The sequence below is a fragment of the Coptis chinensis genome, chromosome 2, assembly GCF_015680905.1.
Source record: "Coptis chinensis isolate HL-2020 chromosome 2, ASM1568090v1, whole genome shotgun sequence".
In the NCBI taxonomy this organism is placed as follows: domain Eukaryota; kingdom Viridiplantae; phylum Streptophyta; class Magnoliopsida; order Ranunculales; family Ranunculaceae; genus Coptis; species Coptis chinensis.
In genome coordinates, this window is record NC_141457.1 from 104833690 (window position 1) to 104903515 (window position 69826).

Here is a 69826-nt window from a genome sequence, read left to right on the forward strand (position 1 = left end):
ATGGATTTGAGGTTAGAACTAGTACAGGACACGACCACAATCCCTCAAAGCCTAATATTGCCAAATGTTTTACAATTTTATGCTGTAAATTAAGCGCAACTATACATCCATCCGTGTCAAACCTCACTTGGACACTAAAGACTTTTGATTGGACACCAGAACAAGAAAAACTACAAAAAAAATTATTATAAGATAGCACTCACAGTCTTTGAGTCTCCAAAGTCCCCAAGAGCACTGCTGGCAATTGAGTATAGCCTTAGCTTGTGGGGTTTACCGTTCTTGTCAATCCCATCCGGAATGATTCCAATAGACTGTCCTTCTCTGTATGGAACCTCTCCTAAAAACAACCCAAAATGATTAAACAAGAAAGAATAAATTCAAACAATGCATTGACAGTGAAATTTATTCAAGATCATGAAACACAAAGAGAAGAAGTAATAGAAAGACAAAAGTAATCCATACCCTCAGTGCTGAAGACCATGTGCCAGGTTTCACCGGGTGCATCATCAGCAGTGATCTTAGTGTTGAGAAGGCATTTACCAATGTAAGGTTCCTTTGGCCTAAATTTGTTGACAACCACACCTTCATCTTGTTTCTTGGAAACCTTTGCAACTTTTGTTGCAGGAGCTTCTGTAGTAACTTGTGCTCTAATAGAAACTACTCTCCCGCCAACTGAAATATTCTTGGTGTACACATTACTCTACAAAAAAAATAACACTCCCAAGTCTTAAAACCATTGGTTGATACAGTAAAACTGTTCAGTAAGTTAAAGTTCTTTGAATTCTACCTTGTTGAAGCTAGTTCTTTCAGTGAAGATGATAGAAGTTCTAGATGATAAAGAAGAAGACTTAGAAGAAGGTAGAGAAACTGCAGCAGTAAGTGCAGTTGCCATGGTGCAAAATGAGAATAGAGAAAGAGGAGAGAGGTTTGAAGTGAATACTATTAAGAAAGATAAGAAAGATGAGGAGAAGAAAAGAGTGAGGAAGAATGTGGGGTTTTTGAAAGGATCATAAATTGGGTGGAGGAGATTGTGAATGAAATGCAGTGGTCGTTATATGGTTTAGAGTGGTTTTTCCTATTTTCATGTGGTGAGGTTCTGTTTTGGATAAGTATAATTGTGTCTGTAATTGACATTTTGCTTTCACAGCAAAAGCCCAACCCAGAATCAGGTTTCTATTGGATCTAACCAGTAGGCCCAGAATGATTTTTAAATGTTTGAGGCCCTGGTCTGAAGTCTGAACAATCAAACACAGAGAACGAAATTTTGCTTATGTCTGCCGTTGGGCTATTTGGATCGGATCCAAAAACCAAATTTGAAATATCAGCCGAAGTTCACGATTACGAATTTCTTCGTCATCTGGTGGTGAAGTCTTTCACAATAACCAGATAATGATCTTAGCAAACCATATTAACTTTGATAATTTGCATTGGACTATTGGAGTAGGTTCATTTGGTTGCAATATACAAAATTTATATCTTTAGAATGAGATGGATGTTAATTAAATAAACAACCATAGAATCCATATGCTTTAAGATATATTAGAATTTAACTCGTGGCTATGCCACTTGAGTTATTATGGGTGAATTTAGCAAAATAAAATTGTGTTAATTTATTATTTTAACTCCAATTTTATTAGAAAAAAATCGAGAGTTTTCACTACTATATAGAGTTTTCAAAGTCTCCATCGGTTGAATTGGACGATTAGCCCATAAGGGCTGAGTCTTGGGTCCCATGTAGGGGTGTTTCTTTTTGTCGAATTTCTGATTTTTCTGAAATCCGACCCGAAATTGGTCTGGCTCTGGGTGTAGTTTTCATGGGTCGATTTTCCGATTTTCTGATTTCCGAAAATTCCGAAAAAAAATTGGATGGGATTTGGATATAATTCTAAAATCCGATCCGATCCGAAAATTCCGAAATTTCCGATATTATTGCCAATTTATTCAAAAATATATACTTCTCACTATCCACTTGATTAGATCTCGACCGTTCATTCATTTTATAGTTTTTTTACTCCAAAACAAAACAAAAACATAACCTACCAAATTTCTTCCCCACTGAATTGGACCACTCTTGTCATTACACCGTCGCCCGCCATAACAACAATGATATGAAGAAAAAAAATGTAATTGAGTCATACAATGACTTCCAGACCAATCCAAAAGCCAAATTCCAATAGATAGAATATTATGTAAAGCTACTTAGAGTCCAAGACCATAATCCATTATTTATGCAGACACTTCACGCTTTAATTTCCACACACGAAAAAAGATTGAAACATTACAAATACCCAGACCTTAACAGAATGCAATGCTTGCTATTGGTGGCTGCAGGTTCTTTTTCTCGTTTTTTCTTAGATCACTTGTTTGAATGAAAATGAGTTTTCTCAGTAAACAAGTGCGTATTGTTGTTGGTGCATTGGTGTTGTGGACATGGTTTTCTCTCCCTACAATGAACATTGACGTATGATATTCCAAAAATAATTGAAAGTAAAGAGATTTTTGAAAATTTACCAAGTATTCCGAAATTTCCGAGTTATTCCGAAATATCCGAAAGTTCCGAAATTGGAAATATATTTTGAATCCGAAAAAAAATTGGATCGGATTTGGCTAGCATATTAGGTTCCGAAAAAAATTTGGAAAAATTCCGAAAGAGGTTAATCCGATCCGATCCGATCCGATCCGTCACCCCTAGTCCCATGGGCTGGGCAAAAGGTCACTCTTTAATTCTTTATCTAGTGAGCATGTCTTCAGTGCGCGAGATGTATGGTGCGCAGGTAATGTGAGCCTTTGGATCAGTACTTTTGCCATGCAATACACACACACCCCTTGGTATGAGTGGCCCAGATTTGATAACATACCATAAGACCTGTGCACCATAGATTTAGCCTTATCTAATAGCTTAAACATTTTCAGTTTTGAGAAATGAACAAATCAAAGAAGCATGACCTCAACTCGATAGTCATGATACACAATACAGAATTCCCAAAATGCCTCTACTCTAATAACATTTTTATGTAAAACCGAACTTATGGTTTGCATCTAAAAGTACTTAAAATTTTTAGATTTGATTTTTTTAAATGCAAAGCAAGGCGATGAAGGGCAAAGCTAACAATAGGCTTCTGATCTGTTAGATTTTTACGCATCGGTTAATGGTCTACTAAATCATGCATGTCGTCATGGTTATAGGACCTCGAAGGCTCTAAATAAACCAAACAGAGATAAAGATGTCTAAACGTTGATCATGGTAGGAAAGAAACTTTAATCAGCACACATAAATATCCATACATGTAACATATTGTTAGACACATCCAGTGGATCTCTATAGTACATACGCCCTATGGTCTCTATTAGACCTTTTTTATTTTCTACCATACACAGACTTTGACTGCATCTGAACCACAATATGATAGAATAGGATACAAAGAAGGTGTAGAAAATCTAGCAGTTTTGCTTTACTCAAGAAACACTATATGTAAGTACATAACACCGTTATAACTTATAAGCATATTCAATGTTTTGTTGCTAACGGTCCATAGAAGCAAGGGAAATAGAGGTGTTACCGAATCAAGAAATAAAGACCGGTCTAAAGTACAAAGTAATTGACATAATTACTTTATATATTCCAATGACATAAGTCTATTTAATTATAGAGCTGAAATGAGATAAAGATAACATATTGATGAACCTTAGTTGAAGACTGAGTTGTAAAAACAGTTTCCGTGCATCAAGTATTCTACTATGCACTAACAACATTGTAATCATTGAGTATGTCTCTGGAGTTTGGCCTATGTTCAAACTAAAAGCGACAATATGAAGAAGTTTATTGAAGAGTTTGGCCTCAAACAAAAGGATGTCACTGAAAACCTTGAACAAATAATGAATGTAAATAGTTGTGCTTAGTGTAGTATGTTAGTTATCTTCAAAGTCGCTAATGATGCGGCATAATAAGATAATTCCACTGCAAGAATAATATTAATAACTTTAGAAGTAATTTGGTATAAACTTTAGATTTTGTATAAAAAAAAATTGAGAAATAAACATCAAAGCTCAAAAGTTATGAAATATACCTTCTCTTAAACTAAAGCACGCAGGACTTCAAGATACACGATATTAGTTGTATGGTTTGAAGAATCAAGAGGGATGATGACACTGATTCGTTTTGAAGAAGTGCATCTTGATAACACCACATATAATTTACCATGGCTAAATACCAGGTTTCGCAAATCAATATAAACGTACTTAACAGACTACCCCTGTGATTTGTTTATCGTCATTGCAATCAAATCGATCAATCAAAATGGTATTTCATTGGCGAAACTATCGCTAGACTTGAGTCATTTGAAATGGTATTTCATTGGCCGAAAGTATTAATGATGTTAGACTTGAGTTTTTGTGTCTGGGGTATATCCAATCTCTAATCATGCCAAGTCCTGCATTTATGGACATGTATACTTTAGGGCATAGCCTTTCACTTTTAGAGTCCTTCATCTTTTGTTTGTTCTATATATTCTCTTAGATTTGTAATTTGAAAAAAATTATAGTCTCCATCCTGTGGAAAACAAACTCAAAACCCTGCCGTTAAAAAAAACCCTTTTTACCTAAATAAGTTATCAATCTATTAATGTTGAAGAATGCAACAATACAATAAGAAAGATAGGGGTAATAGAGGGAGAACTAAAGGGGCGCGTAAAAGCTAATTTGAAACCACTAATGCTTCCTACCTAAAGGGGCTATATGGGATCCTCCATTTTATACAAAACAAAAAGGTAAAACCATGTCCTTGAGCTGCCCCATATTTAACCACAGTGTCTTCTGCGCAATTCCCCTCCATGTCAGAGATTACCATGTGGATAAAATTTTCATAGCTCGTGTCCACCTGCACCTCAATGCCCATAGTATGTCCCCATTTCCGAGAGTTTTAAAACAAAACTTCAACCACTCACATATGTCTATCAAAGTATGATATTCGTAAATAAATGTTTTTCATATAGCCAAATAGTCTGTCATGCATGAAAAAAAAATACATTCTTGTGGTATTGAAATAAGATAAAGAAAGAAAAAGAGAATAACCAACCAAGTTTAGAAAATAAGTAACGTTGATGTAGATGTGTAGATTTCTATCTACCGACCTGATGTTAAGGTTGTTGGGGAATAGCTGTACTCTTTCTTGGAATAAGAGTTGCTTATGTATTAAGTTTCTTGGGTGAACTTGAATCAAACCTTACGTAGTTCATCTCTCTCTATTTATAGGTGTTTGATATGACTTTCTTTATTTGCCTCAAACCGTTGTCAAGTGTAGATCCATATATTGTGCTCTCGTGATTATCCGTCATTACTTCTGCTATTACAAAGTAAATACCTCTTTCATTGATGCGTTGACTGAGCTTCAGGATCGCAGTAGATCATTTGTTTCCATGTATGGCTGTATTTGATATTTGGGATGACCTGAGTTTAGGTCGTGGTTACGTCCTGTTGGCGTAGTACGACCTAGGGATATATGAGTTGTGAAGATACGACCTGGTGTGTGGACACGTGTGCTGTAGTGATTGGTTTGAGAATGGAGGGTACTTACACAGCCTCCTTTATTTTATTTATTTTTTTGGATAGTGGTGGTGTGAAAAGAAAAGATAAAATAAAGCTTTTTACATGTGTCATACAACTGGTTTATTTGAACAGTTTTGGAAAATGTGTGGGAACTGTTTGGATTTGATCCATGGGCCCAACTCGCGGCGGGTTTGTGGGCGAGGTAAGTTGGTTATGATTGTGTTTTGTGAGGAAGGCAAAATGTTTTGGTTTTTTTGAGATTTGTGTAGCTAAAGGGTTTTTTGTGTCTGAAGGTCATTCGTCTCTTCATTTTATCAAAACAAAGGAAAAAGCCAGAAAAAGAAAACCAAAAAAATTTCCAACCCTTTGCCTTCAGGTGCGTTTCTCTTTGATAAACAAAGTTAGATCTTTTTGTATCCTTTTCGCTTTTGTGTTTGTCATTTCGATTACTAGTGGGAGTGTGAGCGGGGAAGTGTTAATGAAGTCGAGGGAGACAACTGTTAGTGATGGAGATGGTGGTGTTAGGGCATGTAGTGGAGATGAGGTGTCATCATTTTTGTTGTTGGGGACGATGGTTGAGGAGGCGGGACTTGGGTCGGTGGGAAATATTGTTGATATGAGGCCGGGGGAGTTTGGTTGGGTGAGCTCTAATCTGACAATATACGACCTGAGTGGAGTGAGAAATGTATTTGGCTTGGATTACGTTCCTCGAGATGGGGGTGTTGTGGTTTGTTATGGTCAATTGAAGGCTAGGATGAGGTTACCGTTCTCACATCTTACAGGGTCATCTTGGATAACATGAAGCGTAAATTAGATGAAGTGAAAGGTTTATGGGTCGAGGAACTACCTAAGGTCCTATGGGCATACTGACCTACACCTAGACGATCAACTAGTGAGTCCCCATTTTTACTGACTTACGAAACTGAAGCTGCCATACTTCCAGAATTGGTAGCTCCCACTCAGAAGTTAGATGTTGTGCACACTTTGGATAATGAGGAGATGTTATGTAGAGAAATGGATCTCCTAGATGAAAATCGAGAAGGTATCGCACTTCGCTTAGCTGCTAACCAATAGATTATGAAGAGATCATATGATAAGAGAGTCCGGATTCGATCTTTCAAATCTGGAGATCTAGTTTTGCACGAGATCCCAGAGCCCAACGGCAAGCTTGGGCCCAACTAGGAAGGATCATACATCATCGACAAGGTTGGTCGAACTGGTTTTTATTATCTACGCACTGTTGAAGGGGACGTTCTTGTCAAACCATGGAACACGCAGCACCTTCGCAAGTACTATCAGTAAATTATTGTTTTATGCTTTTCTACGCATTGTTTACTCCTCTCCAAGTCATCAATAAAGTTCTCCATATTGCCATCGAATTTATTCCTTGTATTAGTTCTTTATTTATGATCCACAATGGACTAAGTTTTTAGGGAATTATCTTCTCACTATCTGTTCAAGAATATTGTATGCCAATTTGCTTTAGAACCAGTGATACTGAATATGGGAAAGTTGAACTGTATGCCAGATCCTTTCCCATTCCCCCGCAGCTGGAACTGTATGCCAATTCTTTCAAACTGCGATTATCCTTGATGGGTTAAACATTTAGGGAAACATACCACGCTAATTGTTCAGTAAACTGTATGCCAGTTTGACTTGGGGCAAGAGATAATATTCTTGAGAGCTTGAACTGTATGCCAGTTCCTAGCGCTCTCAAAACATCAACATAGGAGTTGCTAGGAAGATATAGGTTGGATCCAGATCCTAGCACGCAAATCATAGGCCTAGAACTGTATCGGCATGATGGTGGTGAGGAAGACTCCCCCACTACTGTTATGGCGATACCCTAATTATTTTTTAAATAAATAGAACCTATCGTTATTAAACACAGTGTCGTGCTCATAGCACCAAGTTACTTTCGCAAAGACATGACTCTATTGCGATCGAACTCCTAATTACAGTTAACTTAAATGACTTCCATGATATCCTGATCAGATTTTGGTCATGCTTCATTTTAATATATTTAGCCTACTAGAGTCACCTATTGTTATTCCAAATGAACTTTGGGGGTATCAGGGGTAGAGTATGCATAGTAACATATGTCATATAACATAAAATGCTTCTAATGTATACATAAACTATAAGAGCTACAGAGCTCAGTAAGTAAATAGCATGCATGCATAAAATAGAGGAGCTGCAGAGCTCAGTAAGTAAATTGTATGTGAGCTACATAGCTCAATATTACAGACCCATAGAATAATTGTTTATATGAATCATCAACTGAAAAGGTTATAAAGTAAGGGTAGAATCAAACTTTGGTTCACCATCAGTGCTTGTTGCTGCACCATCGTCAGGAACTCTTGTTTCACTCTCAAGAACAGATTATGTGGTTGGATTAGTTGGAACGGTTGAAGGCTGAACAGAACGCTCACTTGAAACTAGAACTGCAAAAAGGAAGTTGAACAGGAGGCATGTCATCATCGGTGTCTTCTTCAGAAGATGAGGAGGCATCAGGCATAAGTTCAGTTTGAATAGCAGAGATACTGGTGTCCAAGTCAGGAAACAAGACAAAAGGGTTGGTTACCCGCCCTTGATCATCCAACTTAGAAACATATCCAGTAGCATCAATTGCCTCCTCGAACTTTACTTGTCTGGCAGCATCGAAGGACTCTTGAGAAACATCAAGCACTCTCAGAGCAAATCGGATGACATTTTCAGCTGACCTCTTCTTCACCTCCTTCACTACTTGAAAATAGAACTCATAAGTCTCCGCCAAGAGGTCACCAGCCTTCTTATCAGAGCGAATCCATTTCTCTTTTAGAGCCCTCTCATAGCCTGACATGACCTTATTTGCATGGGCAATGGCTTGGCCAAAGGTCCTCATCTCGGTGTTCTTACGGTGAAGTTCCCCTTGGACCTGGTCATGTTTTGCTTGCATAGTAATGAAGCAAAACATGACCAGGTGGCAGCATCAGCAGCTCCTTTTTGGCAGCATCAGTAGCTCCTAAGAACTTCACTTTTCAAGTGGCAGCATCAGCATCTCCTTTTTGGGCTTTCTCCAGAGAGCTCCGAAAGTTGGAGATAGTGTCTCTCATATTCTTGGAGCCAGTATCAGATTTCTTCTATTTCGCCAAGAGCTGGTCAACATGGATTTACAGATCCGCAGTTCTCTTCTCAGCAGCCTCTTTCGCCCAGATCAGCTCACCGGTAGCCATGGCATCAGTGGATGTATCGGCGGAGGCCGCAAAGATGGGTTCTTTCATGGCCAAAAAGTTATTCACTAACTGGAGAAGAATCTAGGATGTGTAAGTAACACAATGAGAGAAACCGAACATTGAACAGAGAAGAAAGTCTTACCTTGGCAAGGTGAACAACAGATCGGCAAAAGGACAGGTCCAAGGTCCCAGCTATGTTGGCCAGCCTTGTTGACAGGAAGTCGTGCAGCTTCCAGAACTCCAAGTGTGATATCAACATCTTTAACAGAGTGCTTGTTGGTAATAGGTAGTTCATCAGTTCATCCCCAACGCCTCATCTCTACAATCATCTCCCTCTCAGGGGAATTTGGAGATCTTGGCAAAAAAGGGAATGTCATCACTCACCCCCCTCATATCACTGAATCGAGGAAGAGGGAGAGCGACAGTTACAGCAGTTGTTTCAGCAATGCCCCTCCCCTTACGATTATCAGGGAAGGAAGGGTCAATAGTCAAAAGGACATTGTCACCAGTTTCTCCATAACCTATGAGAGGATTTGGAACTGGTAGGGGTACAACTACTTTCTCAAAATCAGAACGAGGAATAGTCACATGAACATTAAATAGTGTTTCTTCATGAACAGAGAGAGGGCAAAATTTCATCTTCTTACCAAACAGGGCAACATTAAAAGCAGAAGCAGAAGCAACTCTCTTTAGCTTATGATGGTTGGATGCACGCACTTCCCTTTGAAAATTACTAGCCGCCAGCAGTTCATGAGGCAATTCAGGGCCTCTCCCGTTAGTGATCACACAATCATCACTAACACCAGGCTCCTGAATTGGGCACGATGCCACAGCATCGCTAGAGGTGGCCACAGAGTTCTTCTCCTTGTGGTTTCCACTTCTTCTAGTACTCAAAGAGGATTCATCCTGAACTGGAGGAGGAAGAAATCCAGCATCCTGATCTACAGGAGGAGGAAGTGTTGTGCGCCCAGAATTTACAGTACTTATCCCAAAAGGGGAAAAACTAGGGATAAGTTGCAGTAATTCTTCAGTAGACATGTTGAAATATTCAAAAAGACAGGTGGGATCAGGAACTATCACCCAAGGCATCCTCTATTCCTTGGAGATCTTCTTGATAATGTCCACCATAGCAGCATCAATTGCAGTTAGTTGATTCTAGGGGGAAGAGTCATCTAAGGAATAATGGCAAAGAAATTCAGGCGAAAGACTCTTATATCAAGTTATAAAGTACTTGATCGAGTACGAAGACTTACTGGTTGGAGCATGGGTGTGTTTTCTGGGAATAGGAATTTCTATTGGCTCACCATCAACATCAGAGGGGCGAACATCCCACACATCACCCAACACACGAAGGTGGTGATCAGCCCAACCTTCGTCACTCTACTTCCCCTAAAAAAAGACGATTGTAGAGTTCTTGTCTCTGATCATGAGATAATAGTATGATTGGTCTCGAATACCCCGGACCTCATAAAAGTAACCAAACACCTAACGGTTTAGAGCAAATCCATGTCTCTTGGCAAGAAGGGCAAAATACATGACAGTTCTATAAAATAGGGGTGATGCCTAACCAAGAGCAAGATTGAAGTGAATCAGACACTCTCTTAGTAATGGGTGGAGGGAAGAGTGAGTCCAACCCTAAGTTGACCAATGGTGATAAGCGCCACCTCCTTGTAGGCCAACTCATCAGATAACCTCCCCCATTCCAGGTTGATATCTTCAGGGATGTGAAATTTCTCGCGGATCAGTTCCAGGGAGGAAAGATCTCCGAAGTCTACAAGTGACCAGTTGGGATTCATGATCGAAAAAGAGGAAAAGTTTTAAGTTTTGGTTAAACTCTAACGGGAGATCAAAATGTTCAATATGCAGAAAAAGGTAGAAGAAGAGATAATGAGAGTTCTCTCACCAGATCCTTTATATACATATAAGATGGGCGGATAGGATGAGCCCAAGCGGTGCGTCTTTTCGGGATGGAACTGCCATCATTACCTTTTTTGGGAAACGACATGTCTGTTCGAGCCGTCTTTTCAGAGCCTTAATTAGTTGGATACATCAGCAGTTCCAGTAACAATTTTGTAAAAAGATTCTCGCGCCAAAAGCAGTGTCGCTTCAAGTGCCCACGTGCTAGATGGCACGAGAGTGGGCATCTGTAGGGGGATTTTCCGTCACTGAACAGATGACACATGTATGGGAAATAACCTAAGACTATAGATGTCCAAAATAAGATGAGGACCATCGGATCAATTATGTGAATAAGTGGTCTCGTGCTTAGCACGAGTATTTAGTGGACATGTGCTAGGTACATGACTGACCACCTTCAAATATAACAGTTACCCCAGTCGTTAGGAACTGATATAGACAGTTCCTGAACAGAAGAAAATTGAAGATGGTGATCTTTGATGATAAGGAAGGAATCGTGATGACATATCTTAGGAGTTACCTTTTAGATATAATCTTTCCATACACGATGAGATATTATGATCAACAAAGAAACTTACCTCTCATAAGATATGGTATAGATTCAGACTTCCATAAGAAGAGAAATCCTAATAGGAAGGCATAGTCCAAAGATAGAAAGGAACTCACAAGCGGTGAGGACAACCCTAACCCTAGGGCTCTCGTAGCCCTTTCTATATAAACCATAGGGATTCGCTCTTAAGAACTACGCAAAATAGGGTTTGATTCTCCTTAAGAACAAAGGAGATACGTAGGCAGCAGTCAGATGGTTCAACCCTGAACTTACCATCATCTCATCTCTTCTCTATTCAGTAGAGGCTTCAAGAGCACAAGGCACAAAGGAAGATCAAGGGATACTCGGAATTTTCCCTACAAACTTGATGTTGAGGTTGATGGGGAATGACTGCACTCTTTCTTGGGATAAGAGTTGCCTACGTATCAAGTTTCTTAGGTGAACTTGAATCAAGCCTTACGTAGTTCATCTATCTCTATTTATAGGTGTTTGATCTGACTTTTCTTATTTGCCTCAGACTGTTGTCAAGTGTAGATCCATATATTGTGCTCTCTTGATGATTCGTCAATACTTCTGCTATTACAAAGTAAATGCCTCCTTCATTGATGAGTTGACTAAGCTTTAAGATCGCAGTAGATAATTTGTTTCCATGTATGGCTGTATTTGATATTTGGGACGACCTGAGTTTGGGTCGTGGTTACATCCTGTTGACGTAGTACGACCTAGGGATATACAAGCTGTGAAGATACAATCTGGTGTGTAGACATGTGTGCTGTAGTGATTGGTTTGAAAACGGAGGGTAGTTACAGTTGTTATGTCAACTTAAGTTTTCATTCTCGTGCTATAGTGCTATATTACTGGGGAAATTAGGTAAAAAAAATAGAAACATATAACCAAGTCGTCTGTAACTATGTAATCCAACTTGAAAGTCAACATTGAATCCACACCCTATCGAGTTTGCTTTCAAGTGAACCACTTCTCCAACTTGTTTCATGAAAGTAGTTCCTTTAAATTCTCAATAAACAAAAATACGTAAAACAGCCAACAAATATAAGTTTCATGAAGGTGGCCGGAAGTCTGAACGTAAAATTGAAAAAACCCCATTGTACCTGTAGATTGAAACTTCAGTAAATCTGGCATTCCGATCATTTACTTAAATGTGAAGCGTGCGCTTATTTATATTACATGAGGAACCGTTATATTACACGATTAACGGAAAAAAATGATTTGGATATTCAGGAAATTGAATTGGCTTGGTTGAGGGAGATACTTTTACTTAAAGTAGGCATTGACACGACCTATGCATGTGTAGTCTATCACGTCCAACACAGAATTCCAGCAATCTTTTACACTTCAATCATCGAGGCTTGACAAAACATGGCAGCTCTGAATATCCATAAGCCGCCATAGCAGCCACGGAATCAGATGCCCCCTATAGTCGCCTCACCCATTATTGTTCACTCCAAAATCGCTAAATGCCCAGCCACATTGCTTGTGTTAAGCTAACACCCATATTCTTACATATCACCTGAAGTATGACACATTTACGATCTCTATATACCACTCCAAAACATTTTATCAGTCATTTAGATACTCTATTGGCTGAATGGGCATCTGTCGGCAAAACCTTGGAGTTCATTTCCTCTTTCTTCTCAACTCACAAAGCTTTATGGATAATAACTGAATAAACTAACTTACTTAGCCCACCCCGAGATCGAACTATGATGATAGGAGTCATTAATTTTGCTTATTGGGAACTTACCCAGAAGGGTCCATGGATTTATTAGATCCCTCCGAAGTCTCAAAACCTCAAGTACCATATCACTGAACACGTATTATTATTTACAAGAGTGAGCAGCTAGAAAGATGAGCATCCAGAATATAGTGAAAACAGTCTGCTATCTTCCTTTCTCTATTAAACACCTACATGCACACTTACACAAATAAATAATAATATATATAGAAACTAACCAAGTACTATTTGAAGAAGTGTACTATTCGGAGTAGCACCAAATATTAACATTAACATTAACATGTGCAGCAGTGGCGAGGGATTTGGAATTAGCATATATTAGATACACGATCGCACGTCCTGTAGAGAATAAGAAGTGGAATAGTGAGACTTTACAAAGGTATATCCTAACGAAGTCCCTAAATAGGCATAAATATGCATGGGTTGCACTAGATTTTTTTCAATAATCTACTATGATTTTTTGTGTGCCCATTCATGGATTTTGTGTGTGTGTGTGATGGCTGAAGCAACCCAACAAATATTATTCGAAAGGTAACTGTGGAAATTGTATCACTTGTTGGACTAAATGACCTATGACAAACTACCCTGCTACTTAACATCAGGAGGCCAGGAGTCCTCATGGACTATTGCTTTGGGACCCATTCCCTCAAGCTTTAGTATATAATAAAATATCAACATCAATCTATTCGAGAAAAAAAGGAAAGCAAGAAGTAAGCTAGCTTAGAATGGTTTTTTTTAGAGCTAAATCTATGGTGTGCGAGATGTATGGTGCGCTATTATATCTCGGCCACTCATACCAAAAGGTGTGTGTGTATTTAATGGCAAAAATACTGATCCAAAGGCCCATATTACCTGCGCACTGAAGACATGCTCTTTTTTTAGTGATGTTTCCATTTGCATAGAAAACAAATAAAACTAACAATTGTCCTTCAAAATACACAGGAAAAAAAAAACTCGAGAACTGTTTTTCGATGTAATTGATAAATCGTTTGCGATATGCTTGAGAATTGGAACGATTCAAAAATTTGTAGTTTGATGATGAACAAAACTTTAGTGTCGATGGAGAGAGAGTAATGATTCAAAGGAAGGGAAAGTGAGGTTGACATTAACATATTGTAACATTTAATTGGCATCTATCAGTGGTCTTTGGGTACGTCAAGACTCGAAAGGGTAACCTCACTGGAAAAGATGCAAGACAATATAATGCAAGAAAAAACACTTCCTGTCCCAGTGTTCACTATGAGATAGTGTGTTGCGATAAATTAATTAAGGAAACCACAGTTACCTTGGTTTCATAAAAATTTCCATTATGAATTCTCATGTTTAATGATACTTCATTTAGAACATAAACATCATACTTTAAGTGAAGAGAAATATCCTAAACAAAGCAAGAAAAGTGCCCTTTCTTCTCAATTCATACAAAATACTCAATTTTGACCAATTCAATGGAAATTTGACACTTTTACCATTGTTCATGTCCAGACAAACAATTCTCTCTCCAACAGAAAAAAAAAAAAAAAATTTCTCTCTCCTATCTTTTTGGCTCTTTTGATGTGAACTTGTCTCTTGTTCATCACCACACGATTTTGTTGAGATATGTGTGGTCGTTTAGAACTGTTGGATCTCAACAAATTCAAAATAAAACCACAACTATCTCTTCTTCAATACTCTTTCTTTTCCTTCTCTAACACTCTTCACGCACAGTCAAATTTTGATGTGAATTGCTTTTATGAAAAATCACAAGAATTTCTTAAAAGCAACTAAATTAAGGACTTTTCTAAACACTGATTTATATAATATCAAACTTAATTACAATCATTTATATAATATCAAACTCTAAATACACTGAAATCCAATTGAAAACAAAATAAAGCATATAAGATTTAGAGGAACCAGGATTTAAAGTCTTAATAAACTAAACCAGGATCTAAGAATGTATTGAAATTAAGTACAAAATGTATTAAAAAATTTCATCTTACAAAGATTTAAAATAAAAAACTACCACCACCAGATTAGTACCAAAAACCATAAAAGTAGCTGAGTTATGGTTTCAAAATAACTACCGTATTAACACGTAAGTTATATACAAGAGAAACTTAGCTCAAAATTAACTGAAAAAACACAAGCTAATTGCTTAACAAATATCATCTGTAAGTGAGAAACAAATTCTTCAGTGTGTAACTCACATATCAAAAATTTATAATTTGGTAAAAATATACATATCATCCATATGTGAGAAACAGATTCCTCAATATATATATATATTGATGAATCTATTTCTCACATATGGATGATATATCAATAAATTATATTTCAGTAAAATTTAACAAAATAAATAGAAAACAATGAAATAAGATAAAACAATTAAATTAAAATTAATAAAATCACCATCAATTCAGTACCATATTAACACATTTCTTTTAAGAGCAACTCAGTTCAACATATATTGAAAAATCGCACATTTGGTCAACACAAATCATATGTAAGTGATAAACAGCTTCTCATTATATAACTCATAGATTAAAAAATCACCAACAGTTTGGATTACAAAAACTACTCAAGTAGCTGACATAAAGTTTAAAAGTAACTACCACTTTAAATATTACACCCAATCGAAATTTACTCCAAAATATATTTAAAAAATACAAGTTTATTTTTCACTATATATCATATAAAAGTGACAGATATATTCTTCAATCTATAACTCACAGTTTAAAATTTTACGTTTCAGTTAAACTTAATACATTTTTAAAAATAAACAGTAAAATAAAAAATAAAATATATATATATATATATATATATATATATATATATATATATATATAGTCAGATCAAAGGATGCAAACCCGAAACCGGAACCACACCCCAAATTTCTTGCCCAAGAACAAGTATATATATATATATATATATATCACTAATGATTGAGTACCAAAAGCTATTAAAGTAGCTGACAAATGGTTTGAAAGAAACTACCATATCAATAAATTGTATCCAAAAGAAACTTAGCCCCAAATTTACTGAAAAAGAACAAGTTCATCATTTAAACAATATCATATATGAATGACAAACAAGTTTCGTAGTATGTAACTCACAAATCAACAAACTATATTTTAGATAAACTTAATATAAAATTAAAAGAACAAAAGACACACAAGTTCACTAAGTACCAAATATACAATTAAAATAGCAAACATGTGGTTTGAAAGTCACTACCATATTAATACATTACATCCAAATGAAATTTAGCCTAAAATATCTTTAAAAAGTATAAATTTATTTTTTTATATATCATATATCAAATGGAAGTGACAAACATATTCTTCAATTCGTAACTCATAGTTCAAAAAATTACATTTCAGTGAAACTTAGTAACAAAAAATAGTAACATAAAAAATAATAATATCACCAATTATTGAGTACCAAAAACTACTAAAGTAGCTCACATATAGTGTCACAGCCCGAATTTCTAAACAATTAAAAAAATGAACATTTGAAATATAAATATCTCAAACATCACTATATTCAATTGTCTAAAACCCAAAGCATGACGGGTGGATCTGACACATGTCAAAACCTAAAACCCACATCATAAAGAATCTTAACAACAAAAATCTCCAAAATTTCTCAACCATCACTTTATTAAAGACTATCTTCCGTTCAAAAACATCATATAAAACTCTAAGAATAAAAGGTCCTCAACATCGTATTCTCATGTCATATGAACAGGAACTAAGCTATTACATACCTTACAAAAAGAACAGACCTAAAAATAAACTCCCGGATTGCTCCAGGCACGAATCCCAATCACACGCCATGGTTCCAATGCCTTCCACCTATGTTCCCAAGAACACACCCACGCGTTACAAAACAAAGCAAACATAGGTCGAAGAAAATGGAATTTCTTTGGTATGAGTGTACTAACCACATATAAACATTCAAAACTTTTCTTATCCCACTAACACTTTAACTCTATCATAACCTAATCATTCACAAACTTGGAAGGCAATTGGTTCCATCATTTCAACCGCATAGCTTCTTCCCAAGCAAAACTTCCATTATATAACTCATTATAATAACTTCGTTTTAATATCTAAACCATTGAATTTAAAACTTACCGATATCCATTTTTTTAATCCAGATAAAGGGTAGGACCGCGTCCCTCACACAAAATATTATTAAGTCCTACCCTCCTCAAAAAAGAAAGTTAGCAATTTTATATAAGATGTGTAGATATCCTATAGGTATTCCAATGCAAGCCCAAATACACTCGCGATAATCAAATTAATTTATCTTATTAATTAATCAATTACTTTTCTTATACACATATTTCACAACCTATGTGCCTTAGGTCATTCCATACATTCAAGGAATACCCAACCTTACATTCCCGTCATACACTCAGGAATACAACTAACCCGGTGAAGGTGAATACCTTAGTTCCTCTCTGTGGTAGTCCAAACAATCCGGTCATTCATGGCACATTCAATGAATACCGGGGTCATTCATGGCATTTCAATGAATACCCATAGATAACGCTTAACGGGCCATTTATGGCACATTCAATAAATGCCCACCTAACATATGACATCAATCGTATAAACTAAATTCTAAAAATTGAGGGCGTGGAGTTCTAAAGAGTCGCGGTAAATTTTGTTTATGCATTATTGAACTTTATTTTATATATCATTTCAGAGAACGAATGAGTAGCTTAATAAATGTATTTTTGGTTTACGCGTTATTAGTTTCATGGATGTCTAAGTGTCAACGTTGTATATCATAAAATACTGCACAATCACATATTAGTTAATACACGTACACACGTATATATAGAAAGGTCTTAGCCTAAAGCCAAGCACGTTAATAGTCATAAACTTATCCTATTAGACCGAATCATAATTTTAGGAAAAAGTCAAATTTTCGGGTCAATTGGTCAAAGTCAACCCTGGTCAAAGTCAAAGTCAAAGTCCACTCTGGTCAACCGTCAAAGTCAGAGTCCACTCTAGTCAACAGTCAAAGTCAACCTAGCCTAAACTCCAAAACCCAAAAGCCCAAAGCCTAAAAATTTAAAAAACCAAACAAAAAAACATATAGCCCACCACGATTTGGCCCTAAGCCCAAATCGTGGTTCACTGCTTCATCTCCTTCCTCTCAAATTCTCCACCACCACCGACCACCACAACAGCCACCACCGGCCACCTCTACAAAAAGAACCCAGTTTTGATCCATTTTCAAACCCCTACCTATCTATACTAACAAATCACGATTTCCTTATACTGGAAAAATCGCGATCTACGGCCATTACTAATCCTTCAAGCTTCAATCGCCCCCTCTGAACACCCAAATCCACCACCAACAATCAACAAAAACCCAACAACAAAAACTCACAACAAAATTCATACACAACAACATTCAAAGCAAACAAAAAAAAACAGAACGGTTTGGGTTCTTGTTTGAACGCCATTAATGGCTGTTCAAAGCTTCCCAACGTTCATAACTCAATTCCACCACTGCTCGTCATTCCCCGGCAACCCACACAACCTATATAGATCATCCCCTACCACAACACTTCCAATCACCCACCAAATTCCTCTGGACCAACAATAGCAGTAAAACAAAACCCTAGTAATTGAATTCTATTCAAATCAAATTAATCAATGAAGTTGGTATTTACTAATATCTATTCTCATCCTCATCACAAGATAATAAACTCATGAAATTTAGATTTTTGTCGAGTTTTTATACAACTGTAGAACTTCAAAATTTGATCTAACAAAGGCACCATTTCGGATATGATTAGCGATTAACGAGATATCAATTAATGAAAACACTATTTCGGATATGATTAGCGATTAACGAAAAAAAGTAAAATAATTTTTTCGTACTACTCCGCGGTTTTAAAACCGGCAGTTTTTACCAATATATAAAAAGCAAAACCTATACACCGATATCTGGCTGTAAATCGGTGATATAGCAAAATAGCTACTCACCTTAACTAACGATTTCGGCGAATTTTTTCTCAGCCGAATCGTTAAATTGCTCCACCTCTCCAAAAAAACCAACTTCTTTCTCTGCCTCCATTTTTTTTTTATATTTTATTATCTTCCAAACCCTATTCTCTAGAACAATGTGTTTATATACTTGGGTCTGAAACCCAAGCCCAACACCGACTCGGGCCCAAAACCAAGCCCACGTATCCCGAGTCCAATCCGGCCAATTTTTAAAATAAATAATTAAATTAATTAATTAAATAGAAAAATCGTTATTTAAAAATCTGACAATTCTGGGGCCTCGTGCTCACGCCGCCATTAACGGCCTCAGAGCCCGGCAGTTCAACAAAGACCGCGATATCCAGAATATCTGAGGTTTGACGGTTCTATATCAAATCCGAGTTTCTCTAGAGTTTTAACAACTTCGGCGACCACGTAGAATAAAAAAACAAGACAATGAGCAGTATAAAAACATTAGACAGTATACACCGATATACCAAAAACTCTACGTGAGAAAACTCCCCGAAAAACAATGACAACATTTATCCATTTACCTACGGGCTTTCATCCGTAACTGATAGTTATCATCTATCCATTATCTATTTTTATTATCTTTATTATTATTATAAAAAAACAAATAATAAAAACACGGGGTGTTATATATAGTTTAAACGAAACTACCATATCAGCACATTATTGTATCCAAGAGAAACTTAGCCTCATATGTACTGAAAAAGAACAAGTGCACCATTTAACCTATATCATATATGAATGACAAACAAATTTCACAATATGGAACTCATTAATCAATAAGAAAAATATATCTCAAAATATATTTGGTAAAAAAAAACATTCAACAAATATTTCAAAAATACCCAAAAATATATTTTTTGTATTTGTTTAACAAGACAAAAACTTAATGAAGCAAACAAAAGTTGCAGATATAATGCATTGGAATACCTTTTTCTTTTTGATATAATCTTTTAGCTGACACACGATAACCATTTTGCATACCTTTGTAATTCTATTTACTTCCATTTGACTGGCCACTTCTTGCTGATTTAGTAGACCAACTAGAACTTTCATCACATTCATATTAAAGTCTTACACATGGTAATAACCATGACCAATTTCAACATTCTTCTTGTTGAACTAAGGTTTTCATATTTCTAACAAAAATTGGTTTTTTGGAAATGAATAATGAAGAGACGAATTGTACAAAATAACCAACCAACCACCAACCAAACCAAATGGGACAAATTCATAAAAATTGGTTGATTGTTACATTAGTTTATTTCATGTGAAACATGAGCACAAACTGGAAAAAAAAAGGGTTTTGACAAATGAATTCTTGAAATGAAATAGAGAAATAAAGATAAAATGAAAAATGCAAAGTGATAAGGTGAGTGGTAGGAGAATGATAATTAAAAAGTTGCAAAAAAGTGAGAGAACTGATAAGGAGAAGTGTAAGAAAAATGTAAGATACAACTGGTTTTCCCGCTAATAGTTTTTCCCGCCAAATTATTTTCCCGCCCAAACTGTTATGACCATTGTCATCTTTCATGTGAGAGATTGACAAACTTGAGTGCATTGTATGTCAGCAACTGTACTGTATGCACTTTGACTTTATTATAATAGTGTTAGCTAATGAAGATTGGGAACAAAGTGACTTTATTCATTAGCTAACTATATAATAATAAAGTCAAAGTGCATCTGATCTGTTGTCGACATATTAAGATACTCGAAGTTGTCAATCTCTCACATGAAAGATGACAATGGACATAATTTGCCAAGAAAAACGTTCGTTAGGGCGGAAAATAATTTGGCGGGAAAAACTATTAGCGGGAAAACAACTATATCTCTCATTTTTCTTACACTTCTCCTCATCAATTCACTATCCTCATCAGCTCTCTTACTTTTTTTATAACTTTTTAATTATCATTCTCCTACCACTTACCTTATCACTTTGCATTTTTCATTTTCTCTTTATTTCTCTATTTCATTTCAAGAATTCATTTGTCAAAACCCCTTATTTTTTTCCTTTTTCAGTTTGTGCTCATGTTTCACATGAAATAAACTAATGTAACAATCAACGGCGACGACTTTGTCCCATTTGGTTTGGTCGTGTTGGTTGGTTATTTTGTACAATTTGTCTCTTCATTATTCATTTCCAAAAAACCAATTTTTGTTAGAAATATGAAAACCTTAGTTCAACAAGAAGAATGTTGAAATTGGTCATGGTTATTACTATGTGTAAGACTTTAATATAAATGTGATGAAAGTTCTAGTTGGTCTACTAAATCAGCAAGAAGTGGCCAGTCAAATGGAAGTAAACAAAATTACAAATGTATGCAAAATGGTTATCGTGTGTCAGGTAAATGATTATATCAAAAGGAAAAAGGTATTCCAATGCATTCTATCTGCAACTTTTGCTTGCTTCATTAAATTTTTGTCTTGTTATACAAATACATAAAGTATATTTTTTTGGGTATTTTTGAAATATTTGTTGAACGTTTTTTTTTACCAAATATATTTTGAGATATGTTTTCCTTGTTGATTAGTGAGTTCTATACCGCGGAATTTGTTTGTCATTCATATATGATATGGGTTAAATGGTGTACTTGTTCTTTATCAGTACATATGAGGCTAAGTTTCTCTTGGATACGATAATGTACTGATATGGTAGTTTTTTCCAAACTATATGTCTGCTACTTTAGTAGTTTTTGATACTCAATCATTGGTGATATTATTATTTTTTATGTTATTGTTATTTTTTATATAAAAAAAATTACTAAGTTTCACTGAAATGTAAATTTTTTTAACTGTGAGTTACGAACTGAAGAATATGTTTGCCACTTCCATTTGATATATGATATATATAAAAATAAACTTATACTTTTTAAAGATATTTTGGGCTAAATTTCATTTGGATGTAATGTATTAATATGGTAGTGACTTTCAAACCACATGTTTGCTACTTTAATTGTATATTTAGTACTTAGTGAACTTGTGTATCTTTTGTTATTTTAATTTTATATTAAGTTTATCTAAAATGTAGTTTGTTGATTTGTGAGTTATATACTATGGTACGGAACTTGTTTGTCATTTATATATGATATTGGTTAAATGATGAACTTGTTCTTTTTCAGTACATTTAGGGCTAAGTTTCTCTCGGATACAATTTATTGATATGGTAGTTTCTTTCAAACAATTTGTCAGCTACTTTAATAGCTTCTGGTACTCAATCGTTGGTGATATTATTATTTTTTAAAAATTTTTTGTTTGTTTTTAAAAATTTATTAAGTTTAACTGAAATGTAAAATTTTAAACTGTGAGTTACAGATTGAAGAATATATTTGTCACTTTTATATGATATATAGTGAAAAATAAACTTGTATTTTTTAAATATATTTTGGAGTAAATTTCGATCGGATGTAATGTTTAAATTAGTAGTTACTTTTAAACTTTGTAGTAGCCATATTGAGGGATGTATCCATAAGTCTTGGGCAAGAGATCTGCCCGGACCGTGAGTGTGTATTGGCCCGAAAAATGGGCCCAAGACCAAACTATGCCCTAGGAGTAACCCTAAAAGGGGGAGGAAAAGAAGGAGGAGGGGGGGTGAGAATGGAGGCAGAGGGGGTGAGGAGTGTGAGGTGAACTCTGGCGCTTGATCCCTCGAAAAATGTGCGTGAAACCTAATTGGTGCAACCGATCTAAAAGAAGCGAGAGTGAGTAAAATAGGGGTCAGCGGTGTTGTGTGGTGCGACAAATGGCGCGTCTGTGGGGATCGGTTTCTCAGCGGCTTATTTCGTTTTTCACCAATCGAGGACTTAGTCACCGACTCATTTTGAACCGAGTGAGTCAATCAGAAAATTATTGGTGGGTTGGTGTCGTCTAACAGCAGTTCTTAAAGGATCGAGTTTGATTGTGGAGAGCAAATTACCTAATGAAATACTCAAAACAAGCAGCTCATTTGATGCGAAATCAGGTGATAGTTTGATTAGATTTCATAAATGGGGTATGAAGTAATATAAGATGATGAAGACATGTACTTTCGAATCGGGGATAGCCTCGTCCCTAGCTTTTGGGCCGGTATTAGGAAGAAAGATGTTTATGCATTGTGGAATTTGGTTAATGAGATAGGTGAGAATGATGTGGGTGTATTGAATACTGAGAGTCTGAATGAAGTGAATAAGTGGAGAAATAGAAGTTGGTGTTAGAGGACCATGGTCACCAAGAAGGCAATTTTGAGTCGATTAGTAAGTAAATTTGGACCGAAATTGGAGTGTTATGGCCCGTGGAATTCGAGGAAGGTGCAGTAAATCTTGTAGACTTAGTTGGTGTAACTTTCGACACTTATGTTGAGCATGAACCTTTCGAGGAAGAGGACGCATTATAGTTCTTTAGCGCATGCTATTCATGGAAACAAATGGGCGTAATTGCTAGGATTTTCTGAGGGAGAACCCGACAATGCTATTAAGAACCACCTTTGGAATTCCACTCTTGGCGTGGCGACAGGTTGAAGATTAGGGGACCATCCTTGAAAGAGGATGGAACATATCAACCTTGACAAAACCAAAGCGTCCTGAAGAAACATTGTCATCGCGGAGATGTCAATTCATTTAGGTCCTCGGAGGGAAAGATGTGAACTTTGTTGAGAGCATGTCCGTCGATGTGATGATAGAGCACAAAGTAATTACATTATTCTTGGGAGCTAATGAACCACCGAGAGCCTCTTCCGTCCGATTGGCTCGTGTTAGTGCATTTAACATTTATATTCCTCCAAACGGCACGAAATGTTTCAATTATCTAGGAAGTCCCGTGTCTTGGGCCTCTCAATCAAGTGACACGACCGGATATCAAGTATTTGCAGGTTGCTTTCGAAGGTGTTTGTGGTGAGCCACCGGTGCCTTCTCGGTGTGGACATGGTTGTTGTGGTACTAAAGGGAAAAATCCACGAGAGAGTTCACTTTTAGGGCGAGTTTGTTGAATTTGAAGAACCTCCATACTTCTCGATCCGCGAGTTGGCTTCCATAGCGGCATGATTTAAGTAAAATCGCTTGGCTCAAAAGTGGCTTGGAGAATTCCAACACCAAAGGCAATCTTGGGTAGTAGTTGTGTAATGCCTCAAGGAGCTTGTCTTGAGATGGGAAACCTGAAAGAAAGTAGGATGAATGAACTTATCTTGCGGTTTGAAGAGGGTAGGATCGGGGTAATGGGTTTGATGATGGATGTGATGTCGACCCGAATGTCTAGTCAAACGTTTGCACTACCAGCTAGGAGTTGACTAGTTCAAAGAAAATAGGACTTATTATGGGTCTGTAGAACTGCATGTAAAGAAGATTCAAGAGAGTTGCTATATGGGCTGGTGTTCATTTTATTACATTTATTTTATGAAGCGATTCTGGTGTAGAGCTTCATTTTGGTGTGATTGTGTGAAAATGAGGGTCTGCTTTTTTATTTTGTTTGATTGATGGGCTGATGGTGTGCGATCGGCTAGTCACGAGCATCTTCAAGCACACATCAAAAGGGAAGTTTGCTTTTATACTACATATGTTACAGCAGGCTTTCTTTTAGAAAGCATGTATGTTACAACTTTTTCGTTTAGGTTTTGTTTAGAAGTCTGTAGCGATAGGTCAAAAAGGATATATAGGTGGGCGGGGTAATAAATTGAGTCATGAAAGAAGTCCTCAAAGAGATCCGATGATGGTCTCGAGACATATGGAGGGAAATGTCACTAGCATTGGAATGCTCTAAGGATGCTCTGAGAGACACCGTTGAAAACAATGTAAATCTGAAAAAGAATGTGGCCATTCCTTTGTTCTCAAGGATGATCTGGGGTATGTTTGTCGGGTCTGCGGTGTTATCAGAAAGAGCATGGACACTATGTTTGACTTCCAGTGGGGAAGGGTTTCAAAGACCACGCGGACTTACATGTCTGAACCTCAGAGTACAAAAGAAAGAGAAGAATGTGGCGCTGCTCCCTTTCCTGGAGTTAATAGTTCTCATGATCTCGCAAAGTTTGATATATCTGTGCATCCGAGGCACATGAAAGAGATGAAAGTGCATCAGCTTGAGGGGTTCAATTTCTTGGTTAGGAATTTGATATCTGATAACCCATGTGGTTGCATCCACGCACATGCTCCAGGATCTGGAAAAGACGTTTATGTTGATCGGGTTTCATTCAAAGCTTTTTAGCTAAGTATCCACGAGCTAGACCACTGGTTTGTATTCTTGAAAGGCATTTTGGCTACATGGAAGAAAGAGTTTGCAATATGGCAAGTAGAAGACTTTCCTTTATATGATTTTTATTCTTCCAATGCATTGAGTCGGGAGGAACAGTTAATGGTCTTGAAAGAATGGGTTGAACACAAGGGGATATTGTTCTTAGGTACTCACGGTTTGCTAGTATTGTGAGTAAGAGTGAAAATAGCGAAGCCGATGGTGAAAGGCGTCATGATATACTTACTGGGTTCCTTCAATTTTGATTTGTGATGAAGGCCACACTCCTAGAAATGAGGAAACAGATGTCTTAAGGTCACTTTTGAAAGTTCGGACACCTAGGAAAGTTGTATTGGCGGGGACCTTGTTTGAGCCATGTGAAAGAAGTATTCAACATCCTAAATCTTGTCCGCCCCAAGTTCTTGAAGTCCGATACTTTTTCAGATTATTAAAAGCGTGTGATGAGTAGAGTACAGATTTCTAGTGGGAGGAGGCAAGTGAAAGCCGAAGTGCGGATGCATTGTTCTTTGACACAATCGTCGGGGACACTTTGCGAGAATGATGATAACCTTAGAAGAAAAGTTACATCGGACAAGACCTGCCGGAAATGACAAGCAATGTTCTCCACTATTACAAAGGAGATTTTTAGAGGAACTTCCCCGGTCAGTTGATTTCTGATCCTACTCAATCTCGATCCACAACGAGACGCATTATAGACGGTTTGAAGAAAGTGGAGCAGTTCAAGAGAACGGCCATTGGATCTGCCGTTTCTCTGCATCCTATGTTAAAAAAAGAAATCTCGAGGGTCCATTTGTTTTGGCGACAAAATTTCTGCGTTAATAATGAAAGTTGGATAAGTTGTTAATGAAACTTGATGTTAGAGGCGGAGTGAAGGCCAAGTTTTTACGTTAACATATTGGGACTCTGTGAATCTTAAGGGAAAAGCTGCTTGTGTTCTGCAAGTATCTCCTTCCAATGAAGTTCTTGGAACGGTTGGTCGTTCGCACCAAGGGTTGGAGGGTTGGCAAAGAGATCTTCATGATCAGTAGTTATGTTTCACAGCCAAAGTAAGTGCATGAGGAATGTTTGGCCCGAAATCGCCAAAAAAGATGTTTGTTCTGTGTGCATGGTGAAAAAGGGAATCCTTCATGAAGGTTGCATAGTGATATGAAGGCGAGTTGCATGCAACGAATAACTCGGAAATCCAGAGGAACAAAGAGATCTAGAGTTTGGGACTGAGATCAACAGATTGGAGCGTCCCTAATACAAATGGTAAGAGGCGATTCTGAAGAGATCTGAGACATACAAATGGCGATTCTGAGAAAAAGAAAGATTTGCGGTACCGTGGAAACGAGTGGAGATGGAGCTGATATTTACTAGATGATGTTTGGTCTATTCTTATGTGGGAAGAGATAGAGATGAAAGCTGCCTTTAAGCCCGAGAGGGGGGGATGAGCCACTCAGCGGACCCTGGTGTCCGAATCAAACATGGGGGCAAGCCGGTTGCCCCTCACCGATCATTCTGGCCAGGAGATAGGCGGGGGATGAGCCCTCCGACAACCCGAGCAAACCCGGGAGTGGGATGAGCTCTCCATGGACCAGAGATGCTAGAGATACATGGGGCAATGAGAGAGCCCTAACCGGGCGACAACCGGTCGAGCCGTGGAGTGGGATGAGCCCTCCGGATCGAGATGCTAGAGATACATGGGGCAATGAGAGAGCCCTAACCCGGCGACAACCCGTCGAGCCCGTGGAGTGGGATGAGAGCCTCTACGGATCAGAGATGCTAGTGATACATGGGGCAATGGGAGAGCCCCAACCGGGCGACAACCCAAGAGAGCGGAGTGGGATGAGCCCCTCCGCGGATCGAGACGCTAGAGATACATGGGGCAATGAGAGAGCCTAACCGGCGACAACCGGTCGAGACCGCTGAGTGGGATGAGCCCTCGGCGTGTTAGAGATGTTAGAGATACATGGGGCAATGAGAGAGCCCCGGCCGGCGACATCCCGGTCGAGCACTGCTTGAGTGGGATGAGCCCTCCGCCGGATCGAGAGATGTTAGAGATATATGGGGCAATAAGAGAGCCCCAACCGGGCGATAAACCGGTCGAGACCGCTGAGTGGGATAGCCCTCCGCTGATCGAGAGGCGCTAGATATACATGGGGCAATGAGAGAGCCCTAACCGGGCGACAACCGGTCGAGACAGCGGAGTGGGATGAGCCCTCGCCGTATTAGAGATGTTAGAGATACATGGGGCAATGAGAGAGCCCCAGGCCGGCGACATCCCCCGAGAGCCCGGAGTGGGATGAGCCCCTCCGGCAGATCGAGATGTTAGAGATACATGGGGCAATGAGAGAGCCCCAACTGGTGAAAACCGGTCGAGCTTCCTTGAGGGGGATGAGCCCCTTCCGCGGACGGAAAGGCAAAAGAAACGAGGCGGTCAAAGAGAGTAGCCCCGAGCACGGTTGAGCCGGTCGGAGTTACAAGAGATATCGTTGGACATGAGATCCGAATCAAACATGGGGCAAAGCGGGGTTGGCCTCTCACGAACTTCTTTCGGAAACGAGAGGCAGTGGGGTGATGAGTCTTCCGCCAAGCGAGTTCAAAACTACAATTGGAAGGGGCGAGAGTCCGCTTTCGGATGACGGGATATTGAGGTCCATGAGTAAGGGCAAAGGGGATGAGCCCTTTGGCGGATACAATATTGAGTTCTGTGAAAGGGTGAGACACTCTGTGCACATAGTAGTAAGTTATGTGGAGGAGAGTTTATGGCCGGGACAAGACACTCTGCGGGTATGGTAGTGAATTTTGTAGATGAGAGTGGATAGGCTGGGTGGAACACTTCACATGAGAATGGAGTTTGAAGAGTGAGAGTGAAGGGGATGAGACCACTCGTGGATCGCTAATGAGTTCTATGAATGAGAACCGATAAAGTGAGACACTTCCACGGACATCTGATCTAGTAGCCGAAAGATGCGTGGATATGAGATGTCCCGGGAGAAGAAGGCTACGTCTGATCCGCAGGGACAATGTGGATATCTAGAGTTGAGAGAAAGAGACAAGGGCGCTTGAGGACTTCGGGTCCTTATGCGCCGAACCGAAAGGGGCAATTGTAGTAGCCATATTGAGGGATGTATCACATAAAATCTTGGGCCAAGAATCTGGCCCGGACCGTGAGTGTGTATTGGGCCCAAAAATGGGCCCAAGACCAAACTATGCCCTAGGAGTAACCCTAAAAGGGGGGGGAAAAAAGGAGGAGGGGGTGAGAATGGAGGCAGAGTGGGGTGAGGAGTGTGAGGTGAACTATGGCGGCTTGATCCCGAAAGAATGCGTGAGGCAACCTAATTGGTGCGGCCGATCTAAAAGAGGCTGAGAATGTTTAGGGGGATGTAATGTTTAAATTAGTAGTTACAAACTTTATGTCAGCTACTTGAGTAGTTTTTGTAATCCAACTGTTGGTGATTTTTTAATATGTGAGTTATATAATGAGAAACTGTTTGTCACTTACATATGATTTTTGTTGACCAAATGTGTGATTTTTCAGTATATGTTGAATTAAGTTTCTCTTAGAAGAAATGTGTTAATATGGTACTGAATTGATAGTGATTTTATTAATTTTAATTTCATTGTTTTCTATTTATTTTGTTAAATTTTACTGAAATGTAATTTATTGATATATGAGTATATATATTGAGGAATCTGTTTCTCACATATGGTTGTTGATATATATATTTTTACCAAATTATAATTTTTTGATATGTAAGTTACACACTGAAGAATTTGTTTCTCACTTATATATGATATTTGTTAAACAATTAGCTTATGTTTTTTCAGTTAATTTTGGGCTAAGTTTCTCTTGTATGTAACATACGTGTTAATACGGTAGTTACTTTGAAACCATAAATCAGCTACTTTTATGGTTTTTGGTATTGATCCGGTGGTAGTTTTTTACTTTAAATATTTGTAAGATGGAATTTTTCAATACATTTTGTACTTAGTTTCAATACATTCTTAAATCCTGGTTCCCTTAAATCTTCAATGTTTTATTTTGTTTTCAATTGGATTTCAGTGTATTTAGAGTTTGATATTATATAAATGATTGTAATTAAGTTTGATATTATATAAATCAGTGTTCAGAAAAGTCCTTAATTTAGTTGCTTTTAAGAAATTCTTGTGATTTTTCATAAAAACAATTCACATCAAAATTTGTTCAAAGTTGCTGACGTTGTTTTAATGTATTACTACTTAATGGATTGTGCGTGAAGAGTGTTAGAGAAGGAGAAGAAAGAGTGTTGGAGAAGAGAGAGTTGTGGTTTTATTTTGAATTTGTTGAGATCCAACGGTTCCAAACGACCACACAGATCTCAACAAAATCATATAGTGATGAGCAAGAGACAAAGTCACATCAAAGGAGACAAGGAAAGAGGAGAGAGAAATGTTTTTTTTTTTCTGTTAGAGAGAGAATTGTTTGTTTGGACATGGGCAAGGGCAAAACTGTCAAATTTCTGTTAAATTGATCAAAATTGAGTGTTTTGCCTGGATTGAGAAGAAATGACACTTTTCTTCCCTTGTTTAGGATATTTCTCTTAAGTGAATGAGTGTATCATGTATGTGCTATGGATCAGTTCCATCCTTTCATTATAATAAGTAGGTGAATGAGTAAAACTTAATCAGTTCCATCCTTTTATTAAAACTCAATAGGTTTCCAAAGAAAAAAAAAATGAAAACATGAAACTACAAATGACAATTTCCTTGCTACACCCCACCTTGTATATCGAAACACAAAATGCTCAAAGGAAAATCAATAATTCGAATAGGAAACAACTCAACATTGACTCTAGTCTAGATTGCATCCCACCTTGGGATTGCATTCTCATATATGCCTTTTGAGTCCGAATTTGTTGCACACTGATAAATCAGGGTGCTTGTTAACACTTTTTCTTATTGGTCCACATCTTAATTTCTTCCACCTCAGCATTTGACTTTAAAATCAAACAAAAATACGAGATAAAGTTTCTCACAACTCATGAGAGGAGAAAATGAAACACAAAGAAACAAAAGTTGTCTCCCTCCATTCTCTGTATCGTCACTTTCCATTCTTCCATTCTTCAATTTATGTTTCAACATAATCTAATTGTCACCAATACTCTTTCTCATCGCTAAAGGTATCTCCACTCACCATTTCCAACTCTCATCAATTCACATTCCATATTCACCTCCAAAACTATTGTCCACATTAATTAATGGATCACTACTTTAATTTTTTCCTACTAAAACATCACCTTTTAATTTTTTTTCAAGCTAGTTTCTTGAAGTGATCATTATTGTAAACTTTGTTTTTTTTTGCTCAACATTACAGATTTTATTTTTAATAAATATTTTCTTGTTTAAACTTGTTCAATGTCAATGTAAATGAAATAAATATATTTGATATTGATATACTACCTTTCTTTTGTAGATGGATGGTGAAGATTTCCAGGTCCTAGATTCCCTTGATTTTGATGATAATAGTCCGGAGGCTTTCGACAGAACACAGTTGGGGTCTGATGATGATATGGCAGAGCATGATGAGTATAACTTAGAAAGTAGCATCTTGGCTGATGAAGATCCCAAAGTTGGTATGGAGTTTAACACTACAGAAGAGGCGTACAATTACTATAATCACTATGCAAGAGTTGTTGGATTTAGTGTTAGAAAACGGAGAACAAATAAAAGCGCAGCTGATCGAAAGAAGATACTGAGATATACATTATGTTGTTCTTGTGAAGGTACTTATACTAAGATCAAAACTCAATAAAAAGAGAGATGAAAGACGATTTAATTGTAAAGCAGAATTTGTTGTTAAGCAACAAAAGGGAATATGAGTTGGTCAAGTTTATTGCGAACACACACTCATGAAGTTGTCGCACTAAGAGTGCACATTTGATGAGGTCCACAGAAGTGTTATGTTTTCACAAGCAGACTTTTTTAGTAAAATGTATTCTTGAGAATTGACAATCGATATATTCAAATATTTCAGATTGAAGAAGCCGGAGGAGCTGAATATCTTAATTTCACAAGAACTGATCTCAATAACTTCTTTCAAAGACAACATGCAGAAATTCGTAAAAGAGGTGATGCACTATCTCTACTTGATTATTTTAGAGCAAAAAAAGAGGAGAACAAGAATTTTTATTATTCTATTCGAACCAATGATGATAATGAAATTTGTGGGGTCTTTTTCTGTGATGGATTGTCAAGGCGTGACTATGCGTTGTTTGGTGATGTAATGAGTTTTGATACAACATTTAGAACAAATGACTACAACATGCTTTGCGCACCGTTTGTTGGTGTCAACAATCATGGGCAAACAACTATCTTCGGATGTGGTTTGATAGAGAGAGAAACAACTGAGTCTTTTATATGGTTGTTCACTACTTTCTTGAATGCTATGGGAGGAAAAAACACGAAGCCATTTTTTTCAGATCAAGCTATGGCTATTCGAATGCTATCGGTGATGTGTTTCACGGTGTTTATCATGGACTATGTCTTTGGCACATTTACAATAATGCATTAACAAACTTGAATCACATGTTTATAAGAAAGTACAATTATGAATTTAATCGCCGTTTCAGAGAATGCATATATGAAGGAGAAACGATTGAAGAATTTCAAGAGACTTGGGCTGATTTTCTCAAAGATTTTAACTTGGAAGATAATAAGTGGTTGCAAGGGTTATACAAGTCACGTGAAAAATGGGCTCAAGTGTATGCTCGTATCCATTTTTGTGCAGGTGTAACCACGACACAAAGGAGTGAAAGTATAAACAAGTTTTTGAAAGCATTCTTTGGAAGTAAGATGATTCTTCGAGAGTTTGTAGATCAATATGCCAAGGCTATGGCTACTCATCGTGAATCTGAAAAGGAAGAGGACTATAGGACACGCCAAACTGCACCTAGCTTGTGGTCTAATTGGTCTGTGGAACGTGAAGCTTCCGAAGTTTATACAAGAAAAATATTTTATATATTTCAAGAAGAGTACAAAAAAACTCTTGATCTTCGAATGGAATTGGATGAAACTGACGGAGATGTTTGTAAATATAGAGTGGAGGAAATAGGAAGTCGAGAAAGGAATCGTACTCTTACATATAATCAATCAGAAAAGTCGGTGTTTTGTACATGTAGAAAGTTCGGGTTTCAAGGAATACTTTGCTCCCATGCTTTGAAATTGTTTAGCGTGACTTGAATTTTTGTAGTTTGCTCTCCAAGTATTATCTGAAAAGATGGACAAAGAATGTCATTGATGAAGTTGTTTTTGACTTCATTATGGAGAAGCGATCCTAAGGGACATTGATCCGGAAGCTGCAACTTCGATATAGTGAGTTGTCACATATTTTGCAAAAGAATTATTGCAAAGGGTGCGACGTCGAGTGATTTGTGTGCTTAGTTGCTAAGTCGAGTTACTACAAGTCGAGGCTTAAACCGATGCATTAGCCATTAAAGATGTGAACCAAGGACAAGGATCTCAAAAGAACACACCTGATACACATGGAGTTTCTTTACCCGACATGAATGAGGATGCACAAATTCGAGACCCAAAAAGAAACCCAAGTCGTGGCCCAGCTAAAAGAGCAAAAGGTCCGCTCGAGACTAGACCATCCAGAAGGAGAACTTCATCTAAACCAAAGGGTTTGTGCTTACATATCAATGATATTTTAATTATCTATTTGTAACTTACATGACTTGCTCTATTTTTTTGAATGTGAGTGTATCATATAGGTAACCAAGAGACCGCGAGGAGATACCTATTACAGAAGACATAGAAGGGGAATTAAATGTGGATAACACAACTAACCCAACTATGGTATGTATTGCTTTATTCTTAGTTTTAAAGTATTGAATTGCTCAAGATCTTAAGATATATGATATATCATGTAAGTCATTTATTTTTGTATGGGAGGCACATGAACAACAATATAACTTTAATAGATGGAATATCGGAGAAACATTAAATGCTTATCAAGTTGTGCAGGTGGTAAGTATTTTTGATGTCCATTGTAGTATATCAATATATAGAAGATGATTATGAATTCTGACATATGTGTTGTGTAGGATCCATTTAGATTGGGACTTGGGCAGATTCACCAACAATCACATAGCCAAATTTCAAATAACATGGGCGCAACATTAGACATGTATCGACAAATCTTGGTACATCAACCTTCATATGAACACAACCCAAATCAAGTACCTCCATTTCTTGGCCTTTTCCCACCGAATGATGTCTGTCATTCTATGCTACTATTTCCTAGTGACTATTCCACATCTCAACAGGTATCCAAAATAGCAAATACATTACATCTTTATATTTTGTTGGCTAGCTTCTCCATCTCAATGACTAAGTTATGCTTCAAATGTTTTTGTAGGCAAGTATTTCACAGTTGCGCGAAGCTCAACGACCGGCTCGACGATTGTCTTTTCTAGATTCATCGATACCATAGATTCATATTTGTTATATATTTTGGGTATGAACAATCAATGTTCATATATTATAGATTTGTTTTTTAATAAAATTGTAGATGGCGTACTAGTACCCGCTTGCTATGCCAACTTGTATCGTCAAATTTTTATGAAGCATGGGCATTTAGAGACCAATCTAAATTATTGAAGTGAGATCGGTTTCAATGCTTTACTTGTAGAGCTTCTCAGAGTTATTTCTGCTATGAAGAAGGTACATTTTAGTGGATTGACCATTGCCATTCTCAATGATTGGGAAAGAGTTATTTCTGCTGATATGTTGGCTAGAGGGAGTTGTTCATACCTAAAGAAGGTATGAACAATCCGTGTTCATACAAAAAAAAAACATGAATCTATAACAAATATGAACATTGATTGTTCATACCCAAAATATATATGAACAATAAATGTTCATACCCAAAACAGACATGAACATTAATTGTTCATACCCAAAACATATATGAACATTGATTGTTCATTTTTTAGGGTAAGCGCCTTGTGCCATCGTCGTGTGAGTGAGGTACGAGCATACCCTTTTGTATACAAGTCCATTTAACTTCTTTAACCATCCCTGATACATTTCACTTGAACATGATGTGCACTTCATTTCAGGCTTTCCAATTCCATTGTCTTTTCTCCTTCAAGTTCTTGTAATCTTTAAGTCTGTTTAAAAGCATAATCCAAAGCCGTCTTTTCCTACATAATTTACTCGCTAATAAGCCCATAAAGAATATTTGTCGTTGGAAAGCATGGGGTGTGTGACCATTTCTTCATATATTTTATCACATATATAACTTCTCAATTAACTATATAGTTGTTCTTCATCAACTGTTTATTAAAACAGATATGAACAATAACTGTTCATACTCCAAATTATGAACATTAGCTATGAACTATGTTGCATGAACACGGATGCGGGGCCTGACATCGACGCGTTGACGCAGACATCCACGCATGACTTCGGTTATATCTCAAAAGTAGGGCACGACGGCCTTGAAATAATTAATATTTATAATCTTATGTTATATAAATTAAACATTAAAAACTTAATTAAATGTATCAACATTCATAAATTCAAAACTATTAAAGATAAATAGCCACAAAATTAAGTTTAATATTTCCTAATCAAACTTTAAAAACATGTTATAAGTCTTAACAAAACAAAAAAAATGAAAAAATTGAGTTTTTTAATATTATTTTGATTTATTTTTTATTTTTTTAGGTCAAAATCCGCGTCCTGACCATGTTGACCGCGTCCTGACCATGTTGACCACGTCCGGCCGGGTCCATCTTTGCGTCGTGTCCGTCGGGACGCGGACACAACCTATTAGGAGATGCGTCCGTGCTTTAGAGGCTATGAACAATAGGTATGAACAATGAATGTTCACACCCAAAAAAAACATGAACCCAAAACAGACATGAACATTGATTGTTCATACCCAAAACATATATGAACAATAAATGTTCATACCCAAAACATATATGAACATTGATTGTTCATTTTTCGGGGTAGCGCCGCAGGCGCGTCGAGGTCTCGTGGGCCGTAGGCGAGGGCAAAACTTCAAAGATTGGTGGACGTTTTTCTTTGATAACACGAGGTCACATTTTCAAATAAAAAATATAATAAAATGAGATAGGACAAATTTGCGGTAGACACACCTCGGCACCCTAAGGCTAAACAAAGATCAGTTGATCATGGTACTAAATAGGGGTGTTCATGGGTCGGTTTTTACTGGTTTCGAGTTCCATTCTATTTTTAATGGTTCCTATCAGGTTTGGTTATTTTATTTTATTTTTAAGAAAACCCGAAACTATACCCATTAATTAAGTTGGTTTCGGTTTTTTCTTGGATTATATATTATTATTACTAAAATTACGTTTTTAATTACGTAACAGATATAAAAGTTAGTTTTAGTGTGACAATAACACTTATAATGGTCATAAATTCGATAATCTTTGAATTTTTTTAGAAAAACTTTAAGTACAACTCATAAATTGTCGCGTACACACGTATTAATTTCCATTTTAAATCGAAAGCAAGAGTACATTATACTATACATACATACATACGATCTATATAAATATATATTACACACTAAATTTTAACATATATAGTGTATTAATTAATTCCGGTTCGGTTTTAATTCCGCTATTAACATTTTTAAACCCATAACCGCTATAAACAGTTCTAATTCCGATTCGGTTTCGGGTAATTAGATACCCATACACACTCTAGCTCCCAAACATATATAGGATACTCACAAAGTAATATTTTTTTTGCTTGGGATTAAGAAGAGATAATCAAAAGCTCCTGCACATAACTGCAAAGTTTGGTGGATGTTTTTGTTTTGTAGCAGGTGGACACATTTTAAAACAATGGAATTGAAAATTAAGAAATGAGATATGACAAAGTTCAGGTAAACACACCTGGGCAACCAATGGATAGACAAAGATTGATATGTGTACCACATAATGGTTATGAACAATAGGTATGAACAAAACAGATATGAACAATAAATGTTCACACCCAAAACAGATATGAACATTGATTGTTCATACCTAAAAAGGTATGAACAATCCGTGTTCATACAAAAAAAAACATGAACCCAAAACAAATATGAACATTGATTGTTCATACCCAAAACATATATGAACAATAAATGTTCATACCCAAAACATATATGAACATGATTGTTCATTTTTCGGGTAGCGCCGCAGGCGCGGCGAGGTCTCGTGGGCCGTAGGCACGGGCATACCCTAGTGATAATATATGGATCAGAAAAATCTATAACAATATTAATATTTCAATCCTCAGCCATTTTATTGATATGGCTATAGAACTAGAGCTCCAAAAACAACCCAAAAAGAAAATAAAACAGCTCATAAAGCTATCAACCATCGCTAACTTCAAGTCGGAATAAATACTATTATGAAAACCTAAATCCTTAAACAAAAAGAATGCCTCAGCACTGTAGCAGCCTTTGCCGTTCAATTTGAAAAACAACATGCTGGATTGCAGAGTAGATAATGGAATGTAAATACAAAAACAATATTCCCCATCAATGTTTACACGACAATAATTATATTTTTTTCACCAAAAACAAAATTCACAAAAGTTTACAACTTAACCAACAAATACTAGCAGCACTATCTTCAAAAAATGCATATTCCCAAAAACTTTCTTTGTGCCCCATATAATTTTTTTACCCAGCCATTTACAAAACACTCTTTATATAAACCATGTACTAACGTATTGTACCATCTATGGTATCGATGAATCTAGAAAAGACAATCGTCGAGCCGGTCGTTGAGTTTCGCGCAACTGTGAAATACTTGCCTACAAAAACATTTGAAGCATAACTTAGTCATTGAGATGGAGAAGCTAGCCAACAAAATATAAAGATGTAATGTATTTGCTATTTTGGATACCTGTTGAGATGTGGAATAGTCACTAGGAAATAGTAGCATAGAATGACAGACATCATTCGGTGGGAAAAGGCCAAGAAATGGAGGTACTTGATTTGGGTTGTGTTCATATGAAGGTTGATGTACCAGTACTTGTCGATACATGTCTAATGTTGCGCCCATGTTATTTGAAATTTGGCTATGTGATTGTTGGTGAATCTGCCCAAGTCCCAATCTAAATGGATCCTACACAACACATATGTCAGAATTCATAATCATCTTCTATATATTGATATACTACAATGGACATCAAAAATACTTACCACCTGCACAACTTGATAAGCATTTAATGTTTCTCCGATATTCCATCTATTAAAAGTTATATTGTTGTTCATGTGCCTCCCATACAAAAAGAAATGACTTACATGATATATCATATATCTTAAGATCTTGAGCAATTCAATACTTTAAAACTAAGAATAAAGCAATACATACTATAGTTGGGTTAGTTGTGTTATCCACATTTAATTCCCCTTCTATGTCTTCTCAGAATAGGTATCTCCTCTGTGTCTCTTGGTTACCTATATGATACACTCACATTCAAAAAAATAGAGCAAGTCATGTAAGTTACAAATAGATAATTAAAATATCATTGATATGTAAGCACAAACCCTTTGGTTTAGATGAAGTTCTCCTTCTGGATGGTCTAGTCTCGGCCGGACCTTTTGCTCTTTTTAGTTGGGCCCGCGACTTGGTTTTCTTTTTGGGTCTCGAATTTGTGCATCCTCATTCATGTCGGGTAAAGAAACTCCATGTGTATCAGGTGTGTTCTTTTGAGATCCTTGTCCTTGGTTCACATCTTTAATGGCTAATGCATCCAGTTTCGCCTCGACTTGTAGTAACTCTGACTTAGCAACTAAGCACAAATCACTCGACGTCGCACCCTTTGCAATAATTCTTTGCAAAATATGTGACAACTCACTATATCGAGTTGCAGCTTCCGGATCAATGTCCCTTAGGATCGCTTCTCCATACGAGTCAAAAACAACTTCATCAATGACATTCTTTGTCCATCTTTTCAGATAATACTTGGAGAGCAAACTACAAAAATTCAAGTCACGAAACAATTTCAAAGCATGGGAGCAAAGTATTCCTTGAAACCCGAACTTTCTACATGTACAAAACACTGACTTTTCTGATTGATTATATGTAAGAGTACGACTCCTTCTCTGACTTCCTATTTCCTCCACTTTATATTTACAAACATCTCCGTCAGTTTCATCCAATTCCATTCAAAGATCAAGAGTTTTTTTGTACTCTTCTTGAAATATATAAAATATTTTTCTTGTATAAACTTCGGAAGCTTCACGTTCCACAGACCAATTAGACCACAAGCTAGGTGCAGTTTGGCGTGTCCTATAGTCCTCTTCCTTTTTAGATTCACGACGAGTAGCCATAGCCTTGGCATATTGATCTACAAACTCTCGAAGAATCATCTTACTTCCAAAGAATGCTTTCAAAAACTTGTTTATACTTTCACTCCTTTGTGTCGTGGTTACACCTGCACAAAAATGGATACGAGCATACACTTGAGCCCATTTTTCGCGTGACTTGTATAACCCTTGCAACCACTTATTATCTTCCAAGTTAAAATCTTTGAGAAAATCAGCCCAAGTCTCTTGAAATTCTTCAATCGTTTCTCCTTCATATATGCATTCTCTGAAACGGCGATTAAATTCATAATTGCACTTGCGAAACATGTGATTCAAGTTTGTTAATGCATTATTGTAAATGTGCCAAAGACATAGTCCATGATAAACACCAGGAAACACATCACTGATAGCATTCGAAATCGCCATAGCTTGATCTGAAAAAATGGCTTCAGGTTTTTTTCCTCCCATAGCATTCAAGAAAGTAGTGAACAACCATATAAAAGACTCAGTTGTTTCTCTCTCTATCAAACCACATCCGAAGATAGTTGTTTGCCCATGATTGTTGACACCAACAAACGGTGCGCAAAGCATGTTGTAGTCATTTGTTCTAAATGTTGTATCAAAACTCATTACATCACCAAACAACGCATAGTCACGCCTTGACAATCCATCACAGAAAAAGACCCCACAAATTTCATTATCATCATTGGTTCGAATAGAATAATAAAAATTCTTGTTCTCCTCTTTTTTTGCTCTAAAATAATCAAGTAGAGATAGTGCATCACCTCTTTTACGAATTTCTGCATGTTGTCTTTGAAAGAAGTTATTGAGATCAGTTCTTGTGAAATTAAGATATTCAGCTCCTCCGGCTTCTTCACTGAAATATTTGAATATATCTGATTGTCGAATTCCCGAAGAATACATTTTACTAAAAAAGTCTGCTTGTGAAAACATAACACTTCTCTGTGACCTCATCAAATGTGCACTCTTAGCTGCGACAACTTCATGAGTGTGTTCTGCAATAAACTTGACCAACTCATATTTCCCCTTTTTGTTAAGCTTAACAACAAATTCTGCTTTACAATTAAATCGTCTTTCATCTCTCTTTTTTATTGGAGTTTTGATCTTAGTATAAGTACCTTCACAAGAACAACATAATGTATATCTTAGTATCTTCTTTCGATCAGCTGCGCTTTTATTTGTTCTCCGTTTTCTAACACTAAATCCAACAACTCTTGCGTAGTGATTATAGTAATTGTACGCCTCTTCTGTAGTGTTAAACTCCATACCAACTTTGGGATCTTCATCAGCCAAGATGCTACTTTCTAAGTTATACTCATCATGCTCTGCCATATCATCATCAGACCCCAACTGTGTTCTGTCGAAAGCCTCCGGACTATTATCATCAAAATCAAGGGAATCTAGGACCTGGAAATCTTCACCATCCATCTACAAAAGAAAGGTAGTATATCAATATCAAATATATTTATTTCATTTACATTGACATTGAACAAGTTTAAACAAGAAAATATTTATTAAAAATAAAATCTGTAATGTTGAGCAAAAAAAACAAAGTTTACAATAATGATCACTTCAAGAAACTAGCTTGAAAAAAAATTAAAAGGTGATGTTTTAGTAGGAAAAAATTAAAGTAGTGATCCATTAATTAATGTGGACAATAGTTTTGGAGGTGAATATGGAATGTGAATTGATGAGAGTTGGAAATGGTGAGTGGAGATACCTTTAGCGATGAGAAAGAGTATTGGTGACAATTAGATTATGCTGAAACATAAATTGAAGAATGGAAGAATGGAAAGTGACGATACAGAGAATGGAGGGAGACAACTTTTGTTTCTTTGTGTTTCATTTTCTCCTCTCATGAGTTGTGAGAAACTTTATCTCGTATTTTTGTTTGATTTTAAAGTCAAATGCTGAGGTGGAAGAAATTAAGATGTGGACCAATAAGAAAAAGTGTTAACAAGCACCCTGATTTATCAGTGTGCAACAAATTCGGACTCCCTTTTAAGTTGTAGTCCCTGCTAGCTAGGCATGTCAATCAAAACCCATTAGTCATACTGACTACAGCTACACAATTTATACAGAGTTCAATAATATTAGATAAACAACAATAAATTGAAGGGAGGGGTAGAGAACGACTACATCCAGATTTATTGTAGCCATTTGTTTGGCAAGTTTTAGACTCTTATTCATCCATTGATTCCATTCTCAGAAATAATTGAAGTTCGACAATATGCATCCACATGTATTCTTATTGCGAAATTAATCCACTTTTTCTCACGCCCTCTCTCCTACCTATCTCTCTCTCCAATTTGTACTGTCAATAAGTGGATTAATTGAAGGCAAAACTATATATATATATATATATATATATATATATATATATATATATATATATATATATACAAACCGGCTAGGTAAAATGATGAGAATTCAAAACAAAGATCCAAACAAAGAATATCGACCGTTGGATCATAGCTAATTTGGGTTTGGATGAAAAAGCGATATTTCGGAATTTGGGTTTCGAAATTTCTAAACAGGAAACAACAAACTAAGATCATCAACAAACAACAAATTCAAAATCAAAACCACCGAAATCATCAACAACAAAATCAAACCACCGAAAAACCCAAAATCAAACCCAAAAATCAAAACCCAAAAACCCAAAATTCAACAAACTACGATCACGAGGATTTTGAAAATTCATAAAAACAACAAATCATCAACAAAATCAAAACCACCAAAAAAACCAAAATTCAAAACCCAAAAATCCAAATTTCATGGGCGATCCAACATCATCATAAACACACTATGTTGAAGACTACAACCCTTTTCTAAATATGGCAATTTTTTGTTTTCTTCTACCCATGAATGGTTTTTTTTGTGGTAGTTCACTTTCTATGTTGGTGTTTGATCAAGTTTTGTTGTTGGTGCAGGGAAGTCTCTGATGTATGTAAAAGCTTCATTTAGTAATGTAGTAAACGTCCTACTTCACTGGGATGATGTGCACAATGGATATCACTGTTCATGGTGTGGTGTTTCTTGTGATAACCATAGCTTCTCTATTGTTTCACTGTAAGATTTGTTTTACCCATTCTTATTAACTTCTGTACTTGTTTCTGGCTTTGGGTCTTTTTTTGTCCCTTGGTGTAAGAAGAATGTTGGTTATTTTTTCTCTGGTGTAGGAATATGTCAAATTTGAATTTGGGTGGCGAAATTTCTCCTTCCATTGGTGATCTGAGGAACTTACATTCCATGTATGTAACCCCTAACCTTGTATCATTTTAAAGTTGTAGCAAAGTGTGAAGTTTGATTATTGTTGTTTTTTGGTGTGCAGTGATTTGAAGGGGAGTCACTTGACTAGGCAAATGTGGTGATCTAAGAACTCTGTAATCCCTCAACACCCTGGGTGGTTTGAAAATTTTAAATTTGCAATAAAAAAGGAAAATTAGAATTTTGTATTCATTACATTTGTCTAACGTCTTCTATTACTTGGGATCCCTATATGTGGGGTTAATCGAGGGGATTTATCCGGGAATTTGCTATATGGAGATATTCCTTTTTCGATATCCAAGCTTAAACAAATTGAGGAATTGTAAGTTACCAAATTCACCACCACCTCGTCCATATTTAATGTAGCTTTTTAGTGTGTTTATGATGATGCTATACATGGATTTCGTTATCGTTATCGTTAATATTATTTTTGTTATGATTGGTATTGTTATTATTCTTATTGCTATTTTCTGTGTTGTTGGCAGTTAGGAATGGTGATGAATTGGGGATAAAGGTGCTTAGTTTTGTTGGGGTAACTATGTTGTTTTTAGTGGTTGGATAAAGGTGCTTGGCATGGAAAGGCTAAAAGCAGAGTTAGTGATTGGCTGTACTAAATGGCTGCTCAAGACCATGGACCCAAATATCGCCGATATATATCAGTATTTTGGTACACCGACATAGATATTTCCGACATATATCCACCGAATATAGAATTCTTTTTTTTTTTCCGATATATATCGAATTTCCGATATGAAACTTTATATCGCCGATATAATCGATATTTCGATATAATCGATATATATCTTGACTTTTGACCATTTTAAAATATAAATCCGATATTTCCAATATATTTCCAATATATATCCGATATTTCGATATTATATTTCCGATATATCCGATATTTTAAATAGTTTGAGTGGATATATCCAAATATCCGATATATCCGATATATATCGGTTTTTGGGTACACCGATATATTGATCGATATCGATATTTTGGGCCTTGCTCAAGACTACTCCTTTAAAGATGTTGTACTAAGAAGCTGTTTATTTAGTTCAATTAGTTATTACTTGTTGGATTAGGTCAGGATTTTAGATTTTTCAATTTTGTTATATGTTAGAAAGATGGTGGTATTGTTTGCTCTTTGTATTGTAAAGTGAGTTTTTTTTTTGTTATTGGGATTGTTTTAGGTCCTAGCTTAGTTTTTGGTTGCTTCATAGAAAAATGAGTGGTATGTACAAAAGGAATTGGCCTGGTCTTTAAAGGCTAGCTTAAATGAGTTTTTGGCCTGGTCTGTACAAAATGAGCTTAAATGAGTTTTTGGCTTAGCCTGGTCTGTACAAAATGAGTTTTTGGTAGTCTTCTTGGCTAGGCGCCAAAAGGAATTGGCCTGCTCTTTAAAGGCTAGCTTAAATCCTTATGCCCAGGTTCAAACTCGTGATGCGAAATTGTTGAAGGCCCAATTCAAACTCGCATTTAAATTGCTTCTCATATGCTCAGTTTGAAACTCTGACAGAAATCCTTAAAGGCTAGCTTCTCATATGCAGTTAGAAACTCTTTAAACTAAAGGCTGCTCTGACAGAACTAAAGGCATCTCTAACTTGTAATGATCAGTTCGAAATAAACTCTGACAGAACTAAACCAATATCAATCAATATGCAATATCAATTTTCTCTGACATAACTAATCAATAAGCAATATCAATTTTAGCTAATCAATATGCAATTTTCTCTGACAGAACGACATAGGAAACTTACATATTGCAGAAGCCTAAAGCCAAAACCCCTCAGCAGTGAAAAGAAACTCAAACTCAAACACAGCAGTGAAAAAGAGATAATTACATTAGTATAGAAATTTTGAAGGCACCTCGACTCGTAAGTGATGATTCTCAAATTGAGCTCCCTTTGTTATGTCTATGATTTATTCATATTATGATAAGGTGAAAAGTAGTCATAATCAGAAATTTAATTACTCTGGTAGTCATTTCATAAGTGAAACAAACATTAATGAAGTATTTAACTTAATATGCCTTTCAATATAAGTAGTCTCTTTTGAACATGTAAGGGTGCGTTTAGTAAAGTACACCCATTTCTAATTTTATAAGGGATATGATGATGATTTTAATTTTCAACTTTAGCTGATGCCCGGCTTCAGTTAGTTCTTGCCACATTAATGGAATTGAAAGTGTAAGAAACCATAAATATCATGGTTTCACTTTTAGTGATTCTTTTAAGGAACTACTTCTTCTAATCTTCTTCTTCATCTTTGTTCATCCAGCAGATGCTATTTCTCTCATTTAATCAAGCACAGGTTAGCCAACCAGGAAACTCTATACACTAAAAGGAAACTATGTTAAAATGTATCAATCTATTTCATCTCCAACCCCTACTAATCAGTCAATCAACAAAGTCATAAATAAACCAACACATTGTTGGACAAACCCTTTCAAATATACGGCCATACACGTAACAACCATCTTCCTAACATCTATAACTGAATAATTAAAGTACATAAGCATGTGTCCATCTGAATAATTGATAAGAGCCCAAAACTGTAGTTTTAACCCTGTAACAGTCATACTATTAGACCAATTATGTGAGTAATAATTAAGAGTTAACACCGACATTCGTTTTTATGCATTTCAGGCTTCAAAGTCCATTATGTGCAGAAATGTGCCACTTTAGCGAGATAAAGGAGCAAAGGTCGGTTACTAAGGAGTTCCGTGATTAAAGGCCAAGATTCAAGAAGACAAAGCCTTTCTAAAGCCCGGTCAAAATCTGAAAAGTCGACGCTTGGCGTAAAAACAACACACAAGTCGTGAGAACTTCCGAAGGCCGTATCTTTGGACTCAGACCTCGGAATGGGGCCTACCTTATGTCAAAACGACCGGCTCGAAAAGAGCTTTCCAATGGTCTAAGCCTTGATCCAATCAGAGGAGCAAAAGTAGACGAAAAGTCTGTTGAAGCCAACTGCAGCTGAAGAGGCCTTTCTGGACTGAAAGAATTGGGTTTTGGGCCTGATTCTCTGGCCCAAAACATGGCTCCAAGCCCATACACGATTTTTGGATATGAAAGTATAAAAACCAAAGCTTAACTCTTTGTTAATGGTAGTTAGTTAGACCTAAAACTATAGATAATTATAGATCTAGTTTTCATGTAATAAAATTAAGTTTAGTTAATTTCAATTATTGTTTTAGATTAAACTCTTAGAATCATTATTCTTCATTAGTTTGATAAATAAAATAGCTAGTTTGTCAATTTCTATTCTTGTCATTTACAATTGTTTAGATCTAATTTCCTTTATTACGTAGATAGCTAGACTTAGATTAGTTAGATTATTAATTTAGTATTTGAATCATTGTTTTATTATTCATTAGATTAATAAAATAGTGTTCTCCATAAGTTAGTTTCATTTCCATTAATTGTTTAGTTTCAATTTGTAGATTCAATTAATTGCCATTATTAGTTTAATTCAATTATTGCATTAGTAGTTTTGAATTGGGTTTAAACAAGCAAAGTTTCAATCTTTATATCATGTCTTGATTGAATTCCATTGGGAATGATAGCATGATGATTCTCGGCTAAACCTCCATTGAGGGGGTTGAGAAGCCTTGATGAAAGCTTGATTCCGATTATCGTAGAGTCGTCGTAATTTCCTTTCCACTCTAGAAACGATTAGTTCACCATGAGAATGGGTTTAATCGTTCACATACTAGTTATGAATTAGTAGAAATGCCATGTGTAATTAGGGATTAGGAGTAACCATATTGTTCTGCGAAGCAGTTCAATTCGGATTATGACGATTCGTCGTTAGTAAGATTAAGTCGAGTTAAGGTGGAATCAATCCCCCTCTAACTCCTCATCATAGAATCAACGTAGCATTCCCATAGTAGTTCTAATAGTCGATTAGTTGCATCTTGTGGGTAGTTGCATCGTAGTCAAGTTGCCACTTCGTAAATCTCTCATTAGACTTTAGAGTTAAGAGCACTTATACGTAGAGAACACAGCATGTGGAAGGACTAGGAGTGGAACGAATCACTCTACTCCACTATATCTCATAGGATTAAGAGTAGAATCTTTGATAAAATATAGGCACGTAAATAGTTTTAGTTTACTTACGTTTTGAGTTTCATCGTTCATTTCGTAGGTAAACTATTCAATTTTATGTTTTATCAAATGGCGCCGCTGCCATCTTAGTTTCACTTTCGCATTGTTTTTGTAGTATAAGTACTTTTCTTAAAGTCACATTAAACCCACCCACCCTTGTTTGATTCATACTGTGGTTGTCCGTTTCAAAGATTGAAAAGTTCCGCGAAAAAATACACGCGAGCGACACGGCTTCAAAGCGAAGCGACTCGCCCATAAACTGGAACCTTGAGCGACCACCTAAAACACTGTAACTTTGAGTTACACGGAGCGACATCGCTTCTAAGCAAATCGCACCAGCGAAATGATTTTTGCGAATTTCCACAGTTTGATTCAACTTCGATTTTTCAAGTTTTTCAGTGTACTAACTATTTATATACACTGAACACGCGTAAACAAGACGTTATTCATAAAAGGGCAAGGACGCAATCAGATATTCCTTTCTTCCACACACCTCACATCTCCTCGTTAGAGGTTTATACTAGTATATCGTAATTGTTTGGAGTGTTGATGTGTTTAGCTAAATTTGGTCTTAGCCTTGTATGAGATTAAGGTCTGGTCGAACAAAAACACAACAACGCCAACAAACGATTCTATCTAGTATACCATCTACTACACCTCTAGCTACTATTTCACACACACCACCGACAATGATGCCCGACGAAGGAGAGACTCTCTCTCGGACTTTTATAAAGCCTTGAGCGATAGCCCCAAATCTTGCATTATTCTAGCGGACCGGTGGGGGATTTCCAAATCCCCCCAATATTTTTATTTTTTACCCGTTTTTCACGGTTTAGACCATGAAAAACCCTTATCAAAGACGCGTAGGATTGAACAAGTCCTAACAACATTCCACCATCCTACGGTTGGTGCGGAACAAATTAAACTCAGGGTATTCCCTTTTACCTTAGCCGATAAGGCGGCGTCTTGGTTAACTGCCCAAACGCCTAATTCTGTGGACTCGTGGGCTAAACTTGTTCAACTGTTTATGGAACATTTTTACCCACCCCTAAAGACGGATGAGATGCTTTCCAAGATTCATTTCTTTCGACAAAATCCTCATGAATCATTTTCAGAGGCTTGGAATCGTTTCACCGATCTCCTTATAGAGTGTGCACATCATAACTTAGCGAAAGACACGTTAGTTCGTGCCTTTTTCAAAGGACTTCTACACCACCATAAAGAAGTCCTAGACATAATGAATGGGGGTAGTTTCTTAAGCAAAGGAGCCTCGGAGGCTTATAAATTTTTAGAGGATCAAACTAAGCGAAATAACAACTAGGGGGGTAGTGATGATATCCACCGCCCGCTAGTTCATCAAATACGATTAAAAAAATTGCCGGTATGTTTGAAATTAAACACGATCCCGAGCTTAAAACTCTAATCGAATCACTCATTAAAAAGGTAGAGGCCATTTCTGTTCAACAAAAGCCTATCCCCGTCATGAACGTAAATTCAAATCCATGTAGTTTCTATTGGAGCCCTGAACATCCCGACTTCCACTGTCCTATAGCCTATGAACAGGCTTGTTCCATTAATAGTGAACCTAACGCCCCTTGGAGACAAAATCCCAACTTCGGTTGGAGAAATAACCAACACGTCACACCTCCAGGGTACAATAATCAATATATTAGGCCAACGCACAGTTTTAACCAAGCTCCACCACGACAAGGATAGGGTCAGGGTAATTTTAATAATTATAACAACCAAGTGCAACCTCGACAAGGTCAAGCACAAGGTCAAGGTAGTTATAATAATTATAATGCTAATAGAGGTATCGTTCCGATAAATAATAATTATCAAAATCCACCCATAAATAATTCACGTGAAATAGTTCCAGTCACACCACCCGTGACTACTACACCCACACAACCGGATCGTCTTGACACCTTCATACAAGTGAGCCAAAAACTTTTCCAAACCATGGCTCAATATAACCAAATTTCTACAATCCGTTAATAATTTAAGCCAACAGTTGGCCCAAGATAAAGCCCAACCCAAAGGTGTGTTTCGTGTCACGCAATACCTAATCCTAAAACAACAAACACAGCCTTTGAGGTAACCGTAATACTAGTAATGAATGTGAAAATGTAGGTGAGCTAAAGGCCATCACCACTCTCCGCTTACGGCAGAGTGGTTGATAACAAAGTAACTATGCCTATAGTTACCCCCACCAAGAGTCCTTACACCTCGCTATTTTACTAGATACCGAAATAGAAACCGAGAGCCTACCACCGTAGAGGTACTAGTTACAACACAACCTAAGGAACGTAAAAGCCACGGTTAAACATCCAGTGATACCATTGCTAAATATAGACGAAACCACCGCTTCCACAAAAATTAGCCGTGTTAACTAGGAATACTAATTATGAGGAGATTAGGGACGTTTTCAAGAATCTAACTATAAACCTTCCCTTCCTCGAAGCTATTAAAAGCTACCACACCATGCTAAGTTTTTAAGGAGTTATGTATACTAGGCGTGGGACCAATATACCAAAAGACGCTTTTTAATGTAACAATTCCCAACTCTATCCGAACATAATGGAATTGTTAAGTACAAGGACCCCGGTCGCCCCATCGCATAATGCACCTTAGGAGATTCTTATACCGACGACCGCTTATTAGACTTGGGGGCTAGTGTTAACTTACTCCCGCTTTTATTTGTATAGACAAATAGGTCTAGACGAGATGCAACCCACTAAAATGACGTTGCAATTAGCCGATCGGTCTATTAAGTATCCTAAGGGTGTGGTCGAAAATGTGCGGTAAAAGTTCGATTTTTACTATCTTGCTGATTTTGTCATCCTCGATACAAAAGTCGCTAACGACTCTGTCCCGATCATCTTAGGGCCTCCTTTCGGCAACCGCCAATCGCTTCATTAATTGCCGCGATGGTTCAATGTCCATGTCTTTTGGCCATCTTGTCATTGTTGAAGTAAATGTTTTAAAACAAAGACACATTTACCCGATTCGTCTATGGATGGAGAGGTTAGCATGATCGAGAGCTTTGCTCGAGATTATTTCAACAACATGTTCCCTGATAATCATATGCCCAAATTTCTTTCCTTTGGAAGTTTAGACTCCAACATTTTCATCCCTACACTAGTCGATACACATATTACGGATGAGGATGAGATAGATGACTTTCTCAAAGATATAGAGGACTATCATAGTAACGTGGATATAACCAATCTAGATGAGGAATTCGATGAGTTTCTTAGAGCAGGTGATGATTCACCCTATCAAGAACTACTTTCCACAACATCCACCTCGACTCCCCTCCTTCCACCCTTTCAAAGGAATCTCAAGTTTGCACTCGATCCTTTTGTTTCTTTTGTGCTTCATAATTTTTTAAATTCACCTAGTAAACAAATACTTCAGAAGAACAAAGCATTTGACACCTTCATTTTCAGACTTGAAACAGTCCCTACACACACCATGAATGAGTTTTGTGCTAAACCCACATCCTCATTGTTTACATGATTTCCTTCTACAACTTATCCATATCCACCATATTCTCCACAACCATTCACTTTTCCACACTTATTTACTAGAACACCCTCTCGTTCAAAAATGAAAAAGAAGGTGCATGCTAGGTTACGTAATAGGGTTATCCGACTTCGCTTTCATTTCACTAAGTTGCGTCATAGGAAATCTTGGTGCTTGATTGTGTTTGGATATGTTTTCTGTGATATTTATTTATGGAATGATTCACAACTATTTCTATTTGTTGATATATGATAAACCGCATGTTCATACATATGTTTAGATAAAGTCTCGAGTATCTGACTATAAACGACTAAACTTTTGTGTTTGGTGCATTTCTTTTCATTTCCATATATTGGTGAGTGCACCATTAAGGTAACCGGGCCCTCCCTATGGAGTGTGTGGCTGTAAGTACTGGATCCTAAGTCCACGTTTAACATAATTCATGTTTTCCACTCTTGCATGTTTTCTCAGATTTTTGAGTCGTGTTTTTCTATGGGCTGAATTATGTCTTTCTTGTTTATTGTTTTTCATTATAAAGAATAAACATAGTAATCTAGGAAGTCTCGGGAATCTGACTTTAAAAGACCCACTGCTAAAAAACAAATTTTCTAAGCTTTGTTGTAAAAAATTTGTTTGGGGGTGGGGTATTCGTGTTTCCGTCCTAGAATGTTTTATGTCCCATTAGAGTTGCTTAGGCCGTTTAATTGTATTTCGATCAGAGTTGACATAATTTTAAATTTAGAGTTCAGTCGTTCGCATAACGTACGTCATACACGCACTTCGAGGCGTTTTCCACTATCTTATATGTCATCCACGGTCGGAATAGAGAGTTTTATGGATCATTGGATTGAAAATTCTCTCCTGATCATTTTCATATCTCATTCGCAAAAATCGGACCGGTAACGAAGCGGCAATTTTAGTTTGAAGTTTTGCGAAAAAATCGAAAAATTCAAAAATTTCGAATTGGGCTTGGGCCCAACCCGCGCGCACCGGCAGCGCGACCCGCGCCCTTACCTTTGCCCCAACAGTCCTTCATCTTCTCAAACCGCCATTATCAAACAAAACCAAAACTTCAAAACCTAAATCCAAAAATTAAACAAGAAACCTAATTAAACCAAACCACCACCAAATCCACCAACTTACATCACCAAAAACCCACGAAAATTAAAAAATTTAAAAAAATTTAGTCGCCGCTACCACCACCACAGCTTTGTTTCAGTTGGTCGACTCAAATTCCAACACCACATCCCATTTAAACCCCCACTACATTCCAAACACTAAAATGGCTCAACAACGCCGAATTTTGTCGAGCAAGCTTTTTATCGGCGACCACTTCGCTACCGCTTTACGGACGAAATGATCATTAGGAGAGACTGAATAGTTTGTGGTACTTTTCGGACGATTAAAGCCCTTTACCACGAAGACTTAGTTCGACGATTCTATAACACGAGGGAGTTGGAGGGACTAGAATTTTGTTATGGTGGCGAAGAGGAGGAAGGAAGTAACCATCTTTTGGGTTGTTGGTAGAGATTCTAGGCATTCCGCCTAGAATCCATCCGATGTCATGTTACAGAGTCCCAATATAATGGGGTAGAGCCGCTGATGCGCGGATAAGCATCGAAGGAACTACAATGCGAGATCGCATTGTGTTCGCCAGCATCCTCAAAACCAACCACCGGCCGCAGCCGGGATTGGTGTGGGCGACACTAACGCCCCGGCAAGGAGAAGGTCACCGACATCGGTCCGAATCGCCTCCACATTTTATGGATACTCCGTGAGCGTAATTACGAAGTTCTCAGATCTTGGAGTTTTTGCTTAGCATGATTAGGGGAGTATGGAAGGCTATTGCACCTCTCCCCGTGGTTGATAACCAAGATCATGCCTTTTAAGTTGAGAGCGACTCGCCCGATAGGTCTTACATCACCCTACAATCAAACCCCTCACATCTATAAGGATTGTGTCCAACGAAGTTTGGAGGTTGCCCGAGGATAGGGTAGAGGACGAGGAGGATGGTGGAAATGAGAATGCCGAGGAGGATGGTGGAAATGAGAATGCCGAGGAGGATGGGGAAATGAGAATGCCTCGAGGGATGAGGAGGACTTGACTTGTTTTGATGCGGATGCCCGGAGAGGTGTTGGTCGATGCGTAACGCATGGCCGTAATTCATCGCGGGCATCGCTCACTCAACACTATCTCGCTGCGACCTCCGGACTCGACAGGCTACTATCCATCATAACTTCGAGATTCGTACCCGTTTTAGAGGACGAAGCGTGGGAACAGATGAGGGCGAGCTAGAAGCTCTCGGCCGATTCGGGCGACATGCTTGCACGATTCCCACCTCACGGGATTCTCCTTCCGAGGACACACCATCGGTAGGCACAAGCCTCATCGCCCGAAAAGACATCGAATGGTGCCGGCCCCATCGAGCCTCGTGAGCCATCTCCTGGAAGTGTGCCCTCCGCTACCAAGACCGGTGGTTAGGGATAGTATCGTTTGATGTTTATTTGTAGTTTCATTATTGTTATTTATTTTAATGTTAAGTTTAATTCCGTAATTTGAATTTGTAGTGAAATGTACTTCGAATGAAAATTTTAATATAATGAGGTTATTTTCATTGTGCGTGGTTGTTTAATATTGATCCCACCTTCCCAAATTGTTTGGGGGTGGTGTTATCTATTCCAGCATGATTTTTATATGACCCTCGTTTTAGAAGTTATTGCGGAGTCAGGGTGAAAATATGGCCGTTTAGGCAAATCTATGAATAAGTATCATGGTAGGGTGAAATCTCGATTAAATAGGTAGATTCTATCCTAAATTCAACCTAAAAGATACTAGGTTTGTTTTCGAATCAAGAATATGAGTTGTTTCCGTTTTCGGTTTGGAAATTTTAAGATTTCCGGAAACTGCCGTAAAAACTTTTTGGCAACTTCCCGATCTGTTTTAGCAACTTAAAACCTATATAAACTTCATTCATTCTACACTCACAACTCACACTACACCTAACCTCCATCACTCACCTTTCACTCCCACGATTCCCACGTTTCGTCTAATTTTCCGATCTTGACTTCTCGAGCTTTTGACTTCCCGCAGGACCGCTTTTTGCGACCTTATTTATTTTTCAGAATTTTTGTCGAGCGCTCGCTTAAGGTGAGCGCGACCCGCATTTCCAAACACTGGAATTCCAAAATCTTCGCGACTGCTCGCTTCAAGTAGAAATATTTATAAGACATCGCCGACTTCCGTGGACCGAAAAATTCCAGTTTATGCGGGTTGTTCTCGGATCATTCGCAGCTATTTTAGAGCATAATTTTGAGATGACATCTCCTACATTGATACCGAACAGTCTTTTCGAAGATTTGTTCCAAAGCACTACTTACGGTGCTTGGTTTTGTGGCGATCATCATAAATGAGGGCGGAACCCGCTATGGTAAGACTCGATGCACTTTATTCTCCAACACTAGCATCTTATTTTTACGATAACTGTATTTTCTTTGAAAGACCGGATGGAGAACAAGTGTTCTCCATCAACATTGATAATGAACCAATGGAAATTACGGTGTTCTTGCTAGCATTTGTTCTTGGACTTGCTATGCCCAATGAAATACAAGACCCATGGTGTTATTGGGTAGATAATATGTATGTCTACACTTATGAGTTTTGCATGAGTCGTATGGGCGCAGCATTATCCGTATCGAGGACCATGGGGAATATAACGTCGCTTTGGTAGCCCTTTGTCATGAACATAGGAACTGTTATGTTTTGGATCATGCTAAACATTTTAGGGGAATGGCGTTTTTCTTACGTGAATGATGCCACTTGCGCGCCTTCCTTGCTTTTAGCCACGGGACGTATGTGTCATGACCTTCCCCAACCTTGATGTCTAGTTTAGCTCGATCCCATAGCATGAGGCATAAGTTCCTTCTTATGCCCTGTTCTAATTTCCGTATTATACTATGTTTCTTTCCTATTTTTGTACACGCTTCACGGGATTGGATTACGGTCGACACCGTAAGACCCACAAATAGTATAATTCGATATTTCCGCGGCAATGATTTGGGCAAGGGTGGAGGATACAACCTCATCAGTTGCACCCTACACCCCGTCGACCAAGTGGCTCTTAATAGGTTAGCAATAATAGATGATAAATGGCGGAAGCCCGCAAATTATCATGGCATGGCAGACGCTGAAGGAACCTCACTTCTTTATAGAAGAAGAGGATGAGGAAGATGATGAGTAATCGCGGGAGATAAGGTAAGTTTTCATTCTAGTTAGTGTCCGCTTATGTCCCAAGCAATTTCATTTTGTTAACCCCATAATGGGTAGAACTCGTATAGAGTTAAGTCGGTTTTTATTTCCTATATTAGTATCGCTCTAACTTTGTTTTGCGATGTTCCCCGAATTTCACGCGTTTCAATGGTATTTTTCCTACCCTCTTTATTTAAAAATACTTTGAGGACAAAGCATGCTTCTTGTTTGGGGGCATAGAAATACGTGTAATTAAGGCATCCGTTAGGATATAGATATGTATAATATGCATTTGTTTTCTAGTTAAAATTTCAAAAATTCAAAAATATAAATAAATAAGTTATGCTATACACTTTAGGAATATTGGTATTGTTTTCTTTCTCTATGCTCTTAACAATCTAGAAGTCTCACGTAGCTTTTGCATCAAAATAATTTTTAGAAACTTAGGTTAATATGTAGGTAATAATCTTTGCATCTATCTATAAATATATTACATGAGTATCGATGATTGTTAGCAGTAAGTTTCTGAAATCTAGGCTAGAGTACTTATTCTATAAATCCTGTGAGAATATAGCCTAAAGCCTTATATGAGCAAAACATTTGAGAAATGACACAAGAGAGAAGTAAAATCCGGATAGAGATATCACACATCCACTTGCTTGTTCACTAAACCATATCCTAAGCGAGAATTTAGGCCCTCTTTGGATCGATATAGCAAGAAATTCAAACCTATGAATTATTTTCCGCTAGTCGCCCCTCTGAGCCTTTCTTTAGCCTTTCATAAACCACAAATTCTTTACCCTGTTACAAAACAAAACAAATTAAAAAAATAATAATAAAAATAAAATCAACCTACCCAATTTAGATAAGTCTGAGAATAGAATGAGGAAGAAAGAAGAAGAGAAAAACCTGTGTAAACAAAAGTTAGTTAATTGCTTCAGAAAATAAAGAAAATAAGTTTCCATCCAAAGAAAAGAAAAATAAAAATAAAAATAAAATAAAAACTCCAAAAAAAAAAAGAATAAAAGGAGTCAAAAGCTAAAGAAAAAGAAAAAAATATGGCTAAAGATGGAAACAAAGTGTAGAAGCAAAAGTAAATAACAAGGTTTTCTCTAGTTACATAATCTGAAGACTCTATTATCTCAGACTTGTCCTTTTTGAATATCCATTTCCTTCCTTCTTAAAACATCTCCTAATCCCCGCAACACCTAATAAAGACCTCTAGCTCAATTAGGAATAGGTTAGTGTGATAGTAAGTGGCGATGTGTTTGATCGACTCAGAACTTCCTTGTTGTCATTGAGATTGTAAGGAAAAGTGTGCCCACCGGACACCGAATAAATAAACTTGAGTGAAAAAATCGAGTGTTGTATCTTGACTATTATTGTGAGAACCTACTTAAGGGCGCTTATTCCGAAGTTTCATAAAACTAACCTGCTAGGCATTTCATAGTATTACTCATTGTATATATGTTTATTGTAGATGATTGATTATTATGTATATATTAGCTTAGGTTTCGACTTGATTACTCTATATGCATTGCTAGTGAGAGGTATAGTTAATTTAGAGCATGAATAAGGAAACAATAGTTTTATTTCTTAGTCGTTGTAGTATAGATGAAGTTTGTGAGTACCTTCACTGAAAACTCTCACGAGGCTATAAACTCGTCCACTAGGGAATTCCTAGTGGTTTAATGCCTTGTTGCATATAGTCAATGCAATCGCGACTCAAATAAACGAGAGAGAAAAACTCCATTTTGGTCACTTATTCTAATTTCTCATCTTTGCTTGAGGACAAGCAAAATGCTGTTTGGGGTGGTTTGATAAGAGCCTAAAACTGTAGTTTTAACCCTCAGAATACCATACTATTAGACCAATTATGTGAGTAATAATTAAGAGTTAACACTGATTACGTGTTTTTATGCATTTCAGGCTTCAAAGTCCATTATATGTATAAATGTGCCACTTTAGCGAGATAAAGGAGCAAAGATCGGTTACTAAGGAGTTCCATGATTAAAGGCCAAGATTCAAGAAGATAAAGCCTTTCTAAAGCCCGGTCAAAAGCTGAAAAAGTCGACGCGGCGTAAAACAAAGACACAAGTTAACAGAACTTCCGAAGGCCGTATCTTTGGACTCAGACCTCAGAATGGGGCCTACCTTATATCAAAACGACCGGCTCGGAAAGAGCTTTCCAATGGTCTAAGACTTGATCCAATCAGAAGAGCAGAAGTGGACGAAAAGTCTGTTGAAGCCAACTGCAGCTGAAGAGGCCTTTCTGGACTGAAAGAATTGGGTTTTGGGCCTGATTCTATGGCCCAAAACATGGCTCCAAGCCCATGCACGATTTTTGGATCTGAAAGTATAAAAACCAAAGCTTAACTCTTTGTTAATGGTAGTTAGTTAGACCTAAAACTATAGATAATTATAGATATAGTTTTCATGTAATAAAATTAAGTTTAGTTTAATTTCAATTATTGTTTTAGATTAAACTCTTAGAATCATTATTCTTCATTAGTTTGATAAATAAAATAGCTAGTTTGTCAATTTCGATTCTTGTCATTTACAATTGTTTAGATCTAATTTCTTTTATTACGTAGATAGCTAGACTTAGATTAGTTAGATTATTAATTTAGTATTTGAATCATTGTTTTATTATTCATTAGATTAATAAAATAGTGTTCTCCATAAGTTAGTTTCATTTCCATTAATTGTTTAGTTTCAATTCGTAGATTCAATTAATTGCCATTATTAGTTTAATTCAATTATTGCATTAGTAGTTTTGAATTGGGTTTAAACAAGCAAAGTTTCAATCTTTATATCATGTCTTGTTTGAATTCCATTGGGAATGATAGCGTGATGATTCTCGGCTAAACCTCCATTGAGGGGGTTGAGAAGCCTTGATGAAAGCTTGATTCCGATTATCGTAGAGTCGTCGTAATTTCCTTTCCACTCTAGAAACGATTAGTTCACCATGGGAATGGATTTAATCGTTCACATACTAGTTATGAATTGGTAGAAATGCCATGTGTAATTAGGGATTAGGAGTAACCATATTGTTCGAAGGCGATTCAATTCGATTAGGACGATTCGTCGTTAGTAGGATTAAGTCGAGTTAAGGTGGAATCAATCCCCCTCTAACTCCTCATCATAGAATCAACGTAGCATTCCCATAGTAGTTCTAATAGTCGACTAGTTGCATCTTGTGGATAGTTGCATCGTAGTCAAGTTGCCACTTCGTAAATCTCTCATTAGACTTTAGAGTTAATAGCACTTATACGTAGAGAACACAGCATGCGGAAGGACTAGGAGTGGAACGAATCACTCTAATTCACTATATCTCATAAGATTGAGAGTAGAATCTTTGATAAAATATAGGCACGTAAATAGTTTTAGTTTACTTACGTTTTGAGTTTCATCGTTCATTTCGTAGGTAAACTATTCAATTTTATGTTTTATCAATAATCCACTAGCTGGTTCATTCAAACAATAGATATTATACTAAAAGTAACAAGCAAATATACTACAAACCGATAGAATGGGGCATATACTGAAAAGGACAGAATTTGAAGCAACAATTCTGTAAGCAATAACCAGAACGTGGAAGAGAATCATGGAATAAACGATGTTGATCTTTAATGGAAAATATTGTTCTGAATGGACTTCCACGTATTGGTTTTCCAATGATAATGCCAAGAAAGATTTAGGGTTCTATTTAAGAAGACATATGACATCTAAGAAGAAGGTAGGTTACAAATGTGCCAGAAGGAGCTACTTATGGTGCAATTACTCTCAAGTATCAAGTCCGCATTCCATTCAAGAAGCAGGAAAGTAATATCATTTCAAGTATCAAACCCTTCATTAAAAAAGAAGAATTTCGAAACCCAAATTCTGAAATATCGCTTTTTCATCTTGATCTGATCAGCTATTATCCAAATGCCGATATTCTCATTGTTTGGATGTTTGTTTTGAATTCTCACAGATACCTAGTCACCACAGATATATATATATATGTATCGCAAAAATTCACCTACAAAATGAATTCAAATCTAATTTTTTGTGGTTATGAAGCACTCACCATAATGATTATCTTTCCAAAATTTCAGCTCATTTGGAAACCTCTAACATAGATAAAAATTGTTGGTATCTTTAAAAAGAAATCTAACGGTCTAGAAAGTTTGAGTTTTTGTAATCGTTTTTTGCTAATGTTAAAGATTTCCAAATGAGCTAAAATTTTGTTGAGATGATCTTAATATTGAGTATATCATATCTACAAAAACATAGATTTGAATTCATTTTGTAGGTGAAATTTTACTTATGTACTTATTTTAAAGTTAACTTAAGTAGCTACTTACGTGTATATATTCAACGTGTATATATATATATATATATATATCGTCCGGCTAGGTAGACAACTATAAAGAAAATAGCCATCTTACACAGGCTTTTTTGCGCCGTTGGATCACGTTTTCAGATCCCAGATCTAAACACCAAAATATCGAAATAGAAACTTACGAAGGGTTTTCCTCGCTCCTCTTTCCTATTCCTCTCTTCAGCATCGAAATTATTCTAGCAAATTCAACCCATTTCAGCTCCAAAATCAACCCATTGCAGCTCCTCCAAAATTGAATTCTCCAAATTCAACCCATTTCAACCTCCAAAATCAATCCATTTCAGCTCCAAATTTGCTTTAAGGTTCCTACGATTCTGCAAGCAACTGATCTCCTTGCTCCAATCAACCCATTTCAGCTCCAATCATCCCTTGCCAGCAACCCATTTAAACCTCCAAAATCAACCCATCTCCCATCTCCAATCTCTATAGGTTTCCAGTGATTCTTCACTCATTGGTTGTTACGAATAAATTGTATTACCTTCAGAGCGGGAGTGCAAGACTTGGAATTTGGTAAGTGTTAAATTCCATTTTGTTTAGGAAAATATTTTGGCCGTGAATATGGATTATAAGGGTAATTGACAGTTTGTTAACGATTCTGTGGGGTAAAAGGGAGGGAGTTCCTGCTACCGATTGGTCTTGTTCTTAAGGTGCTATGATATGGAATTTATAGTTTTGCTACATTTGTTTGTATAAACATTATATACTATACGGCTATACCCTGTGTATTGTTATACAATGGGATTTTTGCTTGGGAAGTTCAGTGCAATATTATATCTTGATATTCCTTTTTCTTTGAGGGGTATTAGATGAATGTTTTCTTCTTTGTTGTTAGACAATGAGTGAAGGCATTGTCGTCATCATTATTACCGCGCGTTACTAGTATTATTGTAATTAAGAGAGAGAGAGAGAGAGAGAGAGAGAGAGAGAGTAGATTCTATAATTTGAATGAAAACTATCGATTAATTGTTTTCTACTCGACTGTGAATTGAGTTTTACATTGTACATTTGCTTGCAATGATTAGTTCTTGTTTGTCAAAAACAGGCTCTCATTGACACCAATGACCATGAAATCTATATGAGTTTGACATGTTGCTACGGTGACATATATTAGAAAGGAGAAAGATCTGTTGGCACTCAACTCGTCGAAGAAAGGGTAAACATTATCCTTGGCACTCAACTCGTCGAAGAAAGATCCATGAATCCTAGGCGTCATTTCTCGTTTCTCCATCTGCGAGAAAAATTTGGATAGTTTTCCAATGAAAAGGAGATGTACTTTCTTATAGTGGATGGATAACGTCAATAGTTTGTCTTATCTTAGTGGTCTTGTGTTTGATCAAGTACCTAGTTAAGGTGTTATTGTCCTAGTCGCAGTGGTTCAATGTTTGATGAGATCGATCACTTTGCCGTTATGTTTGATGAGCCCCAAGTTTCTGTTTTTCTATTTCTTGTATGGAAGGATTAGTAGCTTCTACTTAAACTATGTAAAGCTATGAATTTGTAGTTTGGGAATTTTCAAAGTTTGTAGTTTGGGAATTTTAAAGAATTTCCCATGAGCCACCATTCTGACGGTAGGTCCTCAGTGTTATATATTGTTCTGCAGATTTAGGTGTTCTATATTGATTAGTGACATATATTGTTGTTTCTCTGAGTGTTCTTTCCAATTTATGGGTATTCTTTCCTATTTATACTGTTTTGAATCTGGACAAGTATGTGTATATGGTACCCCTTGACTCCTGCATCAAATTCAAGTTGCTACAACTCTGCAAGGAGAAAACACAGTGACAGTACTTATCAAATATCTGACACAAGTATTCTAATATGGTCGCAGAGATAAATGGTTGGTTGAAGAAAAAACAGACTAACAAAAGGGTCCAGGAGAATCAAGAGAAAGTAGTAATCAACACAACAGAAAATAAGTACAAGTGTTGGGTAGTAAAGATGTAATATTATATCTGGGACAAGGTTGCAGAAACAAACCCCTACAGCGAGAACAAGTAAACTACCTTTTAGATATAGCTGAAAATCCAAGAGGCATGCAATATATCCTTAAGTTCTTGAACCTGTATGACAAAGTTCTACGTATAAATATACTATGTCTACACTAAACCTTGAAGTTGTTCAAACTCAAGAATATGGAACCAACCACAACTACAAATACTACAAGTAGATAAATACTAAAAGCGAGACAATTTCATTAGTACTATCCAGGAAAGCTGTTTATCCTCTTTCACCAATCTTTCTGTCAGAGATAAAGTCTACAACATTTGAAGCTTTGTAGAGTACAGTATTGCATTTGAAAACACAGTGAACTCTGCAATTATTGCTATAGCTTCATATATGTGTTGGTTACAGTTAACTCAAACAACCAAAGTTTAAGCCATTCGGTACACTTCTGCTCAAGTTAACTCAAACAGCCAAAGTCTGCAGCATTTACCACAACCAATATTTGAAGTGCTCTGGCAGTAGTAAAAAAGTCATTTGGTACATTCTGTTCTTTATTGGAAGCAATCACACCGAAGCCAGTCTCTTACATCATGTTTCTTCAAATACTTCTTTGTTAGGTACTTCAAATACCTAAACAACAAAAGAGATAGTAATTAGTACCCAGTTTCCAATGACATTGTATACATAGAAGATGATTCAACAACACTTGAAAGTAGTATAGACGAACACTCTCAAAAGTCAACATACGATTTGAAAACTTTGCAACCAAACCATGTCAAATACATTGCTATACCATATAAATATAACAGCGCACCCCTTATCTCTAAATGATTTCTCAATTCTCATTTTTTCCAATGATGCAAATACGTCAATTTCCCTGAAATAGATTTCTCAAGATCGTGTCACTTAGTCCCTGTCAGTTATTTGACCAACTTTATAGCTCTGTATCATAGCAACGACTTAGTCACGCTACTTCTAAGCAAACCAGTAATCTCCAATAAGATGAGATTCAAAAACAACACACTGTCTACAATAAATAATAAAATGATTCAGCATGAACAAAAAGCAGAAGGCATTATAGAATAATAAATAAGTTCTTGGGTCATCAACCAAGAGCAAGGAATTAATCACAAAACGAATTAACATGCATCTCCACTTGAATTTTAACCCAAAAAATAGTACGCCCTTCAACTACATTATTACCTACTCCAAACCCCACGTCACCCAGTGCCGGCCCTGAGTTTCTGGCCGAAGCCAACTCTTAAAATGTGGCCCTATGTGTAAATTCACATGTCAAAAACAAAAATCGATGCATTTTTTGCCTAACATTATTATTTGTTATCTCCTCTTTTTAGTCGAATGCCTTTTTGTTTTATGTAACAAATAAGATTTTATGCATCTTTTGACTTCGTAATATGTGAAATAGCAAGTGGATTTAATAATTTCATTAACCATATATAAGCTACAATTAAGCCTATAATTATATTGTTCTTATTAGTAAGTGTATATTGTAAGGTGTGTTAAACTGTTTCAGTAGACTCTAGTGGTGTACTGGTGGCCCTTATTTTGCCAAAATAATGGGGCCCAAAGCGCTTGCTTGTGTGGCTTTGCCTCAGGGCCGGCACTGACGTCACCCCAAACCATCTCAAGTACCACAAAGCTAGTAACTCTTTCATTGACTATGGCCAATGGGCAAACCTTAAACCAATCATAATCATAAAAAAACAACATCTAATAACTAGCATTTCAACAAACAATGAGAGATTGTACTCAACCAACAAAACAAACCTAAGAAGGGAGAAGCGAGAAATTATGAGTCCGGCTAGTTATTAGCACTTAACTCATCTTGTAGGGGGTGTGGTAAACTACGACATAAAAAATATGGTAAAATGGAACACCTTTCGATATATATATATATATATATATATATATATATATATATATATATATATATATATATATATATATATATATATATATATATTGATTGACATCTTATTTTGATATCCACAATTTACACAATGAACTAAGGGCTGATTTTCGGTAGAGAAGATCTTCCTACCATAGATTGAATCTCCACAAAAATTCGTCTCAATTGGATATGTCTAGCTTATTAAAAATAGTGTTAAAATTGTGGACCGTTAGATAAATATTGAACTTAAACACAATTTTTGACAAGGTTAGACATGTTCAAATGTCTTGATATTTTGTAGAGATTCTATCCATGGTAGAAAGATCTTCTTTACCAAAAATCAACTATTAGTTCATTGTGTAAGTTGTGGATGTCAAAATAAGATGACAATGTAGGTGATGACAAAATATTAGGTTTTAAATCATTTTGTAGGTGAAGTTATGGATTGTTTTAGATTTGGTCTTTATTTAAGGTCTTTTTAGGAGCTGGATATACCTAATATTTTGTGCATATAATCTACTAACCATAAAAAACATCTCTACAAAAACGGAGCTGAGCTATTTTTAAGGTCCTTTTAGGAACCTATATATCGGGCTGGCTACGTCGACATACAAAATTGACATACGCAATCCTACATACCTACATAATGAGCTAAAAGCTGATTTTATAGGGATGTGATTTTCACAACATGGAGATCATCCCCACAAAAAATCAGCTCCTTTGAACATGTCTAACCCTACTAAAAGTTGAGTTCAAATTAGAAATTTTTCTGACGATCTAGAATTTTAACACTCTTTTGAGAAGACTAAACACATCCAATTGAGCTGATTTTTGTAGAGATACTATCTATGGTAGGGAGATAATATCTACAAAAAATCAGTCCTTAGAACAATGTGCAAATCCACTTTTAGATTGCATATGTCATTTCTGTATCTCGACGTAGCCATATATATATATATATATATATATGTATGATGATGATGATGATGATGATTATATATGAAGTACGTATGTGTGTGTGCTTTTTTTATGTGTTTCTTATGTTTCTAGTAATATATATCACAGTGTGAAATCATTATTATTGAAAAACAAAAAGCCTTTACCAAAAAAAAAAAAAAAAAAAAAACACCAACAACAGAAGATATCATATTTCAATTGCAGCCCATCAATGAGATTTTTGTAGAGGCTATAAAACTTCAATTAGATTTCTCCACAGAGAGGCCGCGTAACACGATGGTCTCAACAGTGAGACCCGGTCCATACCCAAGCAAAACGCCCAAACTGAAGCCTTCACCAGTGGTTACTTGCATTTTCTCCACAGCTCTCTTTCTCAACTCATCCAAAATAAACAAAACGCACGCACTCGCCATATTACCATACTCACTCAATACATGTCGAGATGCACTCAATTTATCCTCATTCAATCCAAGTTTAGCTTCGATTCGATCCAGAATAGCTCGTCCGCCTGGATGTAAAACCCAGAACAATGAGTTCCAATCTTCGATTTCACCAATTCCATCAAATGTTGTTTTTAAAACATCTTCGATATTGTTTGCTATAAATTTCTGGAACTTCTCTTTTAATATTAAACCCAACACCAGTCTCACGTAATTGCGCTTGTAATGCATTGTCCGACACAGGCAGTATGGTCTGGCTTGCGGATACAAGTTCAAACAGGGGCAATTCGGATAATAACTTATCCGGGTTGGCACCAACAATTAAAGCAGCAGCGCCATCAGCGACAACAGCCATACCGACAAGATTACTCGGATTATCTTCCGATGGTCCTCGAAAACTGAGAATACCATTAAGTTCACAGCATATAACAAGTACACGTGCACCCTCATTGTTCTCGGCGAGATCTTTGGCAAGACGAAGGACAGTTCCACCAGCATGGCATCCTTGGTGATACAACATGAACCGTTTTATATTGAGTGGAAGACCGAGCTGTTTAGTGAGTTGGTAATCTAGACCAGGTATGTCGATTCCACTCGTTGCGTGGACCACCAAATGTGTGATTTTAGATTTGGGTTGACCCCATTCTTTGAGTGCAGTTTCTACTGCATCTTCGCTCAGTTTTTGGACCACAATTGCTGCAATGTCTTGCCTTACGTCAAGAGAAGGAGCCATGTAAGCACACAAGTTGGGATTCTCTTCAAGCATCGATTCTGTGAGGTGCAAGTAACGTTTCCGAACCATTGATTTTTCACCTGTAATCCATCACCAGAGAAGTTACTTGATAATTGTTACAAAAGCCTGATTTTTGTTTTTTAAATTATCTTTTAAGATTGTTGTGGATCAAATGTTAGTTTCACAAGAAAAGCTTGGAGTCGTCCAAGAATAGCAACGGATCAAAGCCCAGTTCTGTTAAGTCGAGACAATCGGCAATCAGACCAGATAACAAGACTGGATCCTAATTATGTTGGCTTTCTCATACACAAACTCTTGATTTACAATTTACTCCACAATCCACAGAATAACAATTTGATAATTTTATCTGTGCTTCTGTGATTAATCTAGTACTGAAATTTTAAAAGAAAAATTCCAGTTCTAGGATCAAATATATCTTATCTTAAAAACACAATCACAGATGTTTCGAATTTGTCAAGTTCAATTTTAACGAAAGACTATGACTTTGTTTGCAACGTACATTTATTTGTCTCAGACGTCTTCTAAGTTATAACATCAATTTTAGCCAAACTATGCATGAAAGACATAGATAGCGCTTACTTTTTTGAAAAATATGGTACGAATAAATGCGATTAAACAAAGTAATGCATTGCCAAAAGAAACACCAAATGAGCTAATTCAGCACTCACAAATTCGTTTGAACTTGTCATGTGAGCTTTGTCATGTGATCACTCTTGGTCACTCGGAAGTAGAAATCTGGATAATCAGACTGAACGTAACAGTTCGGAGGCGTAGCTGTTCCAATGGCTAGAACCGTGGCCAGTCGACCATTATTACCCATGACTGACCCTCACACTCTCTTATACAGTATTATAAGTTGATATGCTGAACCAGTGTCATGCTTTTATAGAAGGAAATGTGGAGCTGCACGGTTAATTGCCAGTCACGTAGGCTTCCTATCCTATCCATAACAAATGTTTACTAGCTATTGACCGGGCTTTGCTCACATGAATTTGTTTTTTACACCAATTACAATCACAGTTCACATGAATTTGTTTTTTACACCAATTAGATCAGAGTCAAGCCAATGTATAGGATTACGCAGACACTTCTATACTACAGTGCCATCTCAATATCTCAAAATCGGAAAAAAAAACAAATCGTCTGGGTCAGTCTGCATAAAGCATCAAAGTAAGTGAGTTACTCAAAAAAAAAAAAGGAAAATCAAAGTAAGTGTCCTGTCAAGCAATAACTATATAAGTATATATCAAGCAATAATGGGATTATGGTGAGCGATTGGTAAGCCAAGTCACAGTACAAGTGTACAAGGGTCTAGTGCTTTTTGGTAACTGTACAAGGGTCTAGTTCAAAGCTCCCAAGAGGGATTGGATGCTCTATGGAGTGTGTACATTTGTAATACTTTGAGACTTTGACGTGCACACTACACAATACACTATCACTAGTAGATTTCTTTGTATATCATCAAAAGAAAAGCAAGGAAATTCTGCCTAACATGTACTCCCACTTTGTTCAACAAAAAAATGTTAGAAAAAGAAAAATTATTGTCAAGAGGAAAAATATCTTCCAATATCTTTATGAGGACGTCTAGGGTGCATAGGATATCTAGCCGTTGACAGATTTCTTTAACCTTGCAATACACACGAGTTCCTGTCTATATGAGTGGCTGAGAAGTCTGCGTATGAGTACATTCTGCGCACCCTAGATTTTCACTATCTTTATAACTTAAAAAAATTCCGGACTGATCTACATACAGTATTATAATATATTTTTTTTCTGTAATTTGTGACTTTTGATCACATTTTTTAGGACGGTTTTACTCATGTTATTTTTCTATATTTACAATCTTACCCTTGTTGTCTTAATCATTTAGTTTGGGCATAAAAACAACATAGTACATGCATCATGCTAATATATGAATATAGTTCAAAGACTTGGAGATTAACAATTCGTCTAAAAAAAGGATTGGAGAAGAAGCAAGAAATAAGAAATTAAGAACCACATGTGAGGATGGGCCGGGATGGGCTACAAATAGATTTGGATCGGAGATAATATTTCATAATATTTAGTTGCCAAGACATTTAATAGTTGGGAGCCATCAGTAATAATACATATTGCAGGTTATGGGGTTCTAATTAACCCTGCCAGCGTCCAAGTTGCCCGAGTTACTGATCGATCTCAATTAACAAATTTAAGATAGGCTTAGTGGGTGTTTGGTTCTCATTTTTTCAAAAAAGTATTTTTTCTTAAAAAACACTTTTATGAAAAAGTATTTATTCTAAAAACAGTTTTTCAATAAACATGTTTGGTTGTGACTTTTTTAAAAGCTATTTTATCAAATCAGATTTCACACTATGTTTCTCGATATATTTTGGCGATATCAAAGATAAATCACTAAAGATAAAACATCCTGAGAGTTCATTTGCCTTTAGCTCCAAAAGTATTTCCTTCAAAGAAAAATAGTTTTTTAACTTAAAAAACAAGTTTTACCTAATTATCATAAAACAAGTTTTTGGGAACCAAAAGTGTTTTTGGATGAAAAACTATTTTTTTTTTTTTTATAGAAACCAAACACATTTATTTTTTTAAAAAATGTTTTTTCACTAATAAACACTTTTTAGCAATAAATAAATAGGATCCAAACACCCCCTTAATTACCAATCAAAAATAAAATAAAATAGTAATACATATTTGCGTTTAACATACTGTAATGCTGGTTATTTTGCTTTTGAAAATTAAATACTTGTTTTGGAGAGCATACATTGCAACACCATATCACCAATCGTCAATAAAGCTAGAGAGTGTTCGTTTTACCATTATTCTTCAATATATGCATGCTTCAATTCTTAGGTAAGGTGCCCAGGAGAAATGGGAATCACTTGCTCATACTTCACTAGACCGAACAAGTGTGTTAATAACTTGAAGAAGTAATGTTTGGTGACACCTAGAGTTCCTCCAAACCCTTCAGTAGTGAAACAATTCAAAACTCGAGATCCCTACTGAAGCGGTAGGAGGAACTCAAGGGGATACCAAGCGTAAATTACATATCATTTCAAAACCGATGAAGGACCATGAACAATTAATCAACCACTATACACACTTATATACACTGCTCAAGTTCAGTACCTCCTCAGATAAATAAGAAGTAACTTTAGTCAATGAACTTGGTCCTTCATGCAGGCTTGTTCAGAGAGGATGAGTTATGTTCAATGAACTTGGTCATTTCCATCTTTCTGGTACGTAAAGAGAGAATCTCACTTTTGAGTAGTTGCACTCCAAAGTCTTTTTCAATCACTTCTGTCTCTAACCTCCGGATTGAAAGTGATCATTGTGCAGGTTCAGTATTTTATCCAAATATTCGTGGCTACTCCATCCGAAATGGTTCTTAGTGGCATGGATTCACAAGGGGAAGGCCTCACTTTGCGTTTATGGGCCTTTTTAGTACACATTCCGAGAAATATTTCTTAACAATTTTCTGCACCACCTTACTATAGTTGAAGACTTGAAGGCCCCTATCAAGTCAGGTCGGTGAAAAAAGGCCGCATTTGGTCCATTTGGATAAACTTATACCTTTTGTTAGGTCCAACTATCAAAGTGTTCTACCCATCCCATTTGTTTTTGGATAAACTACCCATCCCAGATTGAACTTTAATATTAGGGCTGGAAATGGAGCGGGTTCGGGTCGGATCAGACTATATCCATGCCCAGATCTATTTTTTCAATACAAAACCAGATCCGGATCCATGACCCGAATGGATCCAAAATGGCATACCATATCCGAACCATTTATGTAAATGGGATAATCGATCCGGACCCGACCCGAATTCAATTGCAAACCACAAGTTCTCAATCACCCACGTGTCTACAAACAAGAGAGACCTATTATTATTTGGAAGATATATTAACAAAATTTTATATTTTGGATTCGGATCTAGGAGGATCCGAACCGTTTAGAGTAAAACCATATTTGAATCCGAATTAAAAATGGATAATCCATATCCGACCCATTTTCTTATTCGGACTCATTATTAAGGTCCAAACCCGTTGAAATGGGTTTGGATCGGGCCGGATTCGGGTCAAAACCCGCACCATTTCCAGCCCTATTTAATATAGATCAGGCCCAGACCGATACATAATTAGCTTTTAGTAGGCCCAACCAAACCAAAACTAATAATATGGGGATTTCCACAAAAAAAAAAACTTGTTAAATCTACATCCTTAGTCCATCACCAATAATTAAATAAAGAAATGTACCAATTGGTATGCAGGTTTAGGTGAGTTGGGTTATCGTCACTTCAAAACAAGTTGAAAATTTTATCAAAACAAGAGGAGAGAAGAGAATTTGGAGAGAAGAGAAAATATATTTTGGTTGTTAATTTTGATTTTGATTTTGAGAATGAAAATAGATCTACTAATAAAAAGCAAATAAAAAAATGTGATTGATTGAGATATACTAAAAAATGGTAGAGATTGGAGAATTAAATTCCACCCCAAGATTCTTTTGATGAACAAACATGTTAAATCTATATATACAACTAATTAGTCATAGACAACCAATTAGAAATGATCCATCATTATTTAGTAACTATCTATAGTCTACCAAGAATAAGTATGTGGAAATACACAAAAAACATTATTTTTAATCGAATTTGTATATTTCACTACATTTTATTCACTAATATCTATCTAATCTATATCATTAATGAACAAAATGTGTTAACTTTTTGCATAAAACTTAACAATGATTCAAAATATCAAACTTCCTCTTGGGGTTTCATTTAACTCTCCAATTGAGAGTGTTACCCCATTGTCATAGGAAGCTATTCCATAACAAATAAATAAACATGAAGATAGAAAGATAGAGGAGAAAGGAGAAAGAAAGAAATAATTTTTATTACTAAAAAGTTTGAAGAACTAAAATGGACACTAGCCCTCCATAAACCCTAGATCGAAAACATTATTGGGAGCATTTAAGTGGCCGGAGAATCTCTACATATCTTTTATATGTATGATGTTTACAAAAATATTTTACTTAATCATTAAGAAACAACTTATGGGTCAAAACTCTAATAGTCTTAGGCTTTTCTTCTTGATTCACCCTTTTCCTTGGACTTGGACTTTGACTTTGAATGGGCTTTATTTCCAAGCAATATAGTTTCACTTTAAAATGCCAATTTTGCTGAAGTATTTGCCAGTTAAGTGTCGAAACCTGCAAAAACATGAAAACTATAATTACTTAACTTTATTGAACACATATTTGACCTAAACAAAATACTATTAAAAGGTTTATTACACAATTTTGGGTGCTTATTGTTTGGATAATAATTCACCTAAACACATTAATGAAGTCGTAAGGGGTGTAGATTGTGATAGAGGAGAAACTGAACCATGTGGCTGCCTACATATCCAAAGTGTTTTCTAGAATCAAGTCTCCATGTGCGTAGTTCTTTGTTGAGATGAGAAAAGAGGTATTTATATGTGAAGATTCTTTATTGCCTAAATAATATATTTTCCATAATAGTTAGAATATGTTATATATAACTTGGGTGCCATTTTAGTAGGCAACACATGTGCCACATTAATGGGCAGCGCATGTGTCATACTAATGGCAACACGTGCTATACTAATGGACAGAGCATATGCCACACTAGTGGGGCAACACATGTGCCATACTAATGAGCAGGTATGTGCCACACTAGTGGGCAACGCATGTGCCATACTAATGGGCAGACCATGTGCTAGAC

At 36.6% G+C, this 69826-nt stretch overlaps 3 protein-coding genes, 1 long non-coding RNA gene and 2 pseudogenes across 4 annotated transcripts in view; 3 read left to right on the forward strand and 3 right to left on the reverse strand.

Annotated features, from left to right (window-relative positions):
- FNR1 (ferredoxin-NADP[+]-oxidoreductase 1) overlaps positions 1-1107 on the reverse strand; it is a 3380-nt gene extending 2273 nt beyond the window's left edge. The window contains exons 1-3 of the mRNA XM_086591515.1: positions 788-1107; positions 463-700; positions 204-337 (exon numbers count right to left, since the gene is read on the reverse strand). Of these exons, the coding sequence (XP_086447641.1) occupies positions 204-337; positions 463-700; positions 788-892 (477 nt within the window). The 5' untranslated portion in view covers positions 893-1107. The remainder of the gene's footprint in view (positions 1-203; positions 338-462; positions 701-787) is intronic.
- Positions 1108-9941: 8834 nt separating this feature from the next.
- On the forward strand, positions 9942-26259 carry LOC147520013 (protein CHROMATIN REMODELING 35 pseudogene; annotated as a pseudogene).
- Positions 26260-27768: 1509 nt separating this feature from the next.
- Positions 27769-32510, forward strand: LOC147520014 (protein FAR1-RELATED SEQUENCE 5-like; annotated as a pseudogene).
- Positions 32511-38380: 5870 nt separating this feature from the next.
- On the reverse strand, positions 38381-39970 carry LOC147520015 (protein FAR1-RELATED SEQUENCE 5-like). Its single transcript, XM_086594225.1, has one exon. The coding sequence runs from the start codon at positions 39968-39970 to the stop codon at positions 38381-38383; it is 1590 nt and encodes a 529-aa protein (XP_086450351.1).
- Positions 39971-58136: 18166 nt separating this feature from the next.
- LOC147520016 (uncharacterized) lies at positions 58137-59726 on the forward strand. The gene is made up of 2 exons (XR_015214348.1): positions 58137-58588; positions 59121-59726. It is a non-coding gene; the product is annotated as an uncharacterized LOC147520016 (long non-coding RNA).
- Positions 59727-62995: 3269 nt separating this feature from the next.
- Positions 62996-64922, reverse strand: LOC147520017 (chalcone synthase 1-like). Its single transcript, XM_086594907.1, is given in 4 exon segments — positions 62996-63484; positions 63486-64144; positions 64754-64775; positions 64777-64922. Coding segments are annotated over 4 exon segments (1164 nt in total). The 5' UTR covers positions 64906-64922; the 3' UTR covers positions 62996-63130.
- Between the last annotated feature and the right edge of the window lie 4904 nt (positions 64923-69826).

Coding starts and splice junctions, on each gene's coding strand:
- LOC147520015 (XM_086594225.1), bottom strand. CDS start 39,970: ATGGATGGTGAAGATTTCCAGGTCCTAGATTCCCTTGATTTTGATGAT.